The sequence below is a fragment of the Oryza glaberrima genome, chromosome 7 (assembly GCF_000147395.1).
Source record: "Oryza glaberrima chromosome 7, OglaRS2, whole genome shotgun sequence".
Taxonomy (NCBI): domain Eukaryota; kingdom Viridiplantae; phylum Streptophyta; class Magnoliopsida; order Poales; family Poaceae; genus Oryza; species Oryza glaberrima.
This window is the reverse complement of record NC_068332.1, coordinates 7,962,440-8,032,445: the sequence shown is the minus strand read 5'-3', so window position 1 is coordinate 8,032,445 and position 70,006 is coordinate 7,962,440. Positions and strand designations below refer to the sequence as shown.

Sequence of the window (70,006 nt, the reverse complement as noted above, 5' to 3'; positions counted from 1 at the left end):
GTATCAAATTCAGCTACATCAAAGGTGATCTGCTCCGTCCGGAAGTTATTTGCTTGGCCGAAAGTCACAGGCAACGTAATCTTGCCCAATGGCTTGGACGATGACTGAGGAGTGATTCCGTGGAAAGGTTGATCGGTGGGTGTCAACTTGCTTCGTGGAATCCCCATTGCGTCCAAGGTGCTGGCGAAGAGAAGGTTGATGGAGCTGCCGCCATCGATGAGAACTCGCGCGACCTTGATATTCCGAATAGTGGGCTCGACCACGATCGGATATCGTCCTGGGATAACAACAGCCTTGGGGTGGTCCTCATCTGAGAACTCGATCTTCTGTTCAGACCACTTCATCTTGGGTGCAGCCCACTGCCATGTCGAACAAACTTCACACTCCACTTTCTTGTACTCTCGCTTTGAGGAGTACGCTGTGGAACCTCCAAAGATGTGTGAGACATGGAGATTGGAATCTGGATACGCTGAGTCTGAGTCCTGAGTAGCTGCCTCATCGGCCTTGTCGAATACACGTACTCGCTTGCCCTTCTCCAATGCCAGTTGCTTTGCCATCGACTTTTTGAAGACGAGGCAATCCTCCAGAGAATGCATGTACGACTTGTGTATAGGGCACCATATTTTCTTCTTGTCGCCGCCCTATGGGTTTGGGCGCTTGGAAGGGTTCGCGTACTCTGCCGCGAGGACTTCCGCTTGAGCTTTCCTTTTTCCACTCTTGCGACTTTTCTTCTTGCTCGACTCAGGTGCGTCCTTGGCTGGTTTCTTCTCTCCCCCTGTCTTCGGCTTATCGCCCTTGCGTCTCAGTGCGTCATCCGCGTGAGCGCATCGATCGACAATCTCGAACAATCTTCGAGTAGTCGTAATCCGCCTTGTTGCCAACTCCTGAGTAGTATAGCGATCTCTGACACCGGTCTTGAAATCATGGATCACAGAGGCATCGATGATCTCGGGGATTGTATTTCTGCACTCATTAAAGCGTCGAACGTAGTCCCTCAAAGATTCGCTCGGATTCTGTGTCAACGCGTGTAGATCGTCTTCGATCGCGTGGCGCTTGTAAGTTCCTTGGAAGTTAGCGACGAATTGCTGCCACAGATCTGCCCATGAAGAAATCGATTAGGGCGGGAGGTGCATCAGCCACAAACGCGCAGAACCTTTCAACGTCGTCTGCAAATAGTTTGCTAACGCGTTGTCATCTGCTCCGGCAGCATAGAGTACCGTGGAGTAGACCTGAAGGAATTCTTCTGGGTCGGTACTCCCATCGTACTTCTCTATTGCTCCCGGTCGAAATCTCTCAGGCCATCGGACATCACGTAGCGAACGATTGAAAGCTCTACACCCGGCGCTAGGGGCGGTGGGTTGTCGGCGATCGTACGTCCTCCGTGGATGTCTCTCTGATGATGAAGATGAAGAGGATGATGATGATGACGATGGATCACTCGGCTCTGGTGTCCGATTCCTAGGACGACGTCCGGGTTCTCGAGAATCCTGTTGTCGTCCACCATTGTTGTCCCGGCGTCGATCTCCATTATCATCACCGTTATGATGGCGTCCTCGACTAGTATCGTTCGGCGTCCGTTGTTCGCGATCTTCGCGGTCGTGGCGGTTGTGACGATTATCATGGTGTCGGTTTTCGCTCGAGCGGCCTCCTCGCTCTTCGTTCTCACGACGTCGTGAAGAGACGCGATGTCGGGAATGATTCTCATTGTCCCGCGCGCGTCGCGCTTCTCGGCGGCCATTTAGATGGTTGCGGAGATCGCCGGTGCCGCGAGGTGGAGAGGTGGCTCGTTGAGGCGATGTCCGTTGCTCCGGTGGCTCGCCGTCGGCACCACCAGCTATCGGTTGTTCTGGCTGTGCTCTGGTAGCGGCCTCCTCGAGCGCGTTACTGAGATTGGCTACTGATTCCCGTAGTAGTTCTGTCCACCATGCGAGATCATCATTGAGTACGGGATCATAGGGGGTTTCTCTCAGTATTGCGTTGATGGTCCCGAGGTGCTGGACCGGCGTGACCGCTTGATTCTCCGCTTCTGCGTTAGCGTGCGCAGACGTGCTGGTCCCACCGATAGCAAATACGTCGCGTGGTGTACTTGTTGATGATGAGCCATAGTCTTAGAGCAAGTGTAGGACTGACGGCTCGTGGGGATCAATGTCGATCATCCCAATGAATTGATCCGAGATCAGTGTCGCTCCTTGTTCCTTGTCCGCATCCCTAAGAGAGATTCGTGACTGCTGGACCTTAGGAGGCGGTGTCTTCATGGCGCTGAGAAGGACCTTGCAGCTTGAGAGGTCGTGATTTTTCGTCTTGTGAATAGAACAATAGACATCACGAGTTGGAGAAGTACGTTGAGAAAAACCCAGCAAGCTTGCAAGGTGTGTTTCCTGGATTTGTGGATAGGACACCAGGACCTCGTCACCTCGGAAGTTGTCCGTGTCGGCTCGTGATTCTTGTCGGAAGGACAAAGTTTGGCCGCACTAGGACCCTTCTCGGGCTTAGATGACGTCGACGTTCTGTTTCCCGCTACAGCGAGAGGGTTTTCTAGGTAAGATCCTTATTTGCCCATAAAAGTTGACCAAATCCTTTGTTTGCCCCTCATTCTCTCAACGACATGTGGGTCCAAGGTCCACATTTATTGACACGCCATGGGCAAATAAGCAATCGGATGAATTCAACAGGACAAACAACTATTTACACATCATAGGAGCAAAATAATTCCGTCTAAAGCAAGTTCAAATCATATAAACTTCAAGGAGGGTAAATGCTTTGCGCAAATCAAGGGATATTAAATAAAATTGATTTGAATGATTTCCTTCAATGAACTGTTTGAGTACTTCTTTTAGCATGGTGCCAACCACAAAAACATTTTGTGCATACCACTCCAATACTCCATGCACTCCAATACTTCTTTTAGCATGATTTTAATGTCTACCTGGCAAGCTTTTTTTTTTATCGATGCTTCATGATTTGATGCATGCCAGCAGAACTCACCACCTTTTGGAGCGGACATTGGAATTGTGCTTGTCACCGGTGTCGAGTACTTAGGAGAGATCTGGTAAGATTGTTCTCTTCTATCATTTGTACAAGGATGCTAGCTAGATTTGCTAGCCATTTGTTGTTGCAAGCCCATCGAGCAGTGGCCACCATGTGAATGTGCGCCTTCTAGCCAACCAAACACACAGCTACCATCGGCATCACAACTAATGGTCACCAATAATGAGGAGAAGAGATCCACCATATTTTTTGGGTTAATTGGATCCATGCCATTATAAATTTCATGCTTTCGAAATATGCCATTACTATTCGTCTATTTAGAACCATACCATTACAATTTTACAAGTATTCGAGATATACCACCACATACCTGTTGATATTTCTTATGACCACAGATAAATCCGCAAGCACACGGAATACCGTTGTAGCACTTCACCTTCAGGTGACCCCAAAAGGATATTGAACTCAGGGAATGTATGTAATCTACCTATGGCTAAGACTATCCAAGGACAACAACTATTGCTATGTTAGCTAGGCTAGAGAGGACTTTCTATATGTTCTAAGCTAAGTTAAAGGTAATTTCCTATCCGTTGCTTCAGACACCGACCCCTGCTGGTCTGCCAGCATGGTTATGACTATAGCTCTATGATGTACCAGAACATGGATGATTACTAGGACGTGATTAAGGGCTGTCACCACTTGTCGTCTACCTCTAACAAATCTGTGGGATACACAACAGACAAAGGTAATCTCTAACCTAGACACCAGGCCTAAGTTATTACTTACTACTCTAATACTTGCGCAGGAACTTCCTTCTTTAGTACTAGAGCATTTAGTACGAATACTAAATAATGAACCGGCAAACATGAAAATCTAACTCACTTGGACTAAGTAATTAAATAACATAAGAAAGGAAACTGAATATTTACTTTATAGAAGAAGTTTCTCTGAACCCGGAGCAGAGTGTACCGACAGTTCCGGTACTCCTCCAGAATTCCTCCTAGAGAGCTGCATCCACCAAGGTAGAAGTCAGAGAGAGCGCCAAACTTTTGGGCACTCTTGCAGAGCTTCCTCTCACTCTCTACCTATTTTGTACTAAGAAGAAGTAACTAAGCCTAGATAGGACGAAAAGAATACTCCAAAGAGTTGTGTGTGTTGAGAGTGACTTGTGCTCCTCCTTTTATAGGGCCATATGACGGTTGTAATTGCGGTAACTGTCGGGGAACTCGGTGTAACCGTCATTGGGGAGTCATCAGGAGCGTACACGTGGAAACAGATGGCGAGAGGCGCCGATGTCGGTTCGGTCAACCTTGGTGTTCAGCCAAACTTCTGGGCCGCCTCTCGGCCACTCCTTCGGCTGGGGGTTGCCTGGTGGGCCCCCAATATGTTGTATCTTGGTTGGGCTCAATTCTAAGTGGTTTTGTTTGTCATGTGTGCCCTCCAATCTGTGTAATTACGTCCTGATTATCCGGAGGTGTATTTTATCACATGGTGAGTGTGTTTTCTGCATAAAATATCTGCATACACATATTTCACCAACACTAGTGGAAATGATTAGTAATAACCCCTACTACTAAGTTTGATGCCATATTTTATTTTATTTTATGCATGCATTGACGGTCAGATATTATGATTTAAGGACCATCAACAACACCCCTTCACATCATTTTACACAAATTTTGGACCAGAATACCCCTATTTTCTTCCTTCACCCTCTCTCCTCTCTTCCATCCAACTCACTCCGACGAGCTCACAGAGCTGCCTGAGCTACTAGAAGAGCTGCAACAGATTGAGGCCACCGTCTAGACTTGCTGCTTGGTCAGCAGATTTGGTCACAAGTTGTGATTGGTCATGTTCATAACAATACAAAAGTTTGATGTGATTTATCTTATTAGTAAGATGTGCCAAAGGATTATCATATTATTTCTAGAGTTTAAAATGTGAAATCAAAATATACACATGAAACTAACGCATGGATTTATTAGCAAGAACATTACCATTGAAGGTCTCCTCCACTCCTACTATGTTTGCTATGCTCACAATTAACCCAGCAAAAGAGCAGACTTTTGTAGCTAGGCAGTATCATAAAAATATCAACCGTACTAATTGAAAGAGATAAGTTAGCCTGACAATATAAAACATGTGGGTGGTATGCACTTCCAGAATACAAGCAATCATATATTAGAACTAATGCAACCTTCAAATATTCACTAAAAAACTTCGGTTTGATATTCATCAGATCATTATGTATATACCTATCATATACCAAAATCTCTACTGACAAACATGTTATTCCGTTTATCATTGTACAGATTTATCTACACATTTGCACTTGGATAAGTGATGTTTATACCTACAAGTTCATTATATATGGGCTCGTATGGTGCTCAACTGTACTGTTGATATGTTTAGAGTGTCAATTTTGTTTTGATAATCTCAGTTCTACACTGTGTCCTTTTCCCCTCTTTCCCAACTCACTTCCCTTGTTTTCCGCATGCATGCTTTTCAAACGGATAAATGGTGTACTTTTTTGCAAAAATTTTCTATGTGAAAGTTGCTCTAAAAATTATATTAATCTTTTTTCGAGTTTTTTAGTCTAATACTTAATTAATCTCACTATAATCGCATGCTTTCTTTTCCGTGTCAGGAGACAAGGTTGGGAACTAGCCCTCCTGAACAGGATTTACTGGTTGCCCCAGTTCCCAACTCCCCCTCTTGTTTTCGGCGCGCACACTTTTCAAACTGCTAAACGGTGCGTTTTTTGCAAAAAGTTTCTATATGAAAGTTGCTTTAAAATCATATTAATCTATTTTAGAAAAAAATAGCTAATACTTAATTAATTACGCGCTAATGGACCGCTCCGTTTTTCATGAGCGCAACATGGGTTTTCAACCCAGGTTGCCACACAGCTTAATGGGTCTATGAGTGGGATGAATGATATGTAGTTATTGGGACTATACTTTATTCACTGATTATGCGATGTTGAAAGATTAAAGATAGTAGAAGCGACCTTAATATGCACCTTAGTTAATTAAATTTATATTAAAAATAAATTGTAGTTGGCTAAAAAAAGAGGAGGGCACATGCCCCCTCTTATTTACACCCCTGAGGACATGTCCTCTATTAACTTTGCTGTAAAATAGGCCATTGGGATAATTGAGGGAACCAATTGAAAACAATAATTTGCTATATATCTGTTTATTACCACAACATTGACGAGAAGGTGAAGTGGACATAATTTTATTTCTATTCACCGTGCATTATCGCAATGTTGATGAGAATGTGTATTGAACCTAATTCAATTGAAAGTTCTATCCACTCGAGCAATTTTAACAAATGAACAACATATTTCCATCACTTGTATACTAATCCAAATACAGGATTTAGAGGTTCACTCATAATCAATTGGCACAATGATAAAGTAATTGAATATATCTTCTGTAGTCACTTGGGTTAAATGGTACTAATGTTCTCCCTATTTATATTGGAGATGATCAGATGCACAAACATGCATTTAATGTTTAGTCATTTCCTAAAGGTAACTCATGATAATTTTTTTTTAGAGTTTCAGTCATATAGTATCTCACATGTATATGTTACTATATTAGGTGATTCTTGAGCGCAACATCAGGTACCATATTCTTGTCATAAGCTATGGCACCCAGATATGGGATCCAATGAGAGGGATAAGACATTTCATTAAAAAAAACACCGATATGAGGATGCATTTATATATTTTTAAAAAATATATATATATAGAAAAATAATGAAACTCTTGTTGAAAAATATAAATATAATAGTATTGGTATAATCGTGTGCAACATAGTCATCATCTCCCATGCTCTCTTGTGGTTGATTCAAGTTGAAAAGGCAATTAAGCCCAAAATAATGAACTTGTTGATTACTAACTATCAAATGTTCAAAGAAAAATCAGTATTTTATAATTAAAATTAGTGAAAAAATGCTGACTACTAATCGGTAATGGCTAAAGGATGCAAAAAAAAGCATGTTGATGAATGCTTTTATAACTAAATATAGTGATACATATACATGAGTATCTTACAATTTAAGTAGTATCAGGAGTTCACGACCTAACCAAAGAATCACCAAATATGAATTTCATTATGCTGAATCTGGTTTTCTCTACTATAAAAGCAGAGTCGTCGTTGTCCTCCCCACTTAAAGGACTTTCCCCTACTTAAAAAAATTTACCATGCCTTGAAAAAAATCCACCCACCAAAAAGCCAGTGTTTCTACACAAAAATCAACCCAGAAGAAAAACCGAGCTCAATAAAACCATTTATCTATATTTCTTTTATGCTTATAATTTTTCTTGGTTTGCTTCCATTTCTGAATCAAATAGCTGTATGGTTTAGTACACAACATCTTATGTGTACTACAAAATAGTGAAAAGGATTTTATGTGTGCTGCAAAATAGTGAAAAAACATCCAGTATTTTAGTAATGAATAAACACTGGTGGAGAAATGATCTTTGTTGGGTCGATTCAAAACCACAATAGTCCCGGTTCCAAAAAGAAAAATGATCTTTAGTCCCAGTTGAAAACCCTACCGCCATTTTATGCCCCTGTCAGATGTATGTCAGGAGGCCGATGATCTTTAGTCCCGGTTTCACCACTTTACCAACCGGCACTAAAGATCATCTTGATCTTTAGTCCCTATTACTTATCCTCTCCTCACAATCGCAACTAGATCGAATCTCTCCCCCTTCTCCTCCTCCACTCCTACAGATCATATCTACCCTCTCTTCCTCATCCCCTCCTCCACCTCCTCCCCTTCCTTCTCTCCTCCCCCTCCTCCCCTTCCTCCTCCTCCCTCTCCTCCCCTTCCCATCCGTCGGGCCGGCGGCCGGCGGCAGCGGCAGCGGCTTTGTTTGTTTTTTTTTTATATAATTTGTGATTACTGAGATGTATAAATTTGTGATTTATTGTATGGATCTGTGATGTATTTGATTTGTGTGTAATTTTTTAGGATATGTGATGTATTTGATTTGTGTGTATTTTTTAGGATTTATGATGTATTTGATTTGTGTGTATAAATAACTTTAAAGATTTGTGATGTGGATTTGGTGATGTGAATTTGGGATGTTACTTTGATTTAGGATTTTGGGGTTTGATCTGGGGATTTGCATACCACTTATTCGGGAGAAAATAAAAAGGAAAAAAAAAGAAAAGGGGCCATCTGGTACTGCCGCTATTCCTCTTTACTCCCGGTTAGTAACAGCAACCGGGACTAAAGATCCCTCTCTTTAGTCCAAGATGATCTTTAGTCCCGGTTATTTCAATCGGGACTTAGTCCCGGATTGTTACTCCTGGTTGGAAAACCGGGACTAAAAGGGTTACCAACCGGGAGTAAAAACTGGTTCTCCACCAGTGAAAGCATCCACAATTTGTAGACAGCAAACACTTGGCAAATGATAGTAAATGAAGATCACACTGTCTCGGTTGGCATTATTGCCTTGTAACGGGATACTAGCTGCAATGAAGACATATTCCAACTTGTATCCTATGTTGTCTTTTTGGTAGAAAGAAGAGGGTAGAGAATTGTTCTTTGATGTGCCAATTTGCCTCAATTGTTTGGATACCATTAAGCATCATCTTGGTATTCAACTGCGTTGAAAGCACATTAGAAACTTAAAGCAATGCCTTTTTTTTTTTATCTTCTATAAAGATGCAATAATACTCAAGCGGTTGTTGCGGCAATTGTACGTTGGCATATCTACGAAGCCAACAATGGTGTCCGGAACTTTGAAGGTAAAGCAGGTTTGCATCCCCAAGTACACTTAAAAGCTGTGGGCTCCAGCACGTCTGGTTTGGTTTGTGCTAATGTGGATGCTACAGTCTCTTCTCTTATTCCAGGCTAGTCCTTTGCTGGCATCATCACACCGAAGATTGCTAAAGCACTAGCTTTCAGAAGTTTTGTCATTCTTGCTCAAGAGGAAGGTTTCCACAAGTTACTCTTTTAGTGTGACAAAAAATTAATGGCGAGTTATTTTACTTTTTTTTTAACTAGTCACGGTCCGCTTTTAATCTATATGGGTCCTCATATAGAAAAATCGTTTTTTAAGTAGTGCTTAACTTGCTGCTAACAACTACTTCCTCTCCTCCGTTTTATAATATAGGACTTCCTAGCTTTGCCTATATTCATATATATATATATATATTAATAAATCTATATACATATGTGTATATAGATTGTGAAATGGATGGAGTATAAAACAAAAAAGCACAACCTAAATTAAATTTCCAACAATCTCATGAAAATCGATGTCTTTTCTTATATGCATGTGACAAGAAAAATGGTTAATGTTTGGAGTGAGCCTGACTTCATTTCACCTAATATATTTTGCAGAATACAATCGCCTTTAGCTCTATTTTGCACCACAAGTTTTAGGATAAATTTGTATGCCTTTGAACTTTTGGATGCAGGGTGAAGGATTTACTGTGTCCATTGTGTAATGCCGTTTGGTCCGTAAGGCTTTCTTTCCCTGTTGGGGACACCTTTTAATTATACGAGGAATAGAAAAAATGTCTGTGCGTTGTAACGGGTGAAGGCTATATGAATCTTATTATTGTTATGCGGTTTAGTTAAAGTGAAATTCACTTTGAGAATTCTCTTGGATATATATTTTTTTCTAGAAAATCATAAGTTACAATTAGGAGTCCGATCATCTCAAGTTAGCAAACGAGTTGTTTTAAAAGAGATTTCTTATACGACTCCTTTTGTATTTACACGAATGATGTACCAAAGTACTGGCAAAAACATCTTTAATATTTATAATAACTAGAAAAACTGCCCGTGCGTTGTAACGGGTAAATACGTTTTTTCAATGATATAATAACAGCTGAGCAATAAATTGAAATATTAGGATCATTATAATTGAAAAAGGTAATGAAAATTTTAATATTGGGATCGCTATAGATTACAATTAAACAAGTTAATGAAAATATTTTCTGGGTTTTGGGCCGAAAACCTTCCTTCCTTTTTAACCCAAAGCTCCTTCCGTTTGGCCTGCTTCCCTCCATTTGGCCTACTTCATTTGACCCATCAAATCGGTCCGAATCTTTCTCGATCACCCAAAATTGGTTGAGGGTTTTTAATCCACTCGATCTCCTATTTTCCTTTTTTTTCCAAAATCAGAGCGTAAAACTCGAGATAAAAACGATAAGGGAATATCGTCATCATCATCGACAACTGTTAGATTAAATCTGACCAAATAAAGCCGGAAGAATCATGGAGAAAATGATAAGGAAGGAGTGGGAATCGATTTTTTGCAATCAAATTAAAGTAGAAAACACACGATCGATATGGCGCCGGCGCGGTGCTAGGGTTCAACTCGGGAAACGTGCAGCGAATAGATTGGATTAAAAAAGCCGGATGAGAAAAACCAAAAGCACACGGGAGAAAAAACCGGTGACAAAAAAGTTGACAAAAAAAAAAAGGTCTGAGAGGCGTAGTGAACAGATCGGATGTAAAAAAACAGAAAAAAAAAAACCAATAGCGCGTGCGAAAAAAAAACTCTTTCACGTAAAAGAGAAGGTCTGAAAAATACCGGTGCCAAAAGAAACCAAACTGACTTTTTTTTTACTGGCGAGACTTTTTTTTTCCTTTTTTCATGGAGTCGGACGATTTTTTTTTACTGACGGAAGAAGCTTTTTAATCGCTTCTTGAGTCGTACATTTTTTTTCTTTTTTTACCTTTTTAGTCGGACTTTTTTTCTTTTTTACTCAGGCTTTTTTTCCTTTTTTTTACTCGGGCTTTTTTTTCCTTTTTTTACCGACTCTAGAAATTTCTCGGTCTTTAAGTAGAGAGATAGAGATTAAAACCGAAACATAAAATTAAAATCGATTCAAACACAGATGACATACCAAAATACCAGCAAAAACATCTTCAATTTTTATAATAGTAGAGATTTATTTAAGCTGTGGTGCTAATAATAACGTGACTCTTTTGTTAGCTAGATTGAGCAGGCTCGTTGGTGTACCAGCATTGTATCCTATTGTATCCAAGATCATGCACCTCTTTGCCAACTTCGGGTGGGAATTCTCACTAGAATTCAGTAGTTGCGGGGTTTTTACCTTGCTTGTTTTTATTAGTTTGCTTGTGTGAGTTTATTTTTGTGTAAACTTTGTAATAATTGGCTGTAACTTTTGAGCAAAGGCCAGAATGTTTCATTTCATTATTAAAAAAGACTAGGCCTTATTCGTTTGGAAGGATTCCTAAAGAAAATCTCAATTCCTTTGGAATAAGCACTATTCATGCATTCGGTTTGTAGGATTCAAAGGAAAATTTTCCATAGGAACACTATTCCAATCCTCTAAAAATCCTCTAAAATGTACTAATTCCATAGGAATGAAAACATCTACTATATCCTCTTTTGTTTAGCTCGGTGGAGGAAAAATTCCTGTGTTCCAATCCTTTGTTTTGCACGTGCATTCCTACATTATTCCTACGTTTTTCCTATTCCTGTGATTTAGAAATCCTGTGAACCGAATAAGCCCTTAAAACTTTGTCTAAAGAGTAAATTTCACAAAACTTGTCTAATTAAAATTGGAACGATGTGATAAAAAAGGTGGAAGCTTATGAGTGTAGGAAAGTTTTGATGCGATGAAAAAGTTGGAAGTTTGAAAAAAAAAAGTTTAGAACTAAACTCGGCTTAAATAAATGAACAATCTTGATTAATATAACACACGTTTGGTGCATATGCTACCCCCCATACGATCCCGCCCTTTTGACCCCACAACATGGCAGGTGAGCTTAGGTGACGTGGAGCGCCATGTCACATGCACGTGTCACTAAAACCTGCGATATTTGTTAATACTCCTAACGTCCCAAAATATAAGAACCTGAATAGAACATTTCATAGTACCGTGAATCTAGACAGACAGTCTGTTTAGATTTATGGTAGGAAATTTAGTATATTTTAAGACGGAGGGAGTATGATGGAACACCTGTGGTTATGTGAGAACAAAAATTAAACGTTGTTATGTTATACATGACGTTTTCTGAAATTTGCTCTTCTAACAAAGTTTCTTCTCTCTCATGTCTTCTGTTATATCCTGAAACTACAGCAAGACCTTCTCTGACTAGGTTTAGGGCAAAGAACCAAGCGAACAACAATTTATCTTAAAGTTATTCTACCAAATGAGGTTACCATGATTCACTTAACTGCAACATAATATTCATCTCTTGATTTGGGGAACAAAAAAAAAGTAGGTATGATTAGGATCAATCGACAAGCAACCGTACTATTACTACTTTATGTAATGTTGGTCACACGGTTTGAATAACACTTGACACCAACTCAACTTTACATTTGTATCGCGATAAATGTGCAGCAGAAATCAAGCCAAAGAGTCAATAATGCACTTGATTTCACCGACACAATCTCACGTCTCCAAACTATTATATAGCAGAGCTATACCGACAGTAGGATAGTAGTTACTTTCAGTGCTTGGTGCAGTCAAACCCTTGACAAACAGACACCCATACGATTATTACAAGAAGCAAAAGAATTCCAAGAACCACCAATTTGATTTTCATGTTCTGCAACCATGTCTTCCTACGAATTTTCACTCCCTTCTTTTTGAATTCCTGGGCCTGAATTACATAAAAGAAATGGACATTGATTATGTATATGCCATAGGATCTATGCAAAGCAGCAAATAGAACAGACGGCTTGAGTACCTGACTTTGTAGATCGGAAGTCTTATCTTGAAGTTCACTCAGTTTTTCTCCACGACCCAAAGTCTGAAAATACCACAAAGAAGCATAAATGAACAGACTGTAATAATGGATGAAGATAGCTTAATTCAAGGCATCACCAAAACTGCTAAACCGTTGACGATTCCACAATGTTCCCTTTTCTTAAATTAAAAAAAAAAAGAACGCGACATTTCTATTTGTTACATTCCAGGTCTTGCGTTCAGATAGAACCAAGCAAAACAAAATTCTTAATATGTAAAGCACACAGCTTGAGCAATTAATATAAGATTATAAAAGGGTAAATATCAGCTTTGGCAGATGGCACCTTGCTATCCTGATGTCCAGATCTCCAACACTTGAAACTAAAGCAAGTGTAATAGCTATCATAATGTTGTGTGTTGTCTTGTACTCTTGCTATCCAACTAGCATGAAACTGTACCATAAATTACTTTTCTTTTGGCTGGTAAATCATGAGCAAGTGTACCTCAAAGAAACGGAACGAGCATGCTTCAGTTTGTCCAAGAGAGGATGCAAAGTTGCAAACATAATACTACTTACATGACCTTTTTAAAGAGGAAGCCCATTAAGATTAACTCGGTAAAAAACAGAGGGCAACCAACTGCAAATGTGGACCACACCTAGCACAATTTAATTTGCATTCACTCCAATAGTTCAACTGTAGTATGACTGCATGAAAAGTTTGAATTTGATCTTTTTACTGAAGATAAATGTACTTTTTGTCAGAGATGATGTCTTCTGTATTAATAACACTCACATAGCGATAGCGCTGAGTAATCTAAACCAGAAGCAATTCAACATATAATTGTGTTAGGAATTCATGGTTTACCAATCAAATTTATGAACAAAACAACACAAAGCCACAAGCATCATATGCTCTTCGAGTACAAAGACGAGGGGAAGGAATGAAGCATACCTTCTCTATGTTTTCTAACATGATATTTTTAACTTCAGAAACTTGGGCTTGCACTTTCAATGTCTTCTCTATTTCTTCTGAATGATCAAGAACATACTGCATGTGCTGCTTTATAACTGGTCTGCAGTAAGAATGCTAAATTTTCAGCACAAAAGCAAAATTACATTCTCTGTAATTTTCTGAAGTATTTATAACAGACATACCCATATTCTTTATTCAGACTTTTTGCAAGAGCTGTATCAGCTTTACCACCTCCATATCTCTTCATGAAGTCATCTTTCAACCTTTCTAGAAAAGCCACCGAGACATTCTTTGGGACAGATTCCTTTGCAACTACACAATAGGCTGCAAAATGTGCATAGGAAAAGGTGTTAGTGTTACCATGACTATGTCAACATCTGGATATTATACTATGTAGACATAACAGTACAAAGTTCAGTATAAAATGGCCCATGCAAGACTATGGACAAACATGGTTGATAATTGAGAAGTAAACCTTTTGTGGCAATAGGATGATGGCATTTTATTTGTTAATGTGAGAATAGAAAGGGCTCCTCACATCCATGAGACCATCATATCAAGGAAGAAGAAGGACATCATGATGGTGGTAACTGGTAACCAAGAGAGCAGTATTGCAACAGCAGGGTTAGTGTCTCATGGTCTGGTTTATGAGAGGCAAGTTAGTTAAGTCCTTGTACTAATACAGAGGCCCATGAGTGGGCTGGCCCAATATTGTTGAATGTCGATCTAATGTCGACCCAGAGACATGCAGACAATCCAACGGCTCAGGAAAAAAAGGACGACGTGGCGCAACGTGGTGTAAGCTTTATAGCAATAAGTCTTCTAGTGGGTACCAACTATATAGGAAGAAGGGATATCCCTCTAAGCCAGCACAATCGAAGAGAAAATTGCCCTCATTACATTGAAATCAATATCATTCCATCCCACTAATTCGAGGCATTTATCCACATCCCTATTACTAATTGCTGCTGCTATTTTTCATATGCACCCTTTTCTCGGTAATTAATCTGCAAACATGATTCCGTCTATACCACAATACAGTAAACGTTGGATTCATCTCCTTCTGGAGCATGGTAGCATACTTAACATTGCTTCCTAAATTTGTTAAATCTAGAAATGCCTTTTTATTTTCTTCTCGTATAGTTTCGTTTCGATCCGGCATGTCTGCAACCTTAATAAAGATTTTGATTGAATTTACCGCAGCGGATTAATCGTATGCATGCCCAGCTATGATCTACAACTGGTTTAGATGCAGCAGCTATGAGGATCAAAACTTTATACCACCTAAAACATTCTTAGCAACAGCTAAAGAACTCACTGAAAGAACACTACTACTAGTAGTGGTGATCAAACCGCGACAGATCAAAAGGCATTGGCCGACACGTCGCGCCGCAATGTCTCACCGTAGCCGCGGTGGAGGAGGAAGTTGAAGGTGTGCCCGTCGCACGCGTAGCTGAACCGCGCCGGCGCGCCACCGCCGGAGCCGCCGCCGCCCGAGGCGGGGAGCCGCTGCAGGCACTGCGCCGCGAGCGCCGGGAAGTTGCCGGTGAACTCGGTGTACTCCGCCAGCACCGCCGTGCCGCGCGCCACGAACGCGTAGATCAGCCACTCCGCCTTCCCGCCGCCGCCATCGCCGCCGCCTTCCCCCTTCTTCCCCGGCGGCGACGCCATGAGGTTGGGATCGCGCTGGGAGGCGGATCTCGGGGATGCTGGGATTGGGGATTGGGAGGGATCGAGGAGGAGGATTCCGTGGTTTCTTGGTGCGGGGGGAGAGTATCGAGGGAGAGTTGTTGAGTGAGGAGTGCGCTGGACTGGACTGGAGGGGAGTAGCAGCAGGAGGGGAGCGGAGTGTGGGTGTACAGCGGCCGCCTTTTCTGGTTGCTTTTCTTCTCTCGTCCTGTTGTTTAGTTGATGTGATTGTACTGGATACTGATTGCTTCACCTTTTTCTCCTCTTGTGGGTTTGGGTTTGGGTTTGTGATTTTTGATTTTTGTTTTGATGTTTCTGGAGGGAACTTATCTGGAAGTAGTCATATACAGGAGTATTTGAATTATAAATTGGGATATAATTTATAGGATTGAATTAATCGGTAAGGCTTACCTTTGTTCGAAAGTAATATTTTCGATGCGTATAGACCCTAATTAACTGCATAGGCTGCGACTGGACCATACTTTTGTTATAGTTCATTGAATGCTACTTACCTATTGCACGGTTGTAATTGTGATCGTAGTCGCAATACAGATAACTGATAAGACAGATAGTTATATTGGTGTTTTAAATCCTCAAAAAAATAGTGGTATTTGGATCACTCTCATGCTTTAATCTTATTCATCCATATGTCATGTGCTTTTATAATCCACTTATTATAGTTATTGCAATTTGCTAATAAAGCTCAATATGTATTAAACAATGTCACTTGAAAAAGTAATATCCATTGGACCCCTCTCATGTTTCATACATCCATATGTCATATATAATTCCAATTCCAAATCAACTACCACACCGCTCAAAATATAGATTTGCAAATACAACTTTTATAGATTTGTTTTCTTCGAGTTTTCTTCGATGTATTTCTAAACTTCCTGCTACCATGCATGGTGTATCAACTAGTTTTATACATGTTTATGCTATTATTAAGCAACCTACTATAAAAACATTAAACATGAGTTATTATTTACCATGCTCAAAATACAAAAATATGAGAAGATGACACTTAAGTTGTTCCAAAAAAATATCTAATATTAAGAACCATCGCTCCTTCTTGCACATGAGTTGCGGCGTTGATCTAGTACGCAATTCGCTCAAGCACATCCACTGACATCCTCAAGTCCGAGTTATGCCACCAACTGCCAACCTCTCATACTTGAGATTCGGTGCATGTTTACTACACTTGAGTACCAACCCACGCTTCGGTTACCCTACGCCTTAGGTCCACTATTGATCATCCTGTATATAAACTCTATTATTGGCTTCCCTAGCTCTTTTGACAAAATATTTGTGCTTTGACTCCATTATCACCCTTTCTATGCCTATGCCCGAGATCTTCTAGTAGTCTCCTTGAGTCACACTCCTCGATTGATTTTTATGAAGTGGTTAAGAACACTGGACTGGTGTTGCAGGTTAGGCGCATGCTTGGCAGCAGAGCTTGGTCAGAGTATTAAATATAGAAAAAAAACCATGCAAATTGCGAGATGAATCTTTTAAGCCTAATTGCGCCATGATTTGACAATGTGATGCTACAGTAAATATTTGCTAATGGCGAATTAATTAGGCTTAATAAATTCGTCTCGTAATTTTCAAGCAGAATATTTAATTTATTTTGTTATTAGATTATGTTAAATATTTCAAATATGTATTCGTATATCCGATGTGACAAGTAAACCCAAATTTTTTTTTGCCAACTAGCCTGGTTGTAACTACATTTTCAAAACAATTTTTGTCAACTAAACCAGGCTTAGGTTGTAACCACATTTTCAAAACACAAAGTTAAGCCAAACGCAAAGCCCGGGATTACCTTTTTCCCCACTACCCAAACCCGGCTAGGGTTTTACCACACTCTCTCCCCATGGCGGCGGCGGCGCTGCGGACGCCGGCGACTCGCCGCCCGCTCCTCGCCCCCTTGAGCATCCTACGTACGCCCACGCCTCGCCACCTCTCCTCTAGCTCCCCACCCTCTCAACCCCCGAGCTCCCCCGCCGGCGAGCTGCTCCGCCTCCTCTCCGCCGCCCCCACCTGGACCCCCGACCTCGCCTGCGCCGTCTCCTCCACCTTCTCCGCCTCCCCCACCGCCGACGTCGTCATCTCCGTCCTCCGCTCCATCAGGAACCCATCCCTCGCCGCCCCGTTCTTCCTCCTCGCCTCCTCCTCCTCCGCCTCGGCCCCGCACCCCCTCCCCGCCGACGCCTACCACGCCGTCCTCCCGTTCCTCCACCACGACCTCGCCGCCCTCGAGAAGGTCCTCGAGGAGATGGCCGTCCTCGGGTACGGCCTCCCCAACCAGGCCTGCGCCGACCTCGCCGCCGCGCTCGTCCGCGCCCGCCGCCTCGACGACGCCGTCCTCGCCGTCGCCGTCATGCGGCGGCTCAAGTTCCGCCCAGCGTTCTCGGCGTACACGGTGCTGATCGGCGCGCTGGCCGAGGCGCGGCGGCCCGAGCGCGCGCTGGAGCTGCTGAGACAGATGCAGGAGGTCGGGTACGAGGTCGGGGTGCATCTGTTCACCACGCTGGTGCGGGCGCTGGCGCGGGAGGGCCAAGTCGCGGACGCGCTTGCGCTGGTGGATGAGGTGAAGGGGAGCTGCCTGGAGCCGGACATTGTCTTGTACAACGTGTGCATCGACTGTTTCGGGAAGGCCGGCAATGTGGACATGGCATGGAAGTTCTTCCATGAGCTGAAGGCGCAGGGTCTGAAGCCGGATGATGTGTCGTACACGAGCATGATTTGGGTGCTCTGCAAGGCGGGAAGGTTAGGTGAGGCGGAGGAGCTGTTTGCGCAGATGGAGGCCGAAAGATCTGTGCCTTGCGCATACGCGTATAACACTATGATCATGGGATATGGATCTGCTGGGCAGTTTGAGGATGCATATAAGTTGCTTGAAAGGTTGAGGGAGAGAGGTTGTATTCCATCTGTTGTGTCATTTAATTCGATTCTCACTTGCCTTGGTAAGAAGAGGAAGGTTGATGAGGCTCTAAGCTTGTTTGAGGTCATGAAGAAGGATGCAGAGCCGAATTGCTCAACATATAACATCATCATAGATATGCTTTGCTTGGGTGGGAGGGTTGAGGAGGCGTATAGGATACTTGATGAGATGGAGCATGCTAGTTTGTTTCCGAACTTGTTGACTGTGAATATAATGGTGGATAGGCTGTGCAAGGCAAGGAAGCTTGAGGAGGCCTATAAGATATTTGAAAGCGCAAGCCAGAGAGGTTGCAATCCTGATTGTGTGACATACTGTTCACTTATTGATGGTTTAGGAAAGAAAGGGCAGGTTGACGAGGCCTATAGGCTATTTGAGAAAATGCTGGATGCAGGGCACAATGCTAATCCTGTTGTATACACCTCCTTGATTAGGAATTTCTTCATTCATGGAAGGAAAGAAGATGGGCACAAAATCTTCAAAGAGTTGATCCGTCGAGGGTGCAAGCCTGATCTAACCCTTCTCAATACTTATATGGATTGTGTTTTCAAGGCAGGTGAGGTTGAAAAGGGAAGAATGATTTTTGAGGACATCAGGAGTTATGGGTTTCTTCCTGATGTCCGAAGTTATTCCATTCTGATTCATGGTCTCACAAAAGCTGGCCAGGCTAGAGAAACATCAAACATTTTTCATGCCATGAAGCAGCAAGGTTTTGCTCTTGATGCTCGTGCTTATAATGCTGTTGTCGATGGGTTTTGCAAATCTGGGAAGGTGCACAAAGCCTATGAAATTCTTGAGGAGATGAAGGAAAAATGTGTACAACCTACAGTTGCTACATATGGAGCAATTGTTGATGGTCTTGCAAAGATTGATAGGTTGGACGAGGCTTACATGCTTTTTGAGGAAGCAAAGTCGAAAGGTATAGAATTGAATGTTGTTCTGTACAGCTCTCTCATAGATGGCTTTGGGAAGGTTGGTAGGATAGATGAAGCTTATTTAATTTTAGAAGAAATGATGAAGAAGGGATTGACTCCAAATGTGTACACATGGAATAGCCTCTTGGATGCTTTAGTGAAAGCTGAAGAAATAAATGAGGCGCTTGTCTGTTTCCAGTCAATGAAGGAAATGAAATGCCCACCAAACACTTATACATACAGCATTCTTATAAACGGCCTTTGCCGTGTACAGAAATACAATAAAGCTTTTGTGTTCTGGCAAGATATGCAGAAACAGGGGTTGGTCCCTAATGTGGTCACTTACACAACCATGATCTCGGGGCTTGCAAAGGTAGGAAACATAACGGATGCTTACAGCCTCTTTGAGAGGTTTAAGGCCAATGGTGGAATTCCTGACGCTGCAAGTTTCAATGCTCTTATAGAGGGAATGAGCAATGCAAATAGAGCGATGGAGGCATATCAGGTATTTGAAGAAACTCGTTTGCGGGGCTGCAGAATTAATATAAAGTCGTGCATTAGTCTTTTAGATGCTTTAAACAAATCTGAATGTCTAGAGCAAGCTGCTATTGTAGGTGCAGTTTTGAGGGAGATTGCCAAGTCCCAACATGCTTCGAGATCCTTGTAGTATTGAGGGTACTTGAGTTTTTCTTTAGGGTGTGCCTCGGAGAAACAGGTCTTTGATTTGATCGATCCTGTTTCAGTGATTGCAATTCCATGCTTGACTGCTGTTCTGCTGTTTGGAAAGAGAACATTGTTCTGCGTTTTCGTTGATGTTGATAAGGATCGAATTCTCAGAACTTAAAGATGACAAGAATTATGATTTCGTTCAAATCTGCTCCATTACTGTTGGATAGCATCAAAACTGTCAACTGCATGATTAGTGCATATAAATGAACTTATGGACAAAGAATTCATAGTTCAGTGTGCTTGACTTGCAAGTTGGACCAAACTCCTCTGCAGACCACGGTTTACCAGGTATGCTGCATCTTGCTGTGGATAAATGATTATTGACTAGGTCATTGATTTTGGTTCTCAAAGTTCTTGCATTACTCCGTTTTGACACATTCATTTATTTTTTAAAAAAGTTTAGCTCTAGGAAACAGAATCGCTGCAGAAGTTTTAATTTTGATATCCTATTCACTTTGTATTTCTTTGAATTGTAATTATCAATTATTCTGTAGTTATCTCAGTGCCTTTTTTGAAGCTTGTCAAATTTACATGCAATGTTCAATCAATCTCCACCTGGAATGATGAAAGTTAGCCAAAGCATATTGTGGTGTGCTCCTCTAGACATCATATATATTGGTTGCCTTGGTGCAAATTTCCTTTTTGGCCAAGCACAAGATGAGATGACTAGAGTTGAAGCTTGCATCAATGGTGATAAAATTTGAGATTGGTAACTTGCTGACCAGAAATTCCGTGGAGCCTAAGATGAATTGCTGCCATACTTTCTTCTTGTCTTTATAATTAATCTATACATACAAGCATGTTTGATTTATGAGGCATGGGGGATCAAATGTGCACTACGCATTTTTTATTGAGATCATGCTTGCTGCTGCTCCAAATGACTGCAGCTCAGTTCTAGCTCATGCTCTTGGAACTTTCTTGTTCCTGATGAGGGCTAAGTGATCTTCTAGCCACTTGAATTGGTTTTTATTCTGAAGTTATCTGAGGGCATTCACCCTTCTGACTCAGAGTTGAGTTACCTACCTTATTCAGTCATTTGGTTTGATTTTGATATAGAAAGTCTAGTACTATTCATATGCCCTGCATCTCTAGTTGAAAATAATATGGTCAAATGGAAATTTCATCTCAACATTTATCTTACTTACATTTCTTTCCAGGCGGGTTGGCTTGATACGACGATGAGGCTGGACTGCTTGATATTCTCCTGAACTTCCATTTTATTATTGGATTAGGCCATCTGTGGATCTTTCAATGGAATTAAAATGGTAGCCTGGCTACGCATGGTAAACCAGAGCTCCTGCTCGAGTTCTCCCCTGTTTGGTCGATTTGGATCAAATTTGTCCTTCAATAGGTTCCTTTTAAGAGATTTCCCTTCCACAAGGGTATGTGTATACTTTTTGTTGTGTATATTGCAGATACCAATATATTTCAAATTTCACGAGAGAATGTGGAATATACGGGAGGAAACAAATAATAATGGGTTTTAATTCATAGTCATGTTATTCATTTTTTTTTCACCCTTGTACTTCTGATAAAAAGTTCTTGTACTTCTGATAAAAAGTTGTGTATGTGGTGAGAATTTTGGTATAAGAAAATAAAAGATAAGCACTCTTCTACTTCTGATCTGATAGCCCTAATGTGTATGGTGCAAATTTTGGTACAAGAAACAAAAAAAATTTCCGTTGCCGGGACTCGAACCCGGGTCTCTCCGGTGAGAGCCGAGTATCCTAACCAGCTACAAGTAGACTACAACGGAATATTGATCATGAACAAAAGTATCATATTATAGTTGCATATTTTATTTTTTGGTAAATAATTTGTGTAAATTTTTTTATATATAGCGGCAACGATTTGCTTGAGAGTATTTGTTTAGTGAGAGGGATATATTCATGGATGGGATATGACAATTTAACTTTTGAGTGTGGTTGGCGAGCAAGGGTAGATGAGGGAATATTATATGAAGATACCGGGTGCATCCGGTCAAATTGGTTAATCTTATCGTTATTAATTGGTTAGTGATAATTAATGCATCTGTGTTAATTAGTAATTAAATTATAAAACAATGTTAATTAGATATAATTAGTTTATTTATTATCAATCAGTATAATTTACGATAAGATTAGTGATAATTTACATATGTAATTATTACTTAATAGTTTATTGTTTTCATTGCTCATCCATCTAACATTTTAACCAAACGAAAAACTGAATGACCATATCCACTTAATCAATCAAATAAACTATGCCACCATATCCTTAAAGTATGGATGGTTATATCCCATTCAACCTTAACCATGAACTAAAAACACACAATGGATACACATAATCAGTTTCTTAAAGCGGAGGAGATGAGGCGACCGGTGGTCTTCATGAGGGAAGATGAAGTGACGAACGGGTGATTGTGAGCATAGCAATGATTGTTGATGAAGCGGAGAACTCTGACGGTTATCATTGACTGTACGTGAGATGGTGAGGGAGACGAATCAAGAGAAGGTGCAGCGCTCCACGCGATGGATTGTAGGAATAGGATGGGGTGACCCAACGAGGGATAGGGGCCACGGGGCTAGGGTGGTACATCAAGGGTGTCCGAGACCACCTTGCTCCAATTTCTTCGCTAGGTAGTAGCACGAAACACTCAAGGGACTGGGAGCCCCATTGCAGCATCTTCTCGTTTTAGTAAGGGTAGACTATCAAGTCCTAACCTAGAAATGTGAGCACTCAAGGGACGGGTAGTTTCCGAGTCTCAATGACTTTGTGTCTAGGACTCTGCACATATTTAAACAGAAAAAGTACTGCATCATGGGATGCCGTTGATAAGCATGATACTTTGAAAGTTTACCACTATTCTACCCAAGGCCTCTTAGGTGACTTAGGGCATTGACGCATGTAGGAGCTCAGGTAGCTTGTGGTCCCGAGGTGTTGGCGGTGCTTGGGACAGGGGGCTGACCAGTCTGAGTGCACACAACTCGTTACCAAGGCCTAGGCTCTCCTGATTATCCCTCAAAGGGGCTCGAAAGGATTACCTGATACCCTTGGAACTCGGTGACGCTCAGGGCCTACCCATCGACCGAACACGCGCCAACTGGCACTTGAGCGCCAAGTTATCTTGAACTCCCAAACATCCTATCCCATCATCACCTGATTGTGCCTGGAGGAACAGGATGAATTTTCGGTTCATGTAGTGAAAGATGTTAGCGAGTAGGTGAACAAGGCCATGAAATTTTTTGAGAAAAATGTATGGGTAATTGCACATGTTTAATATATACAACGGTGGGAGCCTTAGGGAACTTGAAAATGTGAACTAGTTGTCCCAAGCAAAAGTTCTTACATGTAAACTTACTTATGGGTAAAACTTTCGTAGATGTTCGATATTCTAGGCGTTCGAGAGCGGGCATCCCATCTTCCGTGGCCAACCGTACCACACCTGTTTGGGAGATCGCGATCACACTGAAGGGGCTCTCCAACATGGGGGAGAGTTTATCCCTTCTAGAGCATGGGAGAATGTGATGGAGTACAAGATCCCCAACCTTTAGTGATCGGGACCCTACATAATACTGATGGTACTGCCTTAGGTTTTGCAGGTATCTAGCGGCTCTGAAGTGTGGTCCGACGTCAATGTTTCTCAAGGTATTTAATGTTACCATGCCTCAACCATTCATGGTCACCCTCGGAGTAGAAGATCAAAGGGGGAGGAACCACGTCGGCTCTGTAACACGAGGAAGAAATGAGTTTCACTAGTTGCTCGACTCGAGGGAATCCTGTTGGCCAAAACATGGCTGGGAGTTCATCAATCCACCGAGTGCAATACTTCGTGAGTTCATTATAGGTTTTTTTGTAGATAATGGATCTTGGTCATTCTGAGGATACTCCTGGCCTCTACACCACGACAGTGTACCCAGCCAACGAACTCTAACACTTAAAATAAGAGAAAAAAACCAGCGTGCAAGATCAAGGCCCTACAACCCGAAAACTAGGTCGCCACCCATATGCCGGGGTAAAAAAACTCCTTGACCACTTGCTCCAAATGTAGACAAGCCGAAGTGACAAAGTCCTGCAAATTGGGTTTCTGGAGAATAACTTATGATCGGAGCCAATGTGTAATAAATAAAATAACCTGCAATGGAGAAAAAACAATTTTTCTATCAAAAACCACATCATTCCTTGAGAGCCAAATTGCCTAGCAAGTTATTGCTGCCCCTAGTAAGACTAGAGGTCTAAACTCTTTGGTATGTCGTAAAACCCATTGCCCAAATATATAGGACACGTTCCTAGGCGAACAAATATTTGAAGCAATCTGGATCGGAGACCAAACTGACCGTGCTAGCCGACATTAAAAAAATAAATGTTTTATTGTTTCTTCTTTGTGACAAAAACAACAGATCTTACTCCCTTTCTATTTCCGCTTAGTCAGGTTATCTTTTGTTAGGAAGAATTGTATATTTGCCACTACTTTCACTCTTTAACTCGAAATAACCATTATAAAATCATGAATTGCAAATATACCACCAAAAGCAGTGTGCGTGGATTCCGTATGCCATCACCGTTCCATTCCGTATGAGTAAGATGACAAAATTAATTGATGTAATTAAATTTAAAAACAAGGCAACGCGATAAGACCATATTGCCCTTGCCAGATTCAACCTTATCCGTGTTCTTCCCCAACTCTACCGCATCAGAACTCCTCTCCTCTCACACGATGAACCCTAAACCCCAAATCCTCTTATCCCTTCTCTCAAATCAGGAGCAAATCAACCAAAAATCGGTAGCTTTGAAGTATTAGATGCCAATGGAAGAGGTGCAGATGGATTTCGGCGAGTAGAGCAAGGCAAGCAACAGCTTGGGGCGACGGCTGCAGCGGGCGGCATCAGGCTACGGTGCTTGCGGCGGCTTGGGGCGGCACCTCAGCGGGCGGCGTCAGGCTACGGCGCGGCTACCACACTTGCGGCGGCTCCGTCGAGCGGCGTCAAGTTGCGGCGCGCGGCCGCGGCACGAGGCTGCAGCGGGTGTCGGCGTCGACGGCAGGCTGCAGCGTCAGCTGCTTCAAGCGGCGTGGTGGCTACTGTGGGCAGTAGTAGCAGGACCACCATGGAAAGGTATATAATCTATACTTATGCTTGTGACCTGCTTGTTCTATCTATCGTGTAGGGATGTTACCAACAATATATGTGTGTGTTTTGAGGAATTCTTTTTGAATGTTTTTAATCCTTGTTCAACTGGTTCAAGAGTCCGAATTTGCTGGTTTGCTATGCAACCTTAGTATGTGCATAGCTAACCATATCTTGCTTGCGTATCTTCAGGATATAATCAAGCATTAGCAATATCTCTTTGTGTGAATATGTTGTGCATTGTAATTAAACAACGGCCTCTCTACCTTAGGTGCTGATTTGAATTAATAGATAGTGAGTTTAATAAATTAATCATCAAACAATGGTAGCATGAAGTAATATAAGAAAGTAGCCATATGTTTACAACTTTGTTAAAAGTAGTTTAAGCTGGATATGTTTTTACATTGGTATGATATTTCTGTTAGATAGGTCTTCCATGCATTAGTTATTCAGTCCCTGTATATTTAGATGTAGGTTTTCATCTATTCCTCGTTGAGCTGCTAGAATATTTCTCCATTGTTTTGCTTATCCTGTAGGAATGACCAAGGCTTCTTGACAGCCATTATTAAGGTTGAGTCTTATTTTACCACATCGCTTTTGGGTCAAAGGACATATGTTAAGGGAAACAATGTCAAAATTTCTATCGAAAGGGATAGGTATTCGATGCTTGCGCTAGTTGACGATGTAGGGGAAAATTTTAACTGGGGGCCAAATCAATACATCGGCTTTTGGAAATTGGGTGATGTGTCAACTCAGAGTAAAGTAGAGATAACCACAGATTCACAATTGCTAGATTGGTTGGATAAGGGTAATCAGCACGGGGTTGCAATATTCATGCCATTGTCGATGATTTTGGTGGTCCATTGCAAGTTGAACCTTCACCAACTAAAAGAAGGTGCCACCCATCTGTGAGGTATTCTATTCCATGTACTCCACCACTATTTACTGACCTATTGGTTGATGCTACGCCACTAACACTGCCTGAGAGTTACAACCATCTTGAGAACTCCATCCAACCAGTACCATCCACCCAAAATGAGAGCACCACCCATCCGGAGAGCACTTCACATCCTGATGATGAAGCCACATCCCCTATTAAAAAGAGTGCAAAGAAGGTTGTAAAAAAGTGTGCAAAGAGGAGGAGCCAAGACGATGACGATGATGAAGAGGTTCGGGATGATGAGAAGGAAGAGAACGAAGAGGAGCCCCAGCTATGCCCAAATTGTGACCCACTAGAGGTTGATAGTGATAGCAGCTATGATAGTGATGCAACAGCCTCCTCTGACTCTGAATATGATTGTGATGATCTTGATGACCAAATACATGATGACGATGACAATGACTCTGACCTTGAGCATGTGTTTGCATATGATTTTGATAACCCATGTATTGATGAAGGAGAGGTGTTCGCAGATACTACTACTTGCAAGGAAGCTGTTACACACCATGCTATAATCCATGACTATTCTTTTGAAACTGAGAAAAAGGACAAGCCGAGTGTTGTCGAAACGACAACTGCATACGTCGAAAGACGTGGTTACTCAACAGTGGTTGAAAGTAAAGTGTATTGATTAGAGAATTTTTCTTGGATCCCCCTATTACATGGTCCTATGAGACTATTTATAGCCCCTATTACAGGTTCTTACTACTAGGGTTTTGGTTATACAGGGGAATTTACATAGTTACCCTTATGAAAGGGACATTTACATGGGTACATAGTGTAATAGAGGTTCATGGACTCCTGATGGGCTGTTAGGCGATCGTCGGCCCAATGGCCCCTAGGCTTGATGGGCCGGAAAAGGCTTCTTCGGCCCTCGCGGGAGGGGGGGGGGGGGGGGTTTCGCCCCGACTAACTTTGACGTCTCGGGCTTGGATCCCCACTCCTCGCATAGCCTTCGGCATATTTTGGTCAAAGGGCCTCATGCCATACCGCTAACAAGCCCCTCATGGGCAAGGGTGAGATTGGAGCTTCGGCTGAGACCGTGCAAACCATGTGGTATGTGGTATGGTATGTGGTGCCCCCTTTCGATTGATGCTCCCGCCGAAACCTACATTGTTCCTGCAAATAAAGTTTGTTGTCTGTGCGGCTGGTATTGATTTGCCGCTCTTCGCCTCCTGCGGACGGTGATATATATTTATTATTATTATTTTTTTATTTTTACCGGGTCGAAAGAAATAGTAATGGGCCTTCCCTTTGTGGGCTTTTTACTGTGCAGCTCGGTCGATGGGAATTTACCGTTTCGCCTACCCTCGCGACACGTGGCGCTTTATCACTGGTGGGTAGGCGAACCGTCGCCTTGTTGGGCTATATATGCTCCCCCGTTATCTTGTCACCGCCAGGCTTGCCACTTTCACCGCTCGCGCTCTCTTCCTCCGTTCTTGCTCTCATGGCACCCCTTGGCCCTTTAGATTTCTCGCTCACTCCCCTTGTTCGCCACTTCACACACCCTTCGCCACTTCACACGTCCTTCGTCATGGCTCCCCGCAAGCCTAACCCCTCTTCGGTGAAAGGGCCCGACCCCGGCCGGATTGACGACGACACCATCGCCTATTTAGGGATTTCTCTCATAGACGACGGCGAGCTGGCAAAGTTGGTCAGCTCTGGGGCATTAGTCGAGGGACAGGCTTTTGCCCCGGGGAAAGCCGTTGTACCGAAGCCCGTCGACAACCGGACAGTGGTGTTCGCCGTATTTTTTGAGGCGGGGCTCCGGTTTCCGTGCAACGCGTTGTTGCCGGAGATTCTTCGCCTTTTCCAGGTGGAGCTCCCGTAGTTGAGCCCGTCGGCGCTGGTCCGGATCGCTATCTTCAACTGGGCGTGCCAGACTTCCGGGTTTGAGCCAAGCGCCGAACTCTTCGGCGCCATATTCTTCGCCACCGTGAATTCGAAGACGGTGATTACCCTAGCTGGAACGAAGAAGACGGTGTTCGGGAGCGTAAACTTTAATGTTCGCCCCAAGCGGTCCGATCTCTGGCCGGTGAATGCCACCATGTTGAAGTGGGACCGCCATTGGATGGCGAGGTGGTTTTACCACACCATCCCCTTCGAGGCTGGTTCTGACTCCGCAAAAGCCCTTCGGTGCCGGCGCAGGGCGATTGCGCTGAACTGAAAGCCCAAGATCGCCGTGGACGGCGCTATGGAGGCGCGGTTCGCTCTACTGCGTAAGGTCTGCTCCCGCCTTAGTTGCCGCGACTTGGTGGAGGAATTCTGCATGCTTCGCATCTTTCCCCTCTCCCAGTCGTGGCAAGTCGCAGTTGAGCAAGGCGAAGAGGTTGATGGTTTGCCGAAGTTGGTTCTCCCTGAAGGGACGAACGGTAAGACTGCCCTTTCGCAATACACTCCTGCGCTTTGTTATTTTTCTTTGTTCGACGCTTAATGTGGCTACACCCTTTATTTTTGTGGTGTTGACCCTCGACCAGGCTTACACCGAAGCCCGTAGGATGATCGGCGACGTGTCGGTCGTCGAGTATAGCCAGCTGCTAACGTGACAAGCGGCTGGCCGGGCGAACCGGGTTTACAACGGCGAATTGCCTCCCCGGGTGAACCCCCACAAGGCCGACGACGATGCAGGACCTTCGCGAAAGCGAATGCGCGAACAAGTAAAGCTTGCGCCCTGGAAGTGAAGGGTTCCTGTTTCGTCCGATTCCGACGCCGACGACGAGGACAACGTCGAAGATGCGACGGCGAGGAGAAAGGGGAGGAAGAGGAGGAGGTTGAGGTCGTGGTCGAAAAGGCCGCGGACGAGACGGTCGAAAACCGCGTCGACACCCCTGGCTATACTCCTACTCCAAGCCCGGGTCACAATGAGACCGGGGTGGAGTTGAACAGCTCCCCCTTTCGTCGAAAGGAGTTGGATGGGGCGAAGGCGCTAATTGCGTTTTCGGCAGGCAAGGCGGCGAAGGGAGGTCTGGTCAAAAAGATTTCCAAGAAGAAGAAAGGACTCGTCGATGTCGCTCGCGTCTTCAGCGACGACGAGTCTTTTGACGAGACTCCGACTTCGCCCGCTGGCTGTAGCCTGGACCTTTCGACCGCCCCTGTTCTTTCACTTGGCGCTGATGGAGCAGGCGGTAGCGCCGCCGCCGGGGCTTCAGCCTCCGCGGAACGGATTGTGACAGCTGCGGTGAGGGTCTTCGGTAGCCCTCTGCGTCAGCCGGTTGTTTCGTCGCTAGTCAAGGCGAAGGGGAAGGGTGCGGCCGTCGAAACATCTGCTTCGGAGTATTCCCTTGCGGCGCCCCATTTCGCCCCTGGCGATTTCGAGACCCGGGCGGACCTTATTCCCTTTGTGGAGGGAGTAAGCAATCTTGTCTTACCTACCAGCACCCCGAGCCTATTCACCGAACTGAATGAGTTCGATGAGGGGTGTTCTGCTATTAAAAGCTTGGCGGTTCGGGTATGCTTTTTCTCTATTCTTGGTTTTCCTCTTCTTTTTTACATGTCCCATAATTAACATTTGCTCTCTTCGCCGTTCCTATTTTGCATCCAGATTCTTGCAGCTCACTGTTCGACAGAGCGAACCGTGCGGGCTCGTCTTGACGGATTTAAGAACCGTCTTCGGGCCAAGGATGACGAAATAGGCCGCAAGAACTTGGAGATGGAGGCCCTCGCCAACACCCTGAAAGAGGCGAAAGCCGAAAACAAGCGGCTCCAATCCGAGTTGGAGAAAGGAAGAGAGGTTAGGGCCGAGGTCGATCTGTTAGAACCTCAATGGTTACTCTCATTGAGAAGAGGATGGCACAAGAGATGGGGCAATTTTCTTAGAACCTCAATGGTTACTCTCATTGAGAAGAGGATGGCACAAGAGATGGGGCAATTTTCTGGTTTTCTCTCATTCACAAACACAAAGCCATGCCCTCCCGAGGAAGGTTGGATACATATATATAGCCATAGCTGGCTGCAAGCCTATTGCTGCACTCTTCTAGTCTAAAATTCGAAATTTGAAAGGGATGCTGTCCTAGAGGGCATCCCAACTGAATAAAGCATAAAGGGGGGCATAAAGGAGATGCTAACCGCTGCTGTCCTACTAACCGCAGCTGTCCTAGCAACTGAAAATATGCTAAAGGAGTAGATGCTGTCCTGAAAAGGTGAAACTACCCAAAAGCAAAAGAAAGAATCACAAACAAGGACCACAAAGACTTATCCATCACGATCGCCTCAAGGCCGAACTGGAGAAAGGGAGAGATGCCATAGCTGAGGTTGATCGCCTCCAGGCCAAATTAAGGAAAGAAATGGCCCATTCCGCCGTGCTGACGGATTATTATAACCTTACTGAGCCGAAGATGGAGGCTCTTCGCCTGGAGGTCAGCAAGGCCGAAGCGAGCGCTGTGGAGGAGTCGCAGCAGTTTTCGCGGGAGATGGCGAAAACTACCGAATCTGCAAGAACGGCGTGCCAAATGCTTCGCCTCGCCCTTACTGACATGGGTGCAAAAGTGCGAGGGGTCCCTGCCGAAGATGCCTCGGCCTTCGACTTCTTCGAGTGGACCCAGCAGGCTGGTGGTTCGGTTTCGGACTGCGCCACTACGTACGGCGATTGCTGTGCGCGTGTACCAGCGGCCTTTACTATGGGTCTCCTGCAACAGTTCGGCTGCGAGCACATCGCCGAGTTCCCTAACTATGCAAAGGGGGACTGGGAGATTAGCGCGCAGGACATTTCGCCCGCACTTCGTGCATGGCGGAAACAGTTCTGGCAGAAGGACGGCCGGTCCACCGCCAAGGCACGCCTTTTGGAGCAACTAGCGAAGGCAGAGGCGGCAGACTTTTGCGAAGAAGAGGACGCGGCGGCTGAAGGGGGTGGAGGTGATGCCCAGGATCACCCAGAGGTGTGAGGCCTTCCGCCCTTTCCTTAGATTTTTGTAGTTTTCCTTCTTTTTGTGTTCGCCAGGAGTGGCGAACGATGTGTATTCGGCTAGCTGCCGCTAACCCTCCTTATTGTAGCCGAAAAGGGGCCCTTGGATATTTTGAATATATATGACTCACTCTTAGCCACTTTTTGATGGTCGAAGTCTTTGGTGTATTTATGATTATGCCCATTTCACATTATGCAATACTTTTTTCTTTTTTTCGCCTATTCTTACTATGCAATTCGCCTTTTGCCCTTTTTGCACTGTCTACCAGGGTGTTCGCCGAAAGTTGTGCATTCGGCCCCCTTCTGGGAGTTGGCGAAACCAAAACGAGAAATTTGTGGCATTAAAGGATTTGCCAAAGGTGCGATGCCCATTTCGGCCTGTTTATCGTGAAATGGTGATAAACGGACGCAGCTCTAAGGTTTTTAAGGTTGCCGGGTGGCTTCGGGCGCACCCTGGGTGAACCTTAGAAGACTATGATCTTGTTCATTCAAGACGTTTGGAGGACATGGCTCGCTTTTGGCGAAACCATCAGAAGACTGATCGGCAGGAGGTGATCTCCCAGCGTTGTTACAGTCTAGTCTGTATTTTGCCCCCTTCTCCTCTTAGGATTGTGTATGATATTAGTAGTGATGACGAACCTAGTTCGCCCGATCACTCAGAGTGAGAGATAGCGGGGGCGAAGATGTAATTTATCTGTAAGCTGGGCTATAACGCCATTGCTCCTTTCTCTTCATTTGTACCATTGTGATGTATTCTTCGATACATTTTTATTTAAAATCAATAAAGGTGCGTTTTATTTCCTTTTCGCTATTTTTGCATTGTCACTTCGCGTGCTTTTCGTTGGGTCGGAACGTGTCGACCCCTTTGCATATATTAGCGAAATAGGTTTTGACTTTTCAGCTTTCGGCTTCCATTTTCGATCCGTTTTGTTCTACATTACAGAAAGCGCTTTCCTTTCGATCAAGTGTAACGGTGTTCGGCTAATTGTTCTCCGAAACAAGCTGTTGCGGTTTCAATCGTTCGGCGAGCAATGCTTCGGCCGATTCGTTTCGCCCCCCTGGCCTTTTTCGCTGATCAGGCGTTTGCCTTGGGGTTTTTCCGCAAATTATCAATCGCACAAACAAATAAAAAGAAGGCAGAGGACACAGATTTTATACTGGTTCGGGCCTCCGTGGTGGATAATATCCCTACATCCAGTTTTTTTTGTCTTTTTTCATTTTCCTCTTTTTTTTTCCTTTCTTTTCTCTTTTTTTTCTCTTTTTTTTTCTTGCCGAAAGGCTTACATAGTGCCGAAGGGCTTACATAGTGTCGAAGGGCTTATATAACGATATATACATTTTTACAAGTTGGCGATTTGGGTGCCACTCGTTCTAGACATAGAAACGCTTGAGAGAGGCAGCGTTCCAGGAATGGTCGAACTCTTCACCTTCCAGTCTTGCCAGTGAAAGGATCCCGTCCTAGATTTGTGCTTGATGAGGTACGGTCCTTCCCACTTCAATTCAAGCTTGCCAACGGCTATTGGGTTCGCCTTTTTCCTTAGGACAAGATGACCAGGCAACAACTCCGTCGGTCGAACTTTTTTGTTGTAAGTTGCCGAAGTGCCTGTGGCATACTTTTGCATGTGCTCGAGTGCTTTGACTCTTACCCCCTCCAAGAGTTCGAGCGACAACTCGCGCCCCTCTTCACCCCCAGAGAACGTCACCCTTGGTGAGTTAGCCCCTAGCTCTGTTGGGGTCATTGCCTCATCGCCATAGAGAAGCATGAACGGGCTGAACTTGGTTGGTCTTGTGGGGGTCGTCCGAAGGGCCCAGAGAACAGATAGCATTTCCTCTGGCCATTTGCCTTTCGCTGCCCCCTCAAGCCTTTTCTTTAGTGCTTCTAGGATTTTACCATTTGTACGTTCGGCCGCTCCGTTTGACTGCGGGTGCGCGACCGATGCGAACCTGATTTCCAGGTTAAGCCCTTCGCACATTTCTCTGAACATGTCAGAGTCGAACTGCTTGCCGTTGTCAGTGATGAACTCTTTTGGCACTCCAAAACGGCAAACAATGTTTTTCCATACATACTTCTGTACTGCTGCCGAAGTGATCGCACCAAGGGGTTCGGCCTCAATCCATCGAGAGAAGTATTCAACGGCCACAATTGCGAACTTGTGCCCATTTTGCGCCGCTGGGAACGGCCCAATAATGTCCGGTCCCCATCTAGCGAAGGGCCAAATTGGTGCGATGGGCTGCAACTCATACTGGGGCGTGGTTTGGCTTCGGCCATGACGCTGGCAACTTTCGCACTTCTTGATTTGCTCAACACATACTTTCAACACAGTGGGCCAATAAACTCCTTGTCTAAATACTTTGGAGGCAACTGTTCTTGCGGCTTGGTGCGCGCCCCATAGCCCCTGGTGTATTTCCTTCGCCATTTCCTTGCCTTCGGCGAAAGCACGAAGCAAGGGTTGAAGTATCCCGGAGCGATAGAGCTGGCCCGAGACCATCTTATACTTCGTGGCTCTGAATTGCAAGCGCTTTGCCTCTGCTTCGTCTACCGGAAGTCAGCCAGTTTTAAGGTGCTTCACAAACGGGGTTCGCCAGTCGTATGGGTCTTCGCCCAATTTGACCTGGTCGATTTCCAGGACCTCCAAGCTGTCCATGGGCACGCTTGGTGCATACAGGACCTCAAAAAGGATGCCAGGCGAATGTGGGCCACCACAAGCGACAGATTTCGCTAGGGCATCTACTTCCTCGTTCTGGCCTCTAGGTAAATGTTCGACCGTTATGCTGGTGAAGCAATTTTCCATAGACCGAATGGCATCCAAATACCTTTTCATCCCTTCTTTTGCCTCAAAAGATTTGTCGACATGGCCCGCCACCAGCTTGGAGTCGGTTCGGATTAGCAGGCGCCGAATCCCCAATGCTTTCGCCTTTCTTAGGCCCAAAAGAATGGCTTCGTATTCTGCCGCATTGTTGGTTGTGTCGAACTGTAGCCTTGCAGCATACCGAATTGGCACACCATTTGGCAAAGTGAGTACTGCCGCAACGCCCGCCCCCTTGTGTGACCACGAACCGTCGGAGTACATCACCCAGGGCTGTTCGACGGGCTCGGGTTCAGGGGCGAATGCTGGTGTCCGTTCGGCCACAAAGTCGGCTAGCACTTGGGACTTGACAGCAGTGCGGGCAACAAAATGTAAGTCGAAAGGGGATAGCTCTGCTTCCCACTTGCTAAGCCGGCCAGTAACTTCTTTACCCCGTATTATTTCGCCCGAAGGGTACTGTGATGGCACTATGACTTTGTGGGCCTGAAAGTAATGCTTAAGCTTGCGTGAAGCCATCACCAGGGCGTAAGCGAGCTTTTCCATTTCAATGTATCTCGTCTTCGCTCCTTGCAATGCTTCGGAGACGACATAGACCGGTTTTTGGCCTGAATCCGTTTCTTGGACGAGAGCAGCACTGACTGCCATTGGTGAAGCTGCCAGGTATAGTAGCAGTTTGCTTCCTGATGCTGGGCTGATTAGAGCTGGCGGGCTTTGCAGGTATTGCTTTAGCTCGTCGAACGCTACTTGGCATTCGGGAGTCCAGTTGAATTTTCCCGCACCCCGGAGGGTTTTGAAGAAGGGCAAACCTCTTTCGGCTGCCTTTGAGAGGAATCGACTGAGTGCCGCAATTCGGCCCGCGAGCTTTTGTACTTCACGTACGCTCGACGGAGGCTTCATTTGCTGAATGGCATCGATTTTCTCGGGATTTGCCTCGATGCCTCGTTCAGAAACAAGGAAACCCAACAGCTTGCCTGCGCGAACGCCGAAAACACACTTCTCGGGATTCAGTTTCATACCCGCTGCGCGCAAGTTGTCGAAGGTCTCCTGTAGGTCGGACGCGTGGTCGAAGGCCTTGCGGCTTTTTACGACAATGTCGTCGACATAAGCTTCCACATTTCGCCCCAACTTCTCATAAAGGATCTTGTACACCTGCCTGGCGAAGGTTGCTCCGGCATTCCTCAGACTGAAAGGCATCCTGAGGTGACAAAAGGTGCCGAACGGTGTGATGAAGGCTGTCTTGGGGATGTCGGCCGGGTTCATGCGAATCTGATGATAGCCGGAATATGCATCTAGGAAGCTCATGAGTTCGCAGCCGGCTGTCGAATCCACGAGCTGGTCGATCCGTGGCAAGGGGAAATCATCCTTCGGACATGCTTTGTTTAAGTCTGTGAAATCGACACACATGCGCCATTTGCCATTTGACTTCCGCACCAGCACTGGATTCGCCAGCCACTCAGGATGATCGATCTCTCGAATGACCCCTGCCTTGAGTAATTTTTGGACTTCGGCTTTTGCTGCCTCCTGGCAATCAGCGGACATCTTGCGTAGCTTCTGTTTCCTTGGCTTGGCATCTGGCTTGACTGCCAGGTGATGCATGATGAGATCTTTAGGATGTTCTTAGCTTTTTCGCCCATGTCGCCCCCCAGTGATACGAGCTCTGTGGGGTCGGCATCATCAATCTGCATCTTGACTATCTTGCCGTGAGGGGCGGGCTTTGGCGCGTGCTTCGCCCGGTCATGCGGTTCGGCCTCAACATTATGCACTATTCTGTTGATTATGGCCAAATCGCCTTTTGAAGTAGCCGAAGGCTGAAGCCCCTTGACCACGATCACTCCTGCCGGGCCGGGCATCTTAGCTTGAGATAATTATGATGGGAAATGGCTTCGAACTTGTTCAAGGTTGCATGGCCGAAGATGGCCTTGTAGTTGTATGGGATGTCGACAACGTCAAACAATACTTGTTCTTCACGTCTGTTTTCCCCCGTGTCGAAGGCTACTATCAACTGTGCTTGGCCAAGAACTTGAACTGCTTCTCCGCCGAATCCTCGGAGCGATGTCGGTGCTAGGGTAAGGGCTTGGGTAGTCAATCCCATCTTGGCATATGCTTCGGCAAAGATGACATCGGCCGAACTTCCTCCGTTGACCAAGATTCGCCGGACCTCGAAACCAGCTATCTCGGCTAAGATCACCAGAGGATCTTGATGCGGGAACATTACTCCTTCGGCATCTTCTGGCCCAAAAAAGATTTGCTGGTTCAGATACTGCGGAGCCCCTTCGCCTGCCGAAGTGATATTGTGGACCGTTCGCAGCTGCATCTTCTTCTGTCGCTTCGACAGTTGGATCGGCGGGTCGGCCCTTGTAATCACTTGGATCACTCTGCGTTGCGCATCTTGGCGCTGTTCGGCCGGGGGTGCTTGTTCTTGAGCTACTTCACGAGTTGCTTCGGCCGCTGCTCCCTGCTGCGTCCTTGGATCTTGCGCGTTGCCACGTTTCTGAATGTTGCGGCATTGCTCCGTGGTATGCGAAGAGCGTCCGTGGAAGGCGCAGTAGAGGTCTTTTCGGACCTTCTTGCGGACAGGCTGCTGATGGTTGCTTGCTTGCTGAGCGTTGAACTCCTTGCGGAGGGCTTGCACTTCTTCGACAGCCATCACAGCCTTGCCCGCACGGTCGGTTCTGAATTTCCTCCAGGTCATGGGGGCTTGACCTTGCCTTGGCGGTTGTGTTTGGATCACCGGCTGGGGCTGGCGAACAACGAGAAGAGGTGGTTCGACAACTTGAAATTGTTGTTGGGTTTGAGCAACGGCGACGGAAGCCTTATCGTACTCAGCTTGTATTGCTTGCCGTCGCTTGGAATCCTCTTCGCCCCTTGCGAACCCATCAATGATGCGAAGTAGGTGTTCAAGCGTCTGCGGCTCCTTGTTGGCGATTTTTCTTGTGAGTTCGCCCTCGAGTAAACCGGCCGAAGCGGTATGACTAATGCCTCAGTTATGTCTTGAACTTGGCAGCGGGCTTGCGAGAAGCGACGCATGTACTCCCTTATCGACTCCCCCGGCCTCTGGCAAATTGAAATACCAAGAGCGGGCGATGCCGTCTAGGGCGAGATGTATTACCTTTGCCTTGGTATTTTCGTCGCCATGAGCTGCTTCGATCGTGGATTCATAAATGGAGAGGAATTCCTTTGGGTCAGTTTCGCTTGAGTAGCGTGGGACGGGTGGGAACTTGCACTGGGGTGGGATTGGACGGGTCTTGATTCCCCCACTCAGCGGTAGCCCCTTTTCGCCCCCTGCCCTGTTCACGGCACCTTGCTGCGGGTACGGCGTGGCGAAGGGCGAAATCACGGCTTGCGTGTAAGGTTGGACCATGGCATTCGGCTGCCCGGCGCCGATTGGTGATGCTTGCTGAGCCGCCATGAATGGGTCGAAAGTTGGCTGTGACCATGTCATGGCGACCTGGTTTGGTGCTTGGTTTGCTTCGAAGCCTGGCGTTGGTGCTTGCGGCCGAACGGTTGGCGCCTGAGCAGCATTGATAGAGTCGAACTGCGGTTCTTGACTCCACGGCGAAGCCCACAGACCTGGCTGATTCGAAGGCAACCAACTAGGCGCACCTTGACTTGTATTCCCCTCCGGGCGGGCCGAAGGGGCTGTACTTGAAATGTTGTGGGGTTGGCTGAGCTGCTGAAGGAAAGCTTGGAGCTGCGCCTGCAGAGCCGAAGCCCCTTCTGCCATTGTTGGTGACACTTGGCCAGGCGGTTGAGGATGTACTTGGGCAGTGACCAGTTGAGCTTGCAGTTGCACGTGAGGGGCCGGATGCGCTGCTGCGGTCGATGGCTGCCTGGCGAAGTACATCGGCGCTTGCGCAACTTGTGGCAGAAGGGGCTGGGTCGGCACTTGCGGATAGACTTAGGGTGGGACATAGCCTGCCGAATACTGGAGGATTGGTGCCGAAGCGACCTTGGACCGCCTTGCCGCCTCGTACGCTTGCTGCTGTTCTTGCATTTGGCGAAGCATGTCTTGGAGTCGTGTCATGTTCTGTCGCATGGCTTCCATGTCGGCTTCGGTTTGTGTCTCGGGGTCAGGGTTGACTTGGGCTTGCACAGCGGCGAGCGCAGTTTGGGCCGCTGCCGGCTGTGACGGAGCGGCTTGGGGCACCAGCAGTTGGCTTGTCAAAAGGATCTCCGCCCTGGTCTGGAGTGCCCTCGTCGCCGCAGCCGCCTTCGCCATGTCAGCGGCGTTCGGCACCTGCACAGAGGTAGCAGGGGCCGAAGGTTGTAGTGATGGCGCAGGTGCGGAAGCAGATGACGCTCCTCCATCTTCGGCGACAGGCGCCGAAGGCTCTGCTCCCTCTTCGGCGGCCATATCCGCCCCTGTGTCGCTTTCCTTTCACCTTGTAACCTTCTCCTTTACGACCTTCTTCGGTGGCATTTGCTCTCAGTGGTTTCGCTCGAAGGTCCCCACGGTCGGCGCCAGCTGTTGTCGAAACGCAACTGCATACGTCGAAAGACGTGGTTACTCAACAGTGGTTGAAAGTAAAGTGTATTGATTAGAGAATTTTTCTTGGATCCCCCTATTACATGGCCCTATGAGACTATTTATAGCCCCTATTATAGGTTCTTACTACTAGGGTTTTGGTTATTCAGGGGAATTTACATGGTTACCCTTATGAAAAGGACATTTACATGGGTACATAGTGTAATAGAGGTTCATGGACTCCTGATGGGCCGTTAGGCGATCGTCGGCCCAATGGCCCCTAGGCTTGATGGGCCGGAAAAGGCTTCTTCAGCCCTCGCGGGGGCAAGCTTGCTTTGGTGAAGTCGTCTCCCTTCGGCATATACTCTTCGCTCTGCATCCTTCGCCCAAGAGGCCTCAAGGCTTGGTAGAGTACCCGCACGATCCTTCGCCTCTTGCCGTCCTTGTTCCATAGTCTTCGCCATGGAGGGGGCTTCGTCCCGACTAACTTTGACGTCTCGGGCTTGGATCCCCACTCCTCGCATAGCCTTCGGCAGATTTTGGTCGAAGGGCCTCATGCCATACCACCAACACAGAGATTCAGAGCTTTTTGCAAGAAAAAAGAGCAGGGTTGTAAATGGAGGTTTCATGCCTCTACAAGTAAGAAATACTATGGCTGCAAGGTAAATTTGTGCTGAAATGTTCAGTTAATTATTTTATCATTTCATGGTTAAATTTGATGCATAAAAAGCTGATAATTACATTGTTATATGTGCAGGTCAAGGTAAATAGGCCTGCCCACAGTTGTTCCATAAATAAGACTGGGGCTGCCATGGCAACAAATAGCTGGGTTGCTGAAAGAGTTATAGATTGGCTGAAGGAGATTCCAACTCTAGGAGCTAGTGCATTGAAGGTCAAGCTAGAGAAGAAGTACAAATTTACAATAGGATATGACAAAGTTTTTAGAGGCAAAGAGAAGGCCCTTGAGAAGATATTTGGGAAGTGGGAAGACAGCTTTGCTTTGCTGACCACTTTTAGAGAGGAGCTTTTGAAGGCACAACCTGGAAGTATTGTCGATATTGATACCGAGATTCATGAAGACCAAGTATGCTTCAGGCGGCTGTTCATAGCTCTAAAACCTTGCATTGATGGATTCCTACAAGGTTGTAGGCCATATATTGCAATGGACTCAACACACTTGACAGGGAAGCATAGAGGACAGCTGGCAGCTGCTGTTGCAATAGATGGAAACAACTGGCTTTTTCCTGTTGCATTTGGTGTGATAGAAGCTGAGACGACGGAGAGTTGGACATGGTTCGTGCAGAACTTGAAGAATGCTATTGGTAATCCTCCTGGGCTAGCCATCAGCACAGATGCTGGGAAAGGACTAGAGAGAGCTGTTAGTGATGTCTATCCAACTGCTGAGCACCGGGAGTGCATGCGACACCTGTGGAAGAACTTCAAGAAGCAGTACCATGGACCACTTTTTGGTGAAAACATGTGGCATGCTGCTAAGTGCTACACCAGCCAGCAGTACAACTATCACATGAACAAGATTGCTGAGAAATCTCGTGAAGCTATTGCATATTTAAAAACCAATCACCCATTTTTTTGGAGTAGGAGCAAATTCTCAGAGCTTTCAAAGGTGGACTACATCAACAACAATCTTTCTGAGTCATTCAACAATTGGGTGATGAAGATCAAGGAATTACACATAGTGGACTTATTTGACACACTTAGGCAAATGATAATTGACAAATTTCACTTGAGCCAACTTGCAAGCAAAATGGAAGGAAGAATAATTCCATCTATTATTAAGACACTGAATGAACAGAGCAAGAATCTAAAAGATTACAATGTGGTAAGGAGTAATTGCGATGATTTAGCTGAAGTTTCTATGGTGTCCAACAAGGGAGTGGTATGGAGGCATGCAGTGAACCTGAAGGCTCATACATGCTCTTGTAGAGCCTGGCAAGTAAGTGGGAAACCTTGTAACCATGCATTGGCATTCATAGGCTCTAAGGTTTTCTGACATGAATGGCTATGTGGATGAGTGCTATTCAGTGCAAAGATTGAGGCAAACATATGCTGGGATATGGAACCCAATGACATCAAAGAATATGTGGACATTTGTAGATCCTGGTTTCAAATTGATGAGGCCAAAGTTGAGGAGAAAGCCTGGAAGGCCTAGGACACATAGGATTAAAGCTTCAGATGAACCTGGCTGTAGAAAGAAGAGGACATGCCCTGAATGTGGTGACAAAGGCCACTTTGCAAAGACATGTCAGGGAGGACCTATAGCTAGCAAAAGTTACTTGTCATCCATTGTTTTTTCCCTTTCATTTGTAAATTGGCTGCTCACTCTAGATTTTATACAGGAAAAGGTCATCTTCATCAACACCATCCTCAGATCAAGGAAGCAATACACCTGGTGCAGCACCTAGGTCAAAGAAAAAATTACTACTGGATCATCCATGTAATTAGTATTTCTTACTAGTTAATTCCATCCTCATTTGCAATCTATTTGCATCTTGTATTCAGATTTAGGTACTGATTATAGAATTGTTGTTACAGTGGCAATGCAAATGATGTGTCAACAAGACCACCAAGAGCAAGAGAGAAGGGGAAGGAGAAGAAAGGTTTTGTTGCGGCATCCATTTGATGCGGTTATCTTTTGGGAAGGTTCTAATGGTCTGGACCATGTTGTCCTATCAAATTGATATGATGTAGAACACTGCTATCAGATGTAGTTGTCTTTTGGATGTGAGGATGAATCATATGATGTAAACCTCTAACTGTGTTGGTTGAATTAGTCAGATGTAGTTGTCTTTTGGATGTGAGGATGAATCATATGATGTGAACCTCAACTATTGTCATTTAATTTGTTTATGTTACTGTGTTCATGCCAGAATGACGCTAGTTGACTATGTTCTCTTGCTTGTTGTCTCAAATGGTGTTTTATTGATGCCAAAATGCTGTCAATAAACAATTTCATGGGCAGGGGCATTCTTGTCCTAATTTTCATGAAAATCAGCCATATAACAGTGTTAGTCTAAGCTGTGAGTCCAGTGGCAGTTATGTTGGGTTCAAAGTTCATACTGTTTTTAATGGCAAATTTGCAATTACATTTTTTATGGGTAGATCCACAATACCTGTTCAATCTAGTGGCAAATATGCAATTGACCCCTTTTGTTAACACCACTCCTCGACGTAGATACTAAAAAAGATATTTACTTTAAGAGGCATTTTAAACTTTCAAATAGTTTTGTTAATATTGGGAGCTTTCGTATGAGCCAAAACAAGATAATGAGATTTAATCGAGAATCTTTCATCTGGTGTTAAATTATATTTAAAATCATCTTGCTCACGTGACAAAACTATATTATAGGATCTTGTCTTCAAGATTTGGAAAATCTCGGCATTCGCCCACTCCTCGTGACCATTGCTGCTTGGGTGAGTAGAGTAAGCAAAGCAGAGCAGCTTGATCCCGAGGTCAGGTCCCGGCAATATTTGCTAAACAAGGAACTGGTGAATTGCACCCCGTTGTTAGTGATTATTCGATTCGGGCCACCAAAACGACATGTGATGCCGTGGATGAACTTGACCGTGCCGTGTACTGCTTATAACTTTAATGCTCCGAATTACCTTGAACCACTTGGTGAACTTGTTGATGGCGACCTAGAGGTGTTCGTATCCTTCATCTGCTCATTGAAGAGCCCAAGGATATCCAGTTCTCATATTGCAAATAACCATTTTGTTGCAAAATAATTAGGCAATAAATACGAGCATGTGTTAAGTTAAGTTTAGTAAGATAATAATAGTCTCATGATAATACAGATCGTTGGAAGTTAGATTGTAAAGAATTGATAGATGTGTTTCTGGGACTCAGATATGGAATATAAATGAATTTTCATTTAATTGCATCAACCTGAATTTATAATCAGCCTCAAATATTCGGAATTCCTATTGGGCGGGTGATCGCTCCTCCATCCACCCAGCGATCACCCCCCCTTCTCTCTCCTATACTATATACTCCTCCCTCCTCTCCCCCCTTCCTCCTCCCCTTCTTCTCTTTCTACTACAGTACACCCCACAAAATTTTTTAAAAAACAAAAGTTAGAAAAATTTATATATAAAAATACTATATATAAAAAATTTGAATTCAAATTCAAATTTGAATCGGGTATGTAAACTTTTGACTTATAAACTTTGTATCTATAAATTTTAGGTGTATAAACTTTATATGTATAGAAATACTATATATATAGAAAATATTTGGATTCAAATTCAATTTGAATATAATTCAAATTCAAATTTGAATCGGGTATATAAACTTTAGGTCTATAAACTTTAGATGTATAGAAATACTATATATGAAAAATATTTGAATTCAAATTCAAATTTGAATCGGATATTTGAATTCAAATTCAAATTTAAATCGGATATAATTCAAATTTAAATTTGAATCGGATATATAAACTTTTGACTTATAAACTTTAGGTCTATAAACTTTAGGCGTATAAACTTTAGATGTATAGAAATACTATATAAAAAAATATTTGAATTCAAATTCAAATTTGAATCGGATATATAAACTTTTGACTTATAAACTTTTGGTCTCTAAACTTTAGATGTGTAAATTTGAGGTGTATAAACTTTAGATGCATAAATTTACTAAAATAGAAAAGTAATACGGTGCCAAAAAAGAAAACCAGGTGGAGGGAGGGAGGGGGCTACCCGATCGCTACAGGTAGGTATGGCGATCGATCGCCCATTAGAACTACCCTCGAATATTACTCCTACATCAAGCGGCAAAAAAAGGTTACTGACAAAAGCAAAGTCGCTGGGAATTACTCCTCTACGGCACTACCCTATATGGCGGCCGCCTCCCTCCGGCTGGCCACCTAGCTATCAATTTCCACCGCCGCGTCGCCGCCCACTAACCGCTGACCATCACACTGCGGCGGCGGTGGCGGCGGCGACGGCGACGGTGCAGGCTGCAGCAGCTGCTCCGTCGACGGCAGCATCACGGCTTCTAGCGGATAGGTGCGCGTGTGGGCCTTAGTCGCCTTCTTGACGGCGATGGCGAGGACGGCTAGGAAGGCGATCGGCAGCGCCATGATCAACGTTCACCGGCAGGCCGCTATCGATCGATCTATCGGTCGAATTCTCCGGCGGTGGTCGTGAGCGCGGGCATGGTGAGTTAGTTGGTTACCGGCGTGGTGGAAGATATAGAGGCCGGCCGGCGTGATGGAGTCCGGCTCGGAGTTGGCAGGCACAGCCACGTACACTTCGATTTGCTGCGTACTCGCATCGGCATCGGAGTAACGACGAGGAATCCAGTAATCCGAGTCCGTGAAAGAAAGCAGTGGATTTTTGTTCTTGTGCTGTTATAGTTATTCATAAAAATATTTGTATTTTGCAACCTTTCATAAATCCGTTGTAGTCTAGCTGGTTAGGATACTCGGCTCTCACCCGAGAGACCCGGGTTCGAATCCCGGCAACGGAAATTTTTTATGTTGTTTTGTTTTTCAAAACTGTAGAAGTGCCCGGCTGCTGGACATTGGCCATCCGTCCACGGAAATGGCTAATCAGCGATCGCTCGCGTGCGGGAGCATCACGCGATCAGTGCAAATCCATTTTTCGGCCCACTTGAGTGCTGAGAATGCTTAGTTGCTTTATTGCTCAAGATTTTCACACAGCAGATGTTAGCGATTGTTTAGACCTTTATTTACATATAGAAATACTATATATAAAAAATATTTGAATTTAAATTCAAATTTGAAACGGGTATGTGAACTTTTGACTTATAAACTTTGGGTCTATAAACTAATATTTGAATTCAAATTCAAATTTGAATCGGGTATGCAAACTTTTGACTTATAAACCTTGGATCTATAAACTTTAGAGGTATAGAAATACTATATATAAAAAAATATTTGAATACAAATTCAAATTTGAATCGGGTATGTAAACTTTTGACTTATAAACTTTGGGTGTATAAACTTTAGATGTATAGAAATATTATATATAAAAAATATTTGAATTCAAATTCAAATTTGAGTCGAATATATAAACTTTTGATTTATAAATTTTAGATCTCTAAACTTCAGATGTGTAAACAATTGTGGAGATGTGTAAACAATTGTGGAGATGTGTAAACTTGAGGTGTACAAACTTTAGGTGCATAAATTTACTAAAATAGGAAAGTAATGCGGTGCCAAAAAAGGAAACCAGGTGGAGGGAGGGAATCGAAATATGATTGCCCCTAGCGACCCCTAGTAATCAATGGCTCATTAGCTTTTCCGCCTCCCCTCCCCTCCCCTTTCCTCTCCTCTCCCCCATATTCCCCTCCCCTCCCCTCTCCTCTCCTCTCCCCCACATGGTTTCCTTTTTTGGCACCGCATTACTTTCCTATTTTAGTAAATTTATGCACCTAAAGTTTGTACATCTCAAGTTTACACATCTCCACAATTGTTTTAAAAAAACAAAAAGTTAGAAAAATTTATGTATAGGAATACTATAAAAAAATTTGAATTCAAATTCAAATTTGAATCGGGTATGTAAAGTTTTGACTTATAAACTTTGGGTCTATAAACTTTAGGTTTATATACTTTAGATGTATAGAAATACTATATATAAAAAATATTTGAATTCAAATTCAAATTTGAATCGGATATAATTCAAATTCAAATTTGAAACGGGTCTATAAACTTTAGGTGTATAAACTTTAGATGTATAGAAATACTATATATAGAAAATATTTGAATTCAAATTCAAATTTGAATCGGATATAATTCAAATTCAAATTTGAAATGGGTATATAAACTTTTGGTCTATAAATTTTAGGTGTATAAACTTTAGATGTATAGAAATACTATATATAAAAAATATATGAATTCAAATTCAAATTTGAATCGGATATATAATCTTTTGACTTATGAACTTTTGGTCTATAAACTTTAGATGTGTAAACTTGAGGTGTATAAACTTTAGGTGCATAAATTTACTAAAATAGGAAAGTAATGCGGTGCCAAAAAAGGAAACCAGGTGGAGGGAGAGAGGGGGAAGGGGGATCGATCGCTACCCCCATCGCCAGGCGATCGATCGCCCATTAGGCGTACCTGAGGAGGGGTAGGGGGGGCGACCTGATCGTGGGTCACAAGATCTCGCGATCAATCGCGAACTAGGTCGACCCTCCATCCACATGGGAGTATAGTAGTGCACGAGACATCAATAGCAATTAGTACCTTGATAATATTTTTTTTTCTACCTTGCCCATTTGAGTGACATCCAGGCTTTTACAAAGAAAGTCGGTGACATCTTCTCTTTTCTTTTTTTTTTTTATCTAAAGTCGGTGATATTTTAGTTTGTCTTGATGGTGGAGGCATAGAACTGAAAAAGAAAACGCTCAAGTCGTTCATTTCAGCTATACTTCTACCCCCACTCAATTATACCGCGTTTATAAGATATAAGGGTGTGGTCAATTCATTTAAAGAAAAGATACAAGGATGTGGTTAACTTGAGATGAGAATCCAAGAGTAAGCCGGTCTAACATCCCATTAACTCGAAAGAGCTAATTGGTGACCTGTCGCGCGCGCTCTCCCCTGTGCGACTGAACATGTGTCGCGTGCGGAGGGGGGCGGCGGACTGCGCCCGCGCTCTTTTTCGGTTTTTCTGTTTTGGTTTTTTTTCTCTTCCGTTTTTTCGGTTCTTTTTCTGTTTTGGTTTATTTTCGGTTTCTCTTCCCTTTTTTTTCGGTTCCTCTCTGTTTTGGTTTTTCCCTTTTTTTTCTCTCTTTCTTTTTCCGGTTTTTTAAGATGTACGTATGCAAAGTTTATATTTGTATGTATACCAAATTTTATATTTGTACACATACAAAGTTTGTATTCGTGTTTTTTTCTCTTGGTTTTTAATATATACCTATACAAAGTTTATATACGCGTATTCAAAGTTTGTATACACATATACAAAATTTATATACATGTATATTTTTATATAAAATTATATATACGTATATATATACTATGTATACACATGTATAAACTTTATATTTTATCAATACAAAGTTTATATACGTGCATACAAAGTATATATACACATAATAGTATTGTTGTAGTAATACTACTAGTGTAGCAGCAGCAGCAGCAGCGCGCTAGTAGTAGTAGCAGGAGCAGAGCAGCAGCAGTAGTAGGAGCAGTAGGAGTAGGAGTAGTACTACTACTAAAAGAGCAGTAGCAGCAGCAGCAGTAGAAACGGACTGGTCGCGCGCCCACGCTCCCGCACAACCAGTCACTCATTAGGGGCGGCCCCATTAACTCTCCCTATAACACAACCAAACTATTCTTTGTAAGAAATTTGATTCATAAATATGTGGCAATCACAGACATCTGAGACATCCCAGTAAACATATAGCCATATAAATGATGACAGAAAAACATGCCGATTATTACATGTTTCCATACGGAAACTTTCTGCTCGCAAGAATCTAATGCATACATCTGTTTTGAATAATACAATCTAATGCATACATTTACAGGCTCTCTCTTTCCAGGGTATATTCCCAATCCCACACAAGTCAAAAACATTCTCAAGTTTCAAGTACATCGAGCATCATTTTTCAAGAGCCATCAAGCATCATAGATTGGACTAAAGTTCCTCGAATCCGTCTTCATCGGCATCATCCTCTATTCTTTCAAAATGCATCCGGAAGCTCTCCATCTATCAAGCCAGAGATCAAATAAACAAAATTGCACTATAAGATCTCAACTAATTGAGGGTTCATGGCTATATGATTAACAATGGGGCGCATCAACAAATATGAGCAACTGTGGACTAGCAAATGATAATTGTTTTAGTAAATCATACACCAGAGGTATCTTTCTCTGAAGGACATTAATAAGACTCAAACACCAATAACAACTGATTACCTTAAATTTAAGGTGTAGTAATAGATAAATTACTTACAAAACTCTCATGGGAAAATTGTAAGTAATGAAGGACCTCGATGAACAAAATCAGACAGTTGAGAGGCTCATATCAACAAAACCAAATGTAGAAGGCTAAACGTTACATATGAACAGTTGAAGCTTTAAAGGGCTTACATCAAAAGATTTTGACTTTGGGCAATTTATTATAAGTGAAATAGTTGGGTGCTTACACATTAGTTTTGGCAAAAGAAGAAAAATAAAATCATACATGTACTGTCAGTAGAATATTACCAAAATGCACTGAATCAATTAAGGTGTGCTTTTAACAGCTAGATTTTCTTTATATAAACCTGGAAAGTTTCTTCAATATGTAACTTGACAATTTATTCAGAACAAAATTAAATTAAGGGTTACAAAAAAAGCTAAGAGTACTCTATAAGTGATGAAAATAACAAATGCAGATGTTCCTACCTCCTACATAGCATGGGAAAGGTGATTGGTTGGCTGATTTGCAATTTCTGAGTCAAAGTTTTGTATGGATGTTTCATGAAGTTCACCGCTCTAACTCGTGTGTCATGTTTTTCTTCATGAGGGCCCACCAACCTCGTTTTCCGAAAAGAAAAAGGAAAGGAAAAGAACAAACTGATATCTTGGCTCTTCAATCTCTCAAGATATTGCAATCAAAAGGTTATGGGCAATTTCCAGATGTGAGAGTGATATTTTTTTAGAGCTCACGCCAACCCCCAGAATCATTGAAGTTAGAATCCATGTCGAAGGAATAGAGTTGGTTTCATTACCTGAGCATCTGAGAAACGCAGCTGTTCTGCAATAAAAAGAGCTCTACCATGTATTTCCGGTGGAGAGTCTAGACCTAAGCCAACATCCTTTGCCACTTCTTCATAGTGAACAAAGCTAACACGAAAACCCTGAGTAAAGAAAAGGTTTTCCAGCCTGTCTTGCTCTGAGGCCTGTGCAATGTAGAAGGGAACTGTTACTTGATGAGCCAAATTAAAATAATATATGCAAATTTTCTAGTATGTACTTAGCCAACCATGTCTGTTGCTGCTCCCCACTGCGTAAAACGTGGCACCTCCCCTATAAAGATACTCCCTTTCATTGCTAAATTGCCAATGACAAGCAAAAGGTCCTCCAAGCTTTTAAAAGTGAACAAAGGTAAACCCTGCAATGCCAGAACAAATTCATGACACAAAAATACAAAATGCAGTTAGCTTTCCTATTTGAGTGATGCCATAAGGACTTGGATGTACTCAAATGGATGGCAAAAAATAACATCAGTGCACATTTTAGTGTCAGCATACAAAACCAGGTAGCTAGTCAAGCTAAAGCAAATAAAACTCCATCAAGCCATAGGAGAAAAAAAAATTATCGTCTACTCTAGAGAGATATATAGCACAGACCCCCTTTCCACTCTTCCACTCACATTTCCTCTCTTGCAGATCAAATTTATCAATGACATGCGCTGCATAATCTACCAAAAGAGTGTGAAATTTCCCCCATCCATAACAATAACATATATTTATCCATCATCATGTTAAATCATTCAAATGCAATATCACTTTATGACCTACTCATCCCATCATCTGATTAGTTTCATGTGTACAATGCAAAATAAGTTATAAACCATGAAACATTAATATTGGCCTACTTCAAATACTGTCCACTAGCTGGTGCCAATAAGCTCATGAACACCAGGTATCATAAGAGGTACTGGAATTGCCCTCTCAGCAGAGCTAAGGGTGCTGTAGTTGCTGTTAAAATAGCTAATTGTGAATATACATAGCAAGTCAGTAAACACCAGGTTTAACAAAACCATACTTTCAGAAAATTCTCCAACCTTGGCATGATACCTCACTAATTAAAACCAGAACCAAGAGACAAAACCAGATAGGGGCAGTTTCCAGTTCTTCCTAAAATACTCAGGAAGACCTGCTCATTTTGCCTGTTGAAATATTGTTTTTCTTTTGCAAGAATGCTGCTTTCTGGTTAATTTCCAATCTAACATATTAGTAACTTTTTCCTATGTTTCTGAAAACCTAACATTTCACCCTGCTGTGTGGATATTCAGTGTAAAACAACAGAGAAATAACTCGATTCCAGAACTTACTGCAGCACCCTGAGCCAACCCTAAAACAAGACACTACACAGTTCCTACCAGTTTGCAACCATTTCTGAACACATGGATGCAATGGCTGGTATGAACATGTAGAAAGTGATAATTTTGCATAATATGTCACAACCAATATGCTGGTGATTTACATATTAACGGAAGCACCAGGAGTTTTTAAGTTAGGTGCATATGTAAGTGTTGCTTTGCATAAAAAGAGTGCCCTTTATTGGTTTTGAGGATTTGTGCTAGCACATAATCCTTAAATCTAAAAACACATCAATTGATTTAATTCTTGTAAGTTGATTTTGCTTATTTGATCAATAACACTTGAAAAAAAAAACAAATGTAGCTCCACTGCCCTGCTGCAGCATTATTGCAGTAGAGCTACCAATGTTAAGTGTATTTTTGTTTTATATTTATTCTAGCCTAGGGTTTGGGTATGTCCTTGAGTCCTTGTACTCCAAAACCTAGACTAGAGTGCAGTACCAGAAAAAACCTTAACAACAAATCCATGTACAAATTTGATTAATTGCAAAGGGGAATATAACAATAAATTTAATGATTAGTATCGAAATTTTGTGCGGAAGGACATAGTGGAGTAAGTTACCTGCAGTACCCACAAGCTCGGCCTATTCCCATTGAAGCCATTTTTATTCAAGCCCGCTTGCAAGTCAGGAGACTCTGAAGAAGTATGAAGTACAACACAGTTCCGTGATATTTTTGCTCCGGCTCCTATCATATCACAAGATTTTTTTTTTAAAAAAAAGAAAAGGTTAGCTAACTACATACGTGTTTGCTACGGATGAAAATGAATCATACATATTTTATCTATAATACTATTGAAACGAAATAAATGATGATTCTTGCATCAAACATGTCCTTCACTTTTTTGAGTTACAAGAATCATTCCAAAGTATATTAAATTTTGATTTTTTTTAGAAGAAAGAAGCATATAGAAGGTCTACTATGTAACAACCAAAGAAATTCAGAGAGCAACTCATAAAAGTACAGTGTGCAGGTTGTGTGTTGGCAGATTCACTAACACCATTACCTTGTTTTCAAAGAAGTATAGATGTACATCAAAAACTCATGTACATCTATACTTCTTTTTTCATTAAAAAAGAAGTATAGATGTACATGAGTTTGTGGCAACCCTTGAATCATCAGATTTCTTTTGAGAAATGTAAAAGATAGATAGCATGGGGGGCTCTAATTGCTATATCATTGCTATTGTAATGTGCTTATACAGCTTGGCCAGCCAGGTGACACACACAGTAGCAGATGTTCCCACAGAACTTGAACAAACAACGGCTGGCTGAGTAACATAGAGGATAAGTTACTTATCTTAGTTCACCCACCCAAAAGGGAAAAAAAAAAAAAACAAGAGTTTATTATCATGGTTGGCAGCAGAGTACCCTTAACTTTAAGTTAGGACTAAATCTTCAGAACATGTAAAGTTTAGTTTGAGTTATTAGGGCCAGCCCAATACAAGGCAAACCGAAGATTTATTGGAGACAAGCAATGAATAAAAATTATGTTTTTTTCCAATGCCCCTCTCCCTCCTTTATGTCTCTCCCCCTATGATCAGATCACCAGATGTTGCATATTTCTCCCATGCTAAGGTTTCATACAGCTATTATCCATTTATCCTCCTTTGTACAAAATACACATGGAGCAGTAGAGAAGAATAAAAGATAAATGAATCAAGGATAAATATTGCCTTTAATCTCAATTGAGAGATCTTGCTGTTTCAGATTTCTGGATAGTCAGAACTCGCATGTTAGTCCCTCAAAAGAAAAAGGACTTGCATCTTACAAATGACAGTCGAAAATGCACCAGTTCCTTAAAAACAATTTGTGATAGCATAAAACATGACTATACCTCTGAGTTGCTGTGATGCAGTAATGAAGACTCTTCTAGGTGATACATCATACACAACAGACAACCTTGGCCAGCTTAGCCTGTAAGGACGAGTGTCCATTCCATCTGTCAACAGAACAATCTATTAGGAATAAGCCAGCAAATTCTCCACAGATTATGCGGACAGATTCATCGTAACAAGTTAAATTTCAGTACCTGTCTAAGATCATCTGAATTGCTTATGAAATGTTGCAATTTGTCATCAATATATCTGGTCACTAGCCTATAATGTTCTGCACTTGGCATTAAATGTAAAGCTAGAAGATCTTTATCTTCACTTGCCACATCAAGTGAAAGTAGAACAGCTGCATATGGGTCAATAAAAAGAGGATCTGCAACAAAAATAATACTGAGAAACATTAGAATTTTGACATACAATCATATATAGCCATGTGTGGCCTTCTCCTAAAAAATCAGATGATACTCTACAGGGATTATCATCTGAATTCTGAACTTTGCGAAGAAAGAGCAATTCATGATTCAAAGTTCTAAACAACTGCGTTAAATCTGTCTCATGTGGGACTGAGACAAAACTCTGTTCTAGCTAATTCATCAGAAAAATAAATGAACAAGCAACTAAAGCACGTCACTGTAAAAACATGTAATTTGCATAAAAAGTTTGTATATGGTGCTGAAATAGTACTAATGTCATACTTTAATAAATAAAGATTTCCAATATTAGGTAATCAATATGCACATTGCTGTTGGTTTTTTTTAAAAAAAAGTGCACGCTGCTTAAGATTGGCAGACTTGAAAACAGGTGTTACCAAATAATTTACAACAACTAATCTATAAGCACATTGCTGTTGAAATTATGACTTTGCATGCGCCGCCGGGGGGGGGGGGGGGGGGGGGGGTAACAAAATCATTCCCCTCAATTCGTCGAACAGGTAGCGCGCACTGCCAGTTCCGACGGAATCGGCGGCACAAGCAAAAGATGAGCAGCAGCAAAGCCAGCAACACAAAAGATGCACCCCCCATCGCTGACCTGGGCGGCGGGACTCCTCGTCGCGGAATCGTGCGGCCCGGAGCGCGCCGTCGAGGAGCGTGTCGCGCTCCTCCTCGGGCTCAGGGAGCGAACCCCCGAGGGGGGTGTCAGCTGCGGTGGCGAATGGCCCCCGCGGCGGGAGCCCGCTCTTCGCGCAGTTGCTCCAGGGAGGGAAGGAAGAGGCCGGCGGTCGGAGCAGGGCACGCGGAGTAGCGGGGAGCGGCGGCGACCGGCGCACGGGCGTCGTCGCCGCCGCCGCGAGCCATGGCAGGACGGGCATGTGTGTGGACAGTTGCTCTCCATCGGTGTTTCGCTGCCTTCCCCTCTATCCAGTATGCGCGATGTTTACGCCTCCGTGAAGGGGAAACGTACTTCTGTGCTTTGTAAAGGCGCGTTTTACTACAACGTGTATAAGCGGAGGGGCACATACCATGAAAGTTTATTCGAACATCACAGGTATCAAAACGTGTAAGCTCAAGAAGTTTACTAGTACTACTCTCTGTCCGGTCATCAAAACGCGATGTTTTTAACATTAAAATTTGAAACAAGACCAAAACCACTATTTACTACTCCCTCCGTCCCAAAATATAGCAATATTGTATCGTGTAAAATATCACACGATACAATGTTGCTATATTTTGGTATGGAGGGAGTACTCTAGGTACTACTTAGAAATTTCGATAGATGATGACACGGTGATGTACGGTAACGGTTTATTAGGTTGGGAGGAATTCACCCAATAAGAATACAAAATATAAAGGTCCTAAAAATTAATAAGATCCTCAGAAAACAGTTATCTGATCAATGGGGGCATTGCCAAGTGCCAACCAAGATATTTTAATACACCGAAATAAATATAATTCATACGGAAAATAGTTTCAAAATATGGATGAAACTATTTTTTATCGAACAACTATTATAATAGTTTCTATATGCCTAATTTGATTAGGTTTCAAAAACTCCATACTACTCCTTCCGCCCCAAAAGAAAAAAAAACCTAGAATTAGATGTGGTGTAGTCTAGTACAATGAATCTGAACAATCTCCTATCCAGATTCATTGTTTTAGGATATGTTACATCCAATTCTATATGTGAACTCCCTCCGTCCTAAAATATAAGCATTTTTAACATAGTGTTAAGTCGATCATTTTTAACTTTGACTATTAATAAAAAAAAATAAAAAGATCAATTATGTAAAATTGATGTTACTAGATTTATTATTAAACAAATTACCATAATATGCAAGTCTTTTTATTTAAAATATCTTATTTTTATAGATATTATTGGTCAAATTAGCATCTCGAAGACTAAATCGAAGTCTAAAAATGCTTATATTTTGGGACGAATGGAATATTTTATGGGACAGAGGGAGTGTGCAATTGCAACTTTTTCCAAATTGTTTGAAGTAATTTAGCAACTTAACAAAGTCAAATACATATATGCAGTTGAATATTCAGATTTAGGAATGAAAAAAGTTTCAAAAAAATATGCACATTATAGGATTATAACCTAGATAAATTTTGTCTCAATCAGAATACAAGTACTTGTTTTCATAAAAGTTTATTTGTTTATGAGCTTGCTGGGGTAATTTACTAATTTTCAAAATTCAAAACTATTTAGCATAATGCAACACTACCATGCCAACGCCGATGTCATAATTAGAATCACCCTATGTTTGAGCCAAGTTTGAACACCGAGAAAAATCAGATGAAAAAAAAAGGAGTCATGGAGCTAGCACTTAGAACAGATATAATTTCATCAAAGAAAACCAATACAACATATAACAATATTACAATAATAATAAAAAAATCTCCTTTTCCCAAAAAAATAAAATAAAATAAAAATCTCCCATTTGGGGCCACATGCCATCTCTCCTATATGGGCCTCATTTCTTGATCCGAAATAATCCTCATAAACCATACTAATATTTTTCCCCTTTTCCCCATACACCATTGTAATAATTATGTCAATGGATTTTCTACGTAGGCTTAATGATCAACCCATCATAATCTTCGCTAGTGTCAACGGATTATTCAAAGAAGACTGGAGAAAAAGAAATGGTGATATGAAGAAGGAAAAATCTGTGTAGCCATGCATGCGCCGTACGTCGCTCAGTACTCCTCGGAATCCGGTGCGCTGGCGCCGGGTCCCGGCGCGTCGGCGGAGCCGGACGACGACGGCGATGGAGACGGCCCTTCGGTGGAGCCGTACGACGAGGGCCCTTCGGCGGGGCCGGCGGCGCCGGACGGCGACGGCCCTTCGGCGGGGCCAGAGGCGGCGCCGGACGACGACGGCCCTTCGGCGGGGCCAGAGGCGGCGCCGTACGACGACGGTCCAGATGCAGGGCCGCCGGCGGTGGGGCCGCCGGCGGGGCTGCCGGCGGGGCTGCTGGAGGGGCTGCCGGAGGGGCTGCCGGAGGGGCTGCTGGATGGGCTGCTGGATGGGCTGCCGGAGGAGCTGCCGGAGGAGCCGCCGTAGCCGGTGTCGTCGGATGGGCTCGGGCCCGGCGCGCTGGCGGCGGAGCCTGAGCCGGAGCCGACGTCGGAGTCGGACTCGGAAGGCGCCGGCGCGGCGGCGGCGCTGCTGGATTCATAGCCATAGCCGCCGCCGGCGGCGCCGGTGGCGGGCGGGAGGGCGACGTCGGCGGACATGGAGCCGGAGGCCTCAGTGATGAGGTCGAGCGTGACGCGGAGGAGCTTCTCGAACTCGAGGCTCTTGGTGACGACGGCGTTCTTGATCTCGCTGATGGGGGCGTCCTTGCAGGTGTCCTCGCAGGTGGAGGAGCCGCCGAGCGTGGCGGAGAGCCAGGCCTTGACCTCGAGGAACTTGGCGTCGGTGAGCTCGCGGGTGAGCGCGCTGAGGTGCGCCACCGCCTCCTCGATGTCGTCGGAGCAGCTGTCCACGCACTTGAACAGGGCGTCCTCCTTCACGCCGTTCAGCTCGTGGTGCGCGAACGCCGCCACCGCCGTGCCCACCTCCGCCGCCACGTACACCGACAGCTCCGCCAGCCGCCGCGCGTTCGCCGTCCGGCTCTCCGGGTTCGTCGTCAGCGCCTGGATGCACACCTTGGGGAACAGCGTCCGGTTGCACGCGTCCTGGAGGTTGTCCGCCGCGCCGGCGAGCGGCGCCACCGAGACGAGGACGGCGAGGAACACGGCGGCAAGCTGGGAGCGAGCCATCGCCATGGTCGTCTTCGTGTCGCGGTGGACCGGATCGAGCTCGGGAGAGATCTCTCTCGCTTTTTTGTGTTGTAGTGGTTGAGGCAGAAATGGGGAGGGGTTGGATGGGGTTTTATACTACGCTTCTCACCGCTGCATGCATATGGTGTCCATGAGTGGTCAGGGACTTGTTCTTTCCTGCCCTGCATTAGCATGGGCTGACCTTTGTTTTAGGAGAGGGGAGTGTGCCCTGTGTGACAAATGTTACATTTCTATCTTCCTGTCTCGTTTTGGTGTTTACTTTTAGTTCCATTTGTTTTTTTTTCAAAAAAAGGTAATTGTATTTGTTTTGGTCACAAATATAAGATCATCGGTGTCCTCTCTATTATATATACCATCGATCGTCACCACTTATAAACAAGATGTAAACAGTGATTTGTAGTAGAAATTACATCGCGTCTATGGTTTCCCGTGACACCAATGCACTGGTCTATGGGTTAACTCACCAGAGTAATTTATTATTTTCATGTTTATGTTGTGAATAAAAATGTAAGCATTCGTATTGAAAATACTCTCTCCGTGCAGAAATGTACAACATTTGAGGAACTATACAGCCAATTTTCCTCTTACTTTATCGGTGATGTATAAAAGAACAATGGTACAAATTTTTTTATGAAATATCTCCCTTCTATAATAGTTTGTTTTTATTTTCATATGCATATACCATGAAATATATGGGCGATCAATATATCAAAACCATGTATTGGCATAGTACCCATGTCCAGGGCATCCTACTTTCAAAAAAAAAAAGATGGACCACTATTCAGTATTACCCCGAGCCATATCCTATATCCTATAGTCGATGGTTTTGTGCATCTTCATAGGTTACATTTCCAATTAAATATAACAAGCAAAAATCAGACCAAAGGCAACCATGGGACTTGTGTGACAAATGTTGCATTTGGTGTTTAGTGTTGCATTTGTTTTGGTTGCAGATCTGTGTCACCGGGTTAATCCCTTGGGGCAATTATTTTTCCTGTATGTTGCTGTTGTTGTGAAAAAAAATATAAGTAGAGAACCGATATTGAAAATACTGCTAACACAGAAATGTACTCCGTTTACTTTTTAAATTTAATCAAGTTTATTAAAAATTAAATATAACACCAATTTTGTATTATTAAATCGAGCATTGGATAGATTTTAATAATATATTTGTTTTATCTTAAAAATGTTACCATTTTTTATGAACTTATTCAAACTTAAAAAGAAAGTCAAAATACTTTATAGTATGAAACGAAGGGAGTATACTAATTGGGATACCATGAACCCAGTTTTCCTCTTAATTTTGACCCTATTAATTTTTCATGAAAAGTCTCATTGATATAGTAGTTGTCTTCTTTTTCATATCCATATTTTGTAAAAGAAATATAGTGGTCAATCTGTCAAAATCGTGTACTGTACACATGTCACTCCAGAACATCCTACTTTCTAAAAAAAGATGGAGTACGCTTAAGTGGATTCTAATCTCTCGAGGGAATACCCCATCCTGTATATTTTTCTTCAAATTTAATGCAAATGGTTGTTAAGAAATCTAAAAAACCCAACACGGTAGAGTATAGTAAAGAGTATAGTAATGTCTTATCACTCCACCAAAATCATGCATCTTACTCAATATGTACGTTGAAAAAAAAGGAGACAAATTCGGGATGAATTGTACTATCTAATTTTCATATGTTGAATTTTCCTTTTTATTTTTCAATATGTGATTTGTGTTTAGAATTAAGATTTTGTGGAGATATCTATATCGTATGAATGCTTCCTTTTTAGTTTTGTGTGTGAGTCTTACAAGAAAAAGTCCAAGATGTGAGCTCTTCTCCTCCGAAAGCTAATTTGCTGACAATATAGCTAACTAAGCCCATGCCTATTTTGCAAGAAGAGGAAGAAGAAGACGACGACCAAAAATGTCAAGCATGGAACAGAAGCTTGCGTGTGATAGTTTTACACCTTAATGGGAAGTAAAAAGTTCGAATTACCCCAAAAACTACTATATGGCCATTACGAATTTATCCTATGAACAACAAAACTAGACATCCTTCACTCTCAACTTTTCATACCGACAAATTATCCTCTGACTCGCTCTGGAGCGGTTTTGGTCCTACGTGGCGCACACGTGACAGTCCAGTTAGCATAAAAAATTAATAAGTGATGGGCCCACATGTCAATTCTGGTTTTTTTTATTTTCTAAAATGTTTAAATCCACAAATCAAAACTAACATGTGGACCACTGTTTTTTATTTTTTTTATGCTGATTGAATTGCCACATGTGTGCAATGTAGGACCAAAACCGCTCCAGAGTGAGGGAAGTAATTCGTCTGGTATGAAAAGCTAAGGATGAAGAATGTCTAGTTTTGTGATTTAGGGGGTAATTCGTACTGTCCCTATAGTTTAGGGGTGTAATTCCGACTTTTTCCTAGTAGGAATGGGAACTTATAAAACATATAAAATGATTCTGTAAAAGTAAATCTGAAAGCACCTCACCCTATCACAAATATGGATGTATACACAATTGTGTTCGATTTCACGTTATTTCCTTTTTTTATTCAATGTGCGGATATCAAAACTTTAAAACCTCCCAAAATATCCATCCTACCTCCTCCCGCACACAGATACACATAGAAACAAGAAAGCCAGGCTGTGCTCAAGATCCTGTGCTCTCTCCAATGGAACCTGAGTCCTCCCTCCACAAGGTAACCTAAGGATCGGAAGCTTAGATTGTACTCAATTTCTTCCTGCTATAATTATCACAAACTCATATGACCATCTTGGTGTTTTGGCGTTGAAGGTTGTTGTTCCTTTAGATCTAAACTATCCGAGGATTTGTTCCCACTGCCAAACCAGCAAAACATCGGTATGGCGCAACGGCCCCTTTGGCCCCAAGGTAAAGAATAGATCTATAAATCATCTAGATATAGCACCTATATGTTGCTCAGAGCTTGTTGATTTGAGGCCAATTCTTTTTTCAATTACGATATGTTTATGTAGTCTTTGTGCAATGCTTGTGGGATCCGATATCACAGAAAGGGAATTGATGCTCTTGAGTTAGAAGGTAAGAGGAGCAAAGACAAGAAGAGGAAGACGAGTAGAAACGAGGTTCCACTCTGGAGGGGATTGAGGAAAAATAATAAGAATGCAAAGGAGGTAGATTTTGGAGTGAGGATGATGATGGAGGGATGCCAATCAGAACCGTTGCTAACACAGGGCCAACAATACGAAGATGATGTGAAGAAGGCTGCTATCCAACTAATGTACCTTTCAAGGGCCGCAAACACTTAATCAAGCACAAGCAATAGAGCTCTGTATGTTGTTCTCTATTTTGTATGAAACTTGTCATAATCAAATCAGAAAAGTGATAATGCAGTATTTAATTTGACTGACTACTAAATTGATATTCCAAATTATGTATCTTGCTTGTAGTTAAAACAAAGAGTAATAGTCTAAGAGATGATAGCTGATACTTTCAACTATTTCTGAATAATTTATTTCAATAGTTTACCCCTAAGAGAATGCTACATGATTATGTTTTATTTTTGAATAATATGTTACTATTATTATGCTCCACCGCTCACATCTTTTATGCAGAATTTGCACTGAGGAAAGATTTGGCTATAACATTTTGTGACTGCTATTTTCCTGCATTTGAACTGAACGTTCTTATTTAGTTTTAATTCTGATGTTATAAAAGTTCTTGCATTTGATTTTTTTTTTCTCCTTCCCTTTGATGCTACAAATTTACTGATCACAAACGATTGAAACATAAAAACCTGCTCTGTTGTTTTCCATTTTCTATTACAATTACTGATTATGCTAAATGATATTTCTAATATTTGGTGGCAGTCATAATGTTTTTATATATCCCAATGCTGTTTGGTCATTTTTTATAGTATCTGGTGTTGGGGAAGTATGTGGGTTGCACTCCTATTAAATTTCACTTGAGATGTTCCAAGAGTATAAAATTGGATTCATTTTTGCCAAGGACAACCTTTGCCACAAGTCTGGAGAAGATTTTGTGAAGCATCTGTTTTGTGTTATTTCTAATATATATATATATCTTTGGCAAAAGAGTATTATGAAATAGAGTGCTCTACAAATATTTATAAAGGCATTCATATAAGATGTTGGTCCACAAACTGCACATGTTTTTTATGCAATCAAACCGCACCTTGCTTTTATTTTTGTTGTTCTCCTGCACTTCCGGTCTTTCCACAGTGTAAATCTTGTTGCTATATGGAAAAGAGTCCTTTTTTTTCACAATGATCTTTCGAAGCATTTGTACTTTTCTTAGGTTTTTACTACACACATATTTGCTTGCTGCTATTTATTGTCAGATATTAACAAAAAAAGGAACTTGGTAATTAGTCTCCATTTTTTTTGTTATTGCGCCTTAGATCAATACCAAAAACTTCATAATGTTTGGGACATAAGAAGCTGAATAGTTTCCCTTATATGCTGAAGTGCAGTGCATAGTTCTCTTTTTTAATAGAATCAATTCAGTCTACTTCCCTCAAATGCAAATCCCCTTAATTACTCATAATTGGCTCCATGCCAGCCGGGTGAGTTGGTACCTTGTCATTTTATATCTTTTTTACATTTAAAAGGATGATCTCAAAATGAACTATCCAAGTAAGGTGATCTTGATAAATAAACATACAACTGTAAGTAGTGTCACATTAACGGTACCAAGGCTCTATTCTCAAATCCAAGGATTGTCTGATCTTATAAATGGCACGTAAAACAAGACAAGTAATTAATGTGTGATTAATTGATTATTACTAATATAAACTTTAAAAATGGATTTATTTGATTTCTTAAGGGAAAATTCGATATTGGAAGTTTTGAGGAAAACATGTCATTCAGCGGTTCAGGAAGCGAGCATTCTATAAAAAAGGAGACTAAGTGTTGTCAGCTAAGTATATGTTTTATGGCGTGGAAGTAAATTAAGAGAAAGAGAAGAAGGTTGTCTTCTCCATACGAGACAAGCGTGTGTTATCAGCCATGACTCAATTGTTGGCTTTTGGTTGTTGCAGTTCCACCTCTATCTATATACGTGTCCTAGAATATATGCAAGTGAAAGAACTTTTGGTATCCATGTCATTTTTTGAAAAAGGAGCTCTAAGCCTTGGACACTGCTAAATATAAAGTAAATCCGCCTATATCAAAAAAGGCACTGGTCTTTTGCTATTTTATTGCTCCCTCACCAACCAAGTCAAACTCTTCCACACCCCCACCCCTCAACCATCCGGTGTAGGGGGTATAGCTTTGAATAGGGGTGTACCCTATTTATTCTACACCCCAACTGGCTATTAAATGTAAAATCTATATATATACATTGTTGATCTCTTTAAAGGATGTGACTAGGTAGTGCACGGTAGTGTGTTAGTACTAACAAGAGACCACTGCATCCCATATATAAATCCCCTTTAGTCTATGGTGTGTGTCTTTTTTTAACCTCTTAAATGATATCTTTTAAATCACATATTATTTTTAAGATCTATTTGCATCATTGTACTCTACTCAAAATATGTGACAAAACAAGATCCATGTTTGAATATATTTAAAAAATTTATTAATTTCAAAGTAATTTATTTAAATTGTAGAAGTAACTTAGATATGCAATATAAGTAACTCTCTATAATACTAGAAATAATTACATTATGACTGAGTTGAAGTAAGAAACTATGTGGAGTAAATAAATTCACAAGCAAAGTGTAGAGAAGATTTTCAAGTAAATACATTTATGAAATTAAATTTAATAAAGTCTAAAATTATTTTACATAAATCATAAAAGTAACTTAGCACAAAATGGAAATAAATTGTTACAACATTAGTCTGTTGCAGGGATAAAAATATGAGTATATCTATAAATTAAATTTAATCAGCATAAATTATGGAATTGACTAAAAACAATAATAAAAGTAATCAACTCAAAGCATTATGAATGTATAAGAAATAATTTAATCAATCTAAAATTAATTTATATTTTTTTAGATAATGGAATATCATTCCGGCCTTTGCTCAAAGAACTACAACCAATTATTTCAAAACATCGCCCAAAAGCGTTCACAGAACAACGAGTTCACAACCATACTGTAACCAAACATTAAGCAAGCACACGCTAATGAAAACCAACACAAGATAAAGACAACATAATTATTGGATCCTATCTGTGAATCTTCACCCATGTTGGCAAAGGGTTGCATGACCGTTGACTCAAGTTTACGGCATGCATTATTCATTAGCATTATGTCCTTATCAGACCTTTGTTGTTGAGCCCAACATCGGAGCCAATACGTAATAAAAGTAACTTACAAATATAATAAAAGTAATTATAAACATAAATATTTTTTATCATAATATAATCATGTAAGATCTTGTTATAAAGATTTAATTGCAACGAACTCAATGATGTAATTGGATTGTAGATCAGATAAGTAATGTAAGAAAAAAATTTTTATAAGGAAAAAATATATGTGACATAATAGCAAACATAGTATGCATGTGTAGCAAAGAAGACATGTATGTGGTGTCTCCCATTAAAACTAAATAGAGAGCTCTCTCGATTTAGATTTTACCCTCTCTAAAACATGATTAAATATCAAGCTAGTTGAGAGCTTACCTCTTACTAACAGACTCGCCAAATAGGATATTGTAATTCTTTTTTCTCCTCTAAGATATAACCAACAGTTGCACAATTGGATTCTGATATACCCAATTAACCCATAGTGAGCATGCTCTGTTTCTCTTTGTGCATACACATATTCAATCGTCCCGATCATTTCTTCCACAGAAAAAGGCACCAAATATTCATTAAGCGCATTATTTACACCAACATTTGGCACTGTGCAATGTGGCTATATCAATCGGAATATATATTAGGTATATGGACATAGTTCGAGACGGAATTTGATTTGCTGAAAAATCAGACCTTTTGGGCACATTAGTTCCATTCTGAAACTTGCTGTTATGAATCGGACCTTTTGGCTGATTTAGGTACTCTTTGTTTAGACTTAGGCTTATTAGTTTAGACTTTTCAATCAATGGCTTATCTGAACATTAAGTCGATGGATTTAATGTTTTAAGTTTAGTGGTGAAGTCATAGATCTACCTCACATAAGCAAAAAAAATGCTTTTATAACCTAGCTTTTGGCTTAGTGTTAGAGTGGCTTATGGTTTCAAAAAAGCCAAACGAAAAAACTGCTTGTTTGTTTAGAGACTTTTTGGCTTATAAGCCTAAACAAATATGGCCTTATTTTAATCAAACAGAGAGAAAGCGCACGCTTCTTCAGTATAGAAACTTCTGGTCCAAGTCAGTTTGTGACTTTTGAAAAGGATTTGAGTTGATTTTATGTTATATTTGAGTCCAATTGAAGGGTTTTGACCCCTGCCATTAATATAGGGGGACAATGGCTGTTTGAAACGTCACCTAGTTAACACAATCAACCTATAAATTTTACCTTTTTTGTTTATGTGAAAGTCCATTTTTTATCCTCAAATACAAAACTAGTTATTTCACCCATGTCTTTCAAAATCGGATACATATTTTCTAAAGAACATTTGTATGGTGGTTTTGATTGACATGATAGTGATTTTTTTGCTAGCATGAACTTTGTGAACCAAATTAAATGACATTGCATCAGGAACATAAAAGTATGAAATAGGAAAATCATCTCCATTTCAAACAAACCAATGACAAACATGTATAGGTTCTGTAGCTTAGGGTAAAAAATGAAGTGTAAATTGCACTGACAGTACAGAAACGTGTGAAGTGGGTGCAACCCGATACACAAAAGCTTGCAAAACGCTTATTTCGATGCACAAACTTATTTGGTGCGTGAGAACCTTCAAATGAGCATGCCCTAGTTAATCCTACTACCTACTTAGTTGTGTTTATTAGGATGTCACACAGGCACACATCAGGATGATGTCATCTTGACATGTATATATGTGCTCAACCAAATATATAATAAGGGATACCGATTATACGGACATAATATGAAATATAGCTAAAGAATGCAATGAATTGAAAACAAAGAAATAACAAAAATAAATACTCCGTTTCTAAATATTTGACACCGTTGTCTTTTTAGCACATGTTTGACCGTTCGTCTTATTCAAAAACTTTTGTGAAATATGTAAAACTATATGTATACATATAAGTATATTTAACAGTGAATAAAATGATAGGAAAAGAATTAATAATTACTTAAATTTTTTTGAATAACATGAACGGTCAAACATATTTAAAAAAGTCAACAGTGTCAAATTTTAGAAACGGAGGTATTACCAAGTAAAGGCTATTCGCACATGTAGCGTGTATCATGACCCCTTATGTATGCTCATGCCATTCTAAGTAGGCTCCAACTCAGAAATTCTTTGTCATTGTCTGCCATTTTGGCCTTGTTTCGCACTCATTAAACAAGTTTATGTACTGAAATGAGCATTTTGTAAATTCGTGTACTAGATTGCATCCAAATGTTAAGTTTGTATGCCACCAATGCAATTTACTCAAAAATAAACTTAAAGTAAAGTTCAAGTGCTAACCCTTTTTTTATCCATTTGCCTTAACGTACCCTTCTAACCACATATTATTAAGAGACAATTGCTTATTTGACTCTATTTCGAAACCTAACTACTAATATGAGCCTGATTTTTTTAGTTTGCTTATTTGACCCATTTTTCAAAATCGAAGTCACCGTTTGACCCTACTTTCACCACACTGTTAGGGTTTCATTTAGAAAAAAAGAAAATAGTGCTATTTACTAGTCAAATTGACCAAAATACCCATGGTGACAACTCAACCCTATCCATTCATTCGGTCCCAACCCCATCTATCTGGGTGCATGCGGCGTAGGACAAGGCGGGGCGCGCGCGGAGGCATGGCGCCGCGGTGCCGACGGCACGTGCACGGAGAAAGGAGCGCGGTGACGGCGGCTGTGGCGAGCGGAAGGAGCGGCAGCGGCTCGACGACGACGAGGAGGAGCAACGGCGGTAGAGCTCGGGTTGTGGCGGTGGATGATCCGTCAGCGGCTGGGCGTGCAAGCCACGAATCCGGCAGCGTCGAGGCATGCGGGTTGCGTATCTGGTGGCGGCGGGTTGATGATGGCGGTGCGGCAGTGGTCTCAGAGACTGCAGGTCAGCAACGACGCGCGACACCTTCTCCACTCCGGCAAGCTCTCCAGCGCTCGCTGGCGCTCGCCGCCGTCCTCCGCACCTCTCTCCCCACTCGCGCGCCGTCACCACTCGTCCTCCGCGCCTCTCGCCTCTGCTCGCGTGCTGCCGCCGCCCGCCCTCCGCACGCCGACGAGCTCGAGCTCTGCACAGGGCGCCGCTTCCTTCCTCAGCGTGCGCGCCGGCCTTCGTCTTCTTCCGCGTGCGTGCTGGCGTCCGTCTTCCTCCACTCGCGCCGCCGCCGCCTGGTTGGCCACGACGATTGCCGTGGATTCTGTTTTTTTTGTATTCACAAGCTGCATGTTTTCTTATGCTATCCAATTTTTTTAATATTTTATTTATACTTTTGATAAAATAGGGTCAACTGACCAAGGGTAGAAGGGGTATTTTTTGCTCCAATTAACACCGTTACATGCCCTTAACAGAATATGGTCACATTGAATCTTCAATTTTAAAAAGAAGGGTCAAATGAGCCAAGTTAAAAAAAAGAGAGTTAAATGGTAGTTAGGCTTAAAAAAAGAGGGTCAGATGCGCAATTGCCCCTATTATTAATTGTTTGTCTTTTGTCAATACGGTGTAAAACAATGGCCTAGAGCCTTCGGAGGCTGATGTAGGCCGGCACACTAGCACGGACTTGCTCTAATAAGTCTCTCCCGAATAAGCGTTCGACAGATTCACAACCCATAACATGGAACTTTTCGTCTGGTCAAAATTTCCAATATTCGTATAGTTGCGCGCCTTTGATGTATTACTGTTGGTTGCACTAGGGCTATTAAAATGGCTTGAGGTTCACGAGCTACTTGAGCTCGGCTCGCCCTAGGCTGGATTCGAGCTCCGCTCGAGTTCTATACAAACCGAGCTCGAGCTTATACCAAAGCCTACTAACTTTATCGAGCTGAGCTCGATCTCTTAACGTGCCTAACAATATATGATTTTTATTGTTTATTAATAAACTAGAACATCAAATATATCATTTGTATGTGACCCACACAAGGAAGTAGCTTGTATTAGTACCATATATATTTTTCTCTTTTATTAATGTGATTAACTAAAAATTAATTATTTTTAAGAGATTATATTCTTAAAATATGCATACTTCTACTTAGAAGACTCCATTCTAAAGTGCAAACTTAGCTGGGCTGAGCTGAATTGGCGCTCTGAATAGTAGGTAGCAGCACATTAACCTGCCACTTTAGAATGGGGCCTAAGCCAAGCTTGCTAGTCGAGCTTGAGTTTGATCGAGTTTGAACCAAGCTTATCTAGAAGCTCGAAGATTACACGAGTTTGGTTTGAGTTTGTGTCCAGCTTGAGCCTAAGGTAGGTGAGCTCGCTCGAGCTCAGCTCATTGACAACCTAAGTTGCATTCAGCTAGGTTGCGGCCTTTGGTGCATTACTTTGGGAACGTTTTCGCATTAACTATTAGAAGCCGACCTATCGGGTCGTTCACTTACTATAGCAATAAAAGAAAACGCAACACTCACGTGTTCTGTTTACCAAATTCCGATGAAATATACAAACTCTTATCAGGAATTTAGAAGTTGTCACCTATGACTCGATTAATAATGGAGTACCATTATCTTGCATTCAGCTTTAAGATCAAGTTTGAGTCCTCCATTTCGCAACAAAAGAGATTCCGTATATCAGTCGACGACTTTACTCATACGTGTGCCTTGACTAATTAATTAACTCCTCGATCTGATCAGTCCTCAGCCATCTGTGACTGTATCTTGACTTTTGTAGCTAAAATTACAGAGAACACTTACACATATGGATCATGAATAATGCAAGCGACTAATATATCAATTACCACCATACTATTAGTAGTAGAGGAGCAGCAGCAGAAGCAAGCAGCCGCGCATGGCGCCACCCTCCGCCGCCCGGCAGGTGGGACGTCGACCTCGCCGACCCGGACAAGAACGCGAGCTGGCCCCCACCGCCGCCTCCGCCGCTAGGCGCGCTGTAGTTGTAGACACGCGGCGGCGAGGGCGCCGCCGGCGCCGTCGTCGTCCCGCAGTTGCACGGCACCGCCGGCGGCGCGGGGTTGGTCGGCGGCGAGGGCCCGCCCCCGCCGGTACCTCCGCCTCCCACGGGCGACGACGGCGGCGGGGGCGAGTAGTAGTAGAACTGCTGCACCAGCGGGGGCGGCTGCTGCGCCGCGGCGGGCGCCAGCAGGAGCAATCCGGCCACGATGGCGGCGGCGACGGCGAGGAGGGGGGCTCGCAGCGGCGGCGACGGCGACATGATGAGCGCCATGCCCAGCAGCGAGCGTGTGAAATGGAGATCGATCATCGCTGCTAGCTGCTGCTATATATATTTTGGATGGATGGTCGACATGATCTGACATGGGAAGATGTGTGGCCTCGGGATTCGGGATTTATAAGGATGGGTAGCTGTATACTCATACTCCTATATTGGATCTGGCTAAGCTAGGGTTCGTGGCGATCGATCGGATTGCGTAGATGGGGTGGTGGCGGTGGATCAGGAGCGCGCGCGGGTTGACCCGTCGCGCGCGCGCGAGGGCGGCGCTTTTCGATCGCGCACGCACGCACGCATGGCTTTAAGGGTAAGCTCAATGAATACAGTGTCTTAACCTTGAGAGTGGGTACATGAATACGGAGTAGTTGATACTAATTGTTAAAGCAATTTTCACGATGGTATAGCTAGGACCTAATTAACCACAAGATGAGACACACACATGAAATAGAAAAACTTGCTTAACTCATGTTCATGAGATGGATGAGATAGATAATTTTTTTTTCTTGTGGTAGAACTTAAGCATAATATGCATTTCTAAGCTGAAGTTATTTCCCATAATGTACGTGGCTCCTTTTGCAAGTGTAATAATTATCTTAAGGTTACCATTTTAATACATTATGATTGCCCAGTGTCGAAACAAGAATTCGGCAATAATAAAAGGGGTAGCGCACGAGACCTAAAAGTGGATGGATGCGGAGACGAGGATTTAGACAGGTTCAGGCCATCTCAATGAGAGGTAATACTCTACTCCTGTTTGGGGATTTGAATCCGCTTGATATAGTATAGATCTGACGATCATATCTGCTCATGCCCCATAGAGGGCCTCCTGCCCACCTTATATAGGATGGGGGCAGGATTACAAGATAGAAACCTTAACCAATACGGTATCAGTTTCCTAAATCTAATTTACAATATTATCAAACCAAGACTTTATGCCATTCCATAATATACAAGGAAACGTAATACCCAAGTCATGATTCCTTACATATTCCATAGATATAAGTTATCCCTTATAACTAGTCGGATAACCGTGCTGTGTGGGTATAGGGTACCCATAGTCTCCCCAGTAGCCCCTGAGACCTTCGCAGTCGAAAAGATAATCTTCTCTCGAACTAAGATTACTCCAAAGCCGAGTGCTTCAATCATCTTCGCCATGATCTCCCGAGTACTTTTTCCAAATCAGAAGACTGTGGAGGGCTAAAAAAATAAAGTCAGGTGCATCGACTAGATGCACCTAATAAGTGTAGCCCCGACTATGTGGTCAGTTGAACAAACTAAGCATATAGTCAAGGAATAAATAATCCAACCAACCAAGTGGTTTTTGATAATTATAGTCAACCAAGTGACTTGATATCAATATATAGCATATGCAGTGTGAATCCCTGAATAACATGATCCAAGTGATATACCGACTGCTTTGTAAAATATGATGCGTGCAATCTAAAGTTGACTACATCATTGAAAATTCACATAGCAAAACAGCTATAAAAAAGCTTGAATGTTGTGAATAAAGAAATTTCCAAAGTATCGGGCATACACCATGTGCACATTGCTTTAACAATTGTGCTTAAGTCCCTAAAAGACACATGGTTTCACCACACCTGGAAATATATGGCATATGTGGTATGAAATCCAAGTAAATAAAGTCATAAAGGATTTACCAACCGCCTAGAAAATGACCGAAATATATAATCAGCCTAAGCCATAATATTGGTCAATAAGAAATGCACACTTACGTGGCAAAAAAGCAACGATATTGTATCTAATCAATTGCTTTTTAAACCCAAACAACGCCATGACTTATATAAAAAAGTCAGTGGGGCAGCTATATAAAACTTTACTGTTTGACATCTTTTAAGATGCATTGTACCAACTCCTAAAAAGTTGAGTAACTGCGGTATAAAAGGATTTTAAGGTATTGGACACTTGATCACGCGCACTTTGGCCTAAGCAAAAAGTGCCTAAGTCCCTAAAAGAACGTGACAGGCCATACCTGAAAATATGGGCTGCAGACATATTAGGCCTAGGCCAAAAAATATGTCTTCGACACCCTTTAAAGGATGACGCATGTAACATGCTCCCGAGTAATAAATCTTCCGGGTGATATAGACCAAGTGTAGCTCATATGAATAGCTTCTGATCTAGTGATTATCCCTTATGGGATACTCCAAAATAGATATAAAAATTGAATCCCGACTGGCGCAAGTATTCGGTTGATAGCCCTTACGGGGAATAATGATTGGTCTAGTCTTCGAGCATATAAAATAATCTCAAGACTACGAGTGCATGTTGTCTGTATCTAGAACAAAATCCAACTTGAAGGTATGACCCTTGTGCTTGAGCTCGTAAGCCCCTGAGCATATAGCTTATCCTTTTGGAGTAGTTGAAATTGTCCATTGGTGATAGCTGACGCAATCGGCATGGAAGCGAAGAAACCAGTCGGCAGCAGTCAGATCAACTAGCAGTGAAGATGAAGGCGCCCAGCAATGGCGACAGAGTTGTGTAGCCATGGCAGCAAAATAATCAGTCAATAACAGACGAGGTGCCCGGTGAAGAAGATGAAGACGCCCATCGGTAGAGGCATAATAAGCCAACCGTGAAAGCGAAGACACCATGGGTGGCGGCGGAGGCAAGCCGGTGGTAAAGACGTAGACGCTCATCAATGGCAATGGCGAAATCCATCAATCATGAAAAAGAAGAAAACAATCGGTGACGACAAATGCAATCGGCGATAATGACAATTGGCAGCAACAGAGATAACCGAGTATGATGACGAAGTAGCCCATCAACAGCAGCAGAGTAGGCATAGCCGAAGAGGCATGGTAGGATGTTGATGAAGATGATGATATCATTAATCCAGTCAATAGCAGTGTCACAGCCGATGATAATGACGATGTCTCCCATTGGCAGTTGCGTAGTAGGCCAACCGTGAAGACGAAATAACAAGTCGACGATGAAAGTCGGTCATGACAGAAGCAAACCGAAGGCGAAGACATAGTCACCCCTTAGCAACGATGGAGATGTCAGGGCCGATGAAGTAGAGGTGTCGGTGATGATGTGAGTGACAATAATCCATCAAATTGTTGAGAAGATATCGAAGCTCGAGTAGTTTCCTTGATGCGAGCGTGTGCATAACGAAGACTGATGCGACGCCCCTTGATTTATAAAGATGACTGTAGAACTTATTGTTATAGCTGTAGAAGGTGCTTCACTTGAAGGTAAATAAATATTGTTGTCCAACTCGTCGAAACTGAGCTGATTGG

At 42.7% G+C, this 70,006-nt stretch overlaps 6 protein-coding genes and 3 non-coding genes across 13 annotated transcripts; 5 read left to right on the top strand and 4 right to left on the bottom strand.

Moving 5' to 3' along the window:
• Positions 1-12,229: 12,229 nt before the first annotated feature.
• LOC127779060 (vesicle-associated membrane protein 724-like) lies at positions 12,230-15,530 on the bottom strand. Its single transcript, XM_052305745.1, has 5 exons — positions 15,070-15,530; positions 13,849-13,990; positions 13,646-13,766; positions 12,694-12,756; positions 12,230-12,606 (listed from the first exon to the last, which is right to left on the bottom strand). Exons 1-5 carry the CDS (start codon positions 15,335-15,337, stop codon positions 12,454-12,456), a joined length of 747 nt encoding a protein of 248 aa, XP_052161705.1. The 5' UTR covers positions 15,338-15,530; the 3' UTR covers positions 12,230-12,453.
• Positions 15,531-17,159: 1,629 nt separating this feature from the next.
• Positions 17,160-21,592, top strand: LOC127779058 (pentatricopeptide repeat-containing protein At3g06920). Of its 3 annotated transcripts, none has more exons than XM_052305739.1 (2): positions 17,160-20,230; positions 21,100-21,592. In XM_052305739.1, the coding sequence occupies exon 1, from the start codon at positions 17,232-17,234 to the stop codon at positions 19,878-19,880; it is 2,649 nt and encodes an 882-aa protein (XP_052161699.1). In that variant the 5' UTR covers positions 17,160-17,231; the 3' UTR covers positions 19,881-20,230; positions 21,100-21,592. The 3 variants fall into 3 exon arrangements, with proteins under 3 accessions (XP_052161699.1, XP_052161701.1, XP_052161700.1); XM_052305741.1 differs by lacking the exon at positions 21,100-21,592 and adding an exon at positions 20,460-20,670; XM_052305740.1 differs by lacking the exon at positions 21,100-21,592 and adding an exon at positions 20,437-20,670.
• Positions 20,498-20,668, top strand: LOC127780962 (small nucleolar RNA snoR127). The gene has a single exon (XR_008018856.1). It is a non-coding gene; the product is annotated as a small nucleolar RNA snoR127 (small nucleolar RNA).
• A 27-nt stretch (positions 21,593-21,619) lies between the features above and the next one.
• Positions 21,620-21,698, bottom strand: TRNAE-CUC (transfer RNA glutamic acid (anticodon CUC)). The gene has a single exon. It is a non-coding gene; the product is annotated as a tRNA-Glu (tRNA).
• A 2,904-nt stretch (positions 21,699-24,602) lies between these two features.
• On the top strand, positions 24,603-41,081 carry LOC127779059 (uncharacterized). Of its 3 annotated transcripts, none has more exons than XM_052305744.1 (4): positions 24,603-25,035; positions 38,917-40,421; positions 40,517-40,614; positions 40,713-41,081. In XM_052305744.1, exon 2 carries the CDS (start codon positions 38,971-38,973, stop codon positions 40,168-40,170), a length of 1,200 nt encoding a protein of 399 aa, XP_052161704.1. In that variant the 5' UTR covers positions 24,603-25,035; positions 38,917-38,970; the 3' UTR covers positions 40,171-40,421; positions 40,517-40,614; positions 40,713-41,081. The 3 variants fall into 3 exon arrangements, with proteins under 3 accessions (XP_052161704.1, XP_052161703.1, XP_052161702.1); XM_052305743.1 differs by adding an exon at positions 31,157-38,821 and having other exon boundaries at positions 38,917-40,614; XM_052305742.1 differs by having other exon boundaries at positions 38,917-40,614.
• Positions 41,082-43,574: 2,493 nt separating this feature from the next.
• On the top strand, positions 43,575-43,647 carry TRNAE-CUC (transfer RNA glutamic acid (anticodon CUC)). Its single transcript has one exon. It is a non-coding gene; the product is annotated as a tRNA-Glu (tRNA).
• A 2,670-nt stretch (positions 43,648-46,317) lies between these two features.
• LOC127778266 (O-methyltransferase 1, chloroplastic) lies at positions 46,318-52,419 on the bottom strand. Its single transcript, XM_052304845.1, has 7 exons — positions 52,105-52,419; positions 51,273-51,448; positions 51,078-51,198; positions 49,804-49,928; positions 48,120-48,248; positions 47,866-48,036; positions 46,318-46,859 (listed from the first exon to the last, which is right to left on the bottom strand). Exons 1-7 carry the CDS (start codon positions 52,382-52,384, stop codon positions 46,788-46,790), a joined length of 1,074 nt encoding a protein of 357 aa, XP_052160805.1. The 5' UTR covers positions 52,385-52,419; the 3' UTR covers positions 46,318-46,787.
• Positions 52,420-53,913: 1,494 nt separating this feature from the next.
• On the bottom strand, positions 53,914-55,360 carry LOC127778987 (uncharacterized). The gene has a single exon (XM_052305637.1). It carries the CDS (start codon positions 55,287-55,289, stop codon positions 54,216-54,218), a length of 1,074 nt encoding a protein of 357 aa, XP_052161597.1. The 5' UTR covers positions 55,290-55,360; the 3' UTR covers positions 53,914-54,215.
• Positions 55,361-57,982: 2,622 nt separating this feature from the next.
• LOC127778991 (GATA transcription factor 15-like) lies at positions 57,983-58,595 on the top strand. The gene is made up of 3 exons (XM_052305641.1): positions 57,983-58,009; positions 58,105-58,200; positions 58,305-58,595. The coding sequence occupies exons 1-3, from the start codon at positions 57,983-57,985 to the stop codon at positions 58,593-58,595; spliced, it is 414 nt and encodes a 137-aa protein (XP_052161601.1).
• The last annotated feature ends 11,411 nt before the right edge of the window (positions 58,596-70,006 follow it).

Excerpts from the sequence above, each read along its gene's own strand:
- LOC127779060 (XM_052305745.1), bottom strand. The coding sequence starts at position 15,337 with ATGGCGTCGCCGCCGGGGAAGAAGGGGGAAGGCGGCGGCGATGGCGGC. Across the intron at positions 13,991-15,069 it reads CCTCCTCCACCGCGGCTACG|CCTATTGTGTAGTTGCAAAG; the intron begins GTGAGACATTGC and ends CACATTTTGCAG. Across the intron at positions 12,757-13,645 it reads TGTTAGAAAACATAGAGAAG|ACTTTGGGTCGTGGAGAAAA; the intron begins GTATGCTTCATT and ends TGGTATTTTCAG.
- LOC127779058 (XM_052305739.1), top strand. The coding sequence starts at position 17,232 with ATGGCGGCGGCGGCGCTGCGGACGCCGGCGACTCGCCGCCCGCTCCTC.
- LOC127779059 (XM_052305744.1), top strand. The coding sequence starts at position 38,971 with ATGGCAACAAATAGCTGGGTTGCTGAAAGAGTTATAGATTGGCTGAAG.
- LOC127778266 (XM_052304845.1), bottom strand. The coding sequence starts at position 52,384 with ATGCCCGTCCTGCCATGGCTCGCGGCGGCGGCGACGACGCCCGTGCGC. Across the intron at positions 51,199-51,272 it reads ATTCAGATGATCTTAGACAG|ATTGTTCTGTTGACAGATGG; the intron begins GTACTGAAATTT and ends TATTCCTAATAG. Across the intron at positions 48,037-48,119 it reads GGGGAGCAGCAACAGACATG|GCCTCAGAGCAAGACAGGCT; the intron begins GTTGGCTAAGTA and ends TACATTGCACAG.
- LOC127778987 (XM_052305637.1), bottom strand. The coding sequence starts at position 55,289 with ATGGCGATGGCTCGCTCCCAGCTTGCCGCCGTGTTCCTCGCCGTCCTC.
- LOC127778991 (XM_052305641.1), top strand. The coding sequence starts at position 57,983 with ATGGAACCTGAGTCCTCCCTCCACAAG. Across the intron at positions 58,010-58,104 it reads CTGAGTCCTCCCTCCACAAG|GTTGTTGTTCCTTTAGATCT; the intron begins GTAACCTAAGGA and ends TTGGCGTTGAAG. Across the intron at positions 58,201-58,304 it reads ACGGCCCCTTTGGCCCCAAG|TCTTTGTGCAATGCTTGTGG; the intron begins GTAAAGAATAGA and ends ATGTTTATGTAG.